The sequence below is a fragment of the Castanea sativa genome, chromosome 12, assembly GCF_040712315.1.
Source record: "Castanea sativa cultivar Marrone di Chiusa Pesio chromosome 12, ASM4071231v1".
Taxonomy (NCBI): Eukaryota; Viridiplantae; Streptophyta; class Magnoliopsida; order Fagales; family Fagaceae; genus Castanea; species Castanea sativa.
Window position 1 is genome coordinate 18,244,843 of NC_134024.1, and position 65,553 is coordinate 18,310,395.

A 65,553-nucleotide genomic window follows, 5' to 3' on the forward strand; every position below is an offset into this window, starting at 1 on the left:
AAAGGTTAGGACCCAAATTGACATAGTTGAAAAGTTAGGGACCAAATTGACAAATGATGGAAATGTTAGGGATTAACTTTGTAATTTACCCTAAAATTTTTTATAAAATAATTTGTATTTCTTGCATTATTCTTTGAAAAAAATATATAAAAAAATGGTGTCTATATTTTTAATTCTCCAAAACACAATATTTTTTTAAAAGATTAAATGGGGGTTCCTTTTAGAATATTAAGAAGGTTTCTATTAAAGACATTTAATTGTATATTTTTAGAAAAAACACATATATATATATATATATATCTTTTTTCTTCTTTTATAGAAAATTTAGGAACAATGTTAATGCCTAAATCTAAAACAAAAATTTCTGAACAAATACTTTTTTTTTTTTGGTGTGTGTGGATAGGAGGACAATGTCAGCGCTGAGAAATCATCTAGATCGGCCCATGCAATCTAAATTTCTGAGTAAATACCTTATTGGAAAATCTTAACAAATGCTATAAGTGCATTGATTTAAAAATTATTTTTAGAAACATTTTATGAGAAGACGATAAAGCAATTAATTTTATTGACAACTTTTTATATTTCTTATGAGAATGATGTTAAAACTTTCTTACTATGCTATATTAAGAATTGCCATTAGGGCACCCGAGCATGACCGTATTTAATTTAGGATAATATCAATGCTTTTTTTTTTCTTTTTTGGATAGGAGGATAATGTCAGTTCTGTTTAATTATCTAGATCAACACATGCGACCTAGATTTCTGAACAAATACTTTACTTAGGATAATGTTTGTTAATGCCGAGTAATCATTCATTTAGACCAGCACTTCCGACCTAACTTTAGAGTATTAAATGCAAAATTGACTGAATAATTGTATCAGAGCGCAAGAAATGGTCTACAACACTTCACAATATTTTTGCAATAAATCTTAAGTAATAAACTATTATTTTATGATTTGTTATGAATATGTTGCAGGTGTTATATCTATAAAAACTATACTATTAAACTATCTTTCTTCAACACTTGAGCAACAAATTCTCAATACCATGTCTGGAGAAGAAACTCCAAAGCCACTTGATCCCTTTAAGTTTCACCATGTTGTCGAAAATGATGACGGTACAATCCAACGTGGTTTTGAATTCCCGAGGACAGCTGCCGCACCCGATGACAATCTTTCCGCCCCTGTGATCACCAAAGATGTCACTTTCAACCAAGAACACAAAACCTATGTCCTCATATTCCTACCCTGTCAAGCCCTAGACAAGAACAACACTAAAAAACTTCCTTTCATCTTGTACTACCATGGTGGTGGCTTTATTATTCTGAATGCTGATTCCACACCTAATCATGACTTTTGTTACAACATGGCACATCAACTCTCCGTCGTGGTCGTCTCCATCAACTACCGTCTTGCACCCAAGCACCGCCTTCCCGCGGGGTACGATGATTCAGTAGAAGCGTTACATTGGATCAAGAGTACAGATGAAAAATTGTTACGTGACCATGTTGATTATTGTAAGTGTTATCTGATGGGTACTAGTGTGGGTGGCAATATAGCCTATCATGTGGGGCTACGTGTATCTAAAGCTGTTGATGATCTTGAACCATTGAAGATCAAAGGGCTGTTGTTGCACACACCATTCTTTTGTTCGACACAGAGGAGTGGATCAGAGCAGAGGTTGATCGACGACCCAGTTTTGCCACCAAGCAGTACTGATGTGATGTGGAAATTGTCATTGCCAATTGGGTCTGACCGTGATCATGAGTATTGCAATCCAAGGGTGGTTGATGAATTTGATCAAATCAAGAAGCTGGGTTGGTTGATTGTGGTGACGGGATGTGATGGAGATCCATTGAGTGACAGTCAGAAGAAACTGGTAGAGATGTTGAAGAAGAAAGATATTAAGGTGGAAACCCAATTTAAAGAAGGAGATTATCATGCAGTGGAACTACTTAACCACACCAATGCTGAGGCACTGTATGGGTACCTAAGCCAGTTCCCAGAAAATTAATTAAATGCATGGTTTCTATTTTTGGTACTTCTGATGCAACCAAAATAATCCAAGTTACTTCCATAAAAAAAATGGTCCAAGTTATTATAAGGGTAAATTGCAAATTATACCCCTAAAGTTTGGAGGTATTTGAATTTTACTCTCTAAAATTTCAGAATTTGGATTTTACTCTTAGAAATTTGAAAGTATTTGAAAATTACACTCTAAAGTTTGAAGGTGTTTGGATTTTACACCTCCAAATTTTGAAATTTCAAGGTGTGAAATCCAAATACCTCCAAATTTTGGGGAGCAAAATCCAAACACCCCTAAAATTTAAGGGGTAAAATCTAAATTCTAAAACATCAGGGTGTAAAATTTAAAAACTCCCAAACTTCAAAGGGTGAATTTCAAATTTTGAAATTTCAGAATGTAAAATTCACACCCTCAAACTTTAAGTATATAATTTGCAATTTACCCTTACTATAAAGTAAAACTTGGAACCTATTTTGTTTCTTTTTATTTTCCATGAATATGTTTTGTGAACCTTCTTCTTCTCATTCTTCTTCTTATTATTATTTTTATTGTTATTTAAGAATAAAGTTTGGCTACAACTTCATTAATAATAAGTATAAACAAAAATTATCAGTAAAGATTAGATTGTGAGGTTTATCTTATCCTAATCTTTTAATGTAACAGCTGCTATGATCTTATCTTCAAATCAGACTTGGTGTTTGTTTTCTAATAAAAAAAAAGAAAGAAAAAAAAAAGACTTGAAGTGTTTGTTTGAATGTTGGTGTTGATATCTGATTCCAATTGGGAAGGATGATACATAATTGAACAATAGCAGTTGTATTACTTTTTTTTTCTTTGCTGTATATACATTTGGTATTATTACAGTCTCATCGTGTGTTTTTTTTTTTTGCTAAGACCACTTATCGGGTCTTTGGCATCTTTGCCTAATTGTATATGTCACATTTCATGAAATTCAATACGACTCTTTGTATCACGCATTTTGAATTATTATTTTATTCTTTGCATATTTCTAAAAGTGTTTAAGCTTCATACATATTGACTATTAATGGATTCCATCTTTTGCTTTTTAATGTTTACATCAACTATATACCAACTAGATTGAGTACAATTAGAATTATGTGTGAATTTTACATTTAAATAATAGCTATTTCCTAAATACACATATAATAACTCTTTTCATAATTTTTGACCTAAGCTAAGGGTGGAACTAGAATTTTATGAATGAGAGGCCAAAAAAATAACAAATATAAAATTGAACCAATTTAATAGTATCATACAAAAAATATGAAGAGTTTGAGGGACAAACTATATTTCTTTTGAAAATTTTAAATAAATTTAAAGGTAAAAATAATATATATATATATATATATATATATATATATATATATATATATATATATATATTTGAAATGTTTGGGGAAGCAACCATATTTTTTTTTTTTTTTTTGAAAATTTAAGAGTAATTTTATAATATTGGAAAAGTTTGGAGGGACCCTTCTAAGTAGGTCCGCCTCTTGCCTAAGCTAAAGGCATGATATTTACTGAAATTTTCTTACCAGAAAGGATACTATAAGGAAAAAAGAAGGAGAAGGGGTTTAGACCCTATAAATTTTCTTTTTTGTCCAATTGTAAATGTAACAAAATATTTGAAGAAAGGGAGGAGAGATACGGGTGGAAATAGTATTACGAAACCAGTGGAAAAGATCATGGTGGCATGGCCATATTTATACATACTTGTGCTAATTGTAGTATGTTAGAGATTGCGCTCCTCAAGCAACAATGGGGTGGATTGTATTGGTATTATTCTCTCTCCTAAGTTAAAAGATGTAAAATGAAGTCGCCCTTTATTTTAATAGAGAAAATAAGACTATAAATTGAAAAATACATTGTTCTCTTTGATGAATTGAAAATTGTACATCTCCTTGATAATAACAAAAAATTACATCGCTTTGGTTTTAGATAAAATCTAAAATAAAAGTATAATACTTTGATTCCTAGTTACAATCTGAAAAGAGAAGATTATAAGGGAAAAGCCTAATCTACTAACCTTGATTTAAGTTTGGAGGTTAGATTACAAGATTGGGAAGGTGTTAAGCATCCAACTTGCTTGGTGAAATTAGTGTTAGACTATGGTGGCAATGTTATATCACATCATCGAAGAGTTTATATCATCCAAAATATGTGATTGTAGAGCTAAAACATCCAAGAACACGATGAAACCCTATTCTAGGCTTGCATATTGGATATATGCTAGAGATTGTGAATATGTGTGTGATGTGTGACAAATCCTAATTCTAAGAGCATGTAAGCATGTTATTGAATTGAAAATCCTAATCATGAAAGACTAAGAACAACCTAGATCTAACATGCTAATCAAACAAGAACATGTGAAAATCCAGAAACTAAGTATCCTTGAATCTAGAAGCATAAAATAAAAATATGCCAATCAAAATTAAGAAATCATAATCACCTATGGTCGGAATCTGATTTATACAAATGAACCTTACCGTTAAAAATTGTTTCTTTAATATTTTTGATTCAATGGTCCCATTAACGCTCATAAACTATCACTTTGATTGTTATGACTTTGAGATTTGTTTTATAATAAGTATTTGGAGATCAAACAGCCAAAATTACAGTCTTGCCTTGGAGACATGTAATGATGATGATATGCAACGTAATGCAAGTTAGGTCAAATGAGAGTTTTAAAATGGGATGTTTATATAATGCAATTTTATAAATCTCTCACTTCTGCTCTAATTCCTCATTTGGAACACTTTTTGTTTCTCCAAGATTAAAAGACTAGTATAGTCTAATCAGAAAGTACTTGGAAGTTATGTATTGATGATAGAGAGGTTGAAAAGTTTATAAATCCTAACCATCTTTTCCTGAGTTCAAATTTTCTGTCGCATTTTTCTACTCTGCTGTCCCACCTCTTTAATTAAATTCTAGTATTATACTTTTCCTATTCTATTACTTAAAATAAATAAATAAATAAGACTCAACACATTCCAACCTTCACCGGCAACAATAGTAAGAGATCGCTAGTGTCATCAATACTCAACACCTTGTTTTCAGTATTACCAAATCAACATCTGAATTGGTATTTCCAAAGTTTGGAAATCCAAACCATTGAAAAATTGACACCTAGCTTAAAAAAAATATAACACATTAGTTTAAAATTTTTTTTAAAAAAAAAAACCTAATTTCTTCTCTTCTCCTCCACTTAGTAACGCCAGCTTCTTAATTGTTAGGTCTCCAAGTCCATGGACAATATGGTTCCTATTTAACCAGTGGACCTCCTCCAGTGAACCCCATGTCGGTCCGGTCCGGTCCTCAACAACTTTCTCCTCCACTCTCAAACCCAACTACTTCCGTTGTAACCACTTCCTTCTCTCCAAGACCATCCACCGACCCAAACTTGTATTTGCTTCCTTCAAAAACTTCACCCCGACCTCCGTGGCCAACCTCAGCACATGCTTTGTCTTCCTCTCTGGTCACTAATATTTTTTGTTTTTTGTTTAAAGTACTCTCTATCAGGTTTTCTTAATTATTTAGAAATTTCTCTCACTAATTTACTGAATTTTTGCTTATCACTTGAGCAGCATTCGTGGGCACAAGGCAAGGCTGGGTAAGATTTGGGTGGTGTATCTGTCTGATGATAAATTTGGTTTTGGAGTTTTGTCACGAGTTAGAGTTTTTATTTTATTTTATTTATTTATGCAGAGGGAAGATTGGTTTGGTTATATGAGTTTGGTGTTTATCTTTGTTGATGGGATGGGATGAAATGATTGGTTTCAATTTTTGTATTTTGGGATTGTGGAGATGATATTGCCTGTGGTGGTGGTATGGGCTTGGATGAAATTTGAGGTTGAATTTGGTTTTATTAAAATAAATAAACAAACAAATCTTAGTAGTAAAGCATAAGAATATAGGTCAAAACAATTTTAACTTTTCTATCTTTCAAGTTATTGTCTTTGTAAAATTGGTATATTTTTATCTTTCAGAATTTTTTTCATGCTCTTTTAATATTTTCACATTTGGAATTATTGTCTTTATGTTAGATTGTTCGGTTTGCAATTATTGCTAAAATTGATTAGGAAAAAAGATGCTCATAGTGTGGCTCTCAACTTATTTTTTGAGGTATTGGTGGATTATATTGAGTGAATTTGAAAGATAGATTCTCAATTTGTTTATAAAGTTTAGTGAATAAGAATTTTAATGGCTATTCATAATAATCCCTAAAAAGTTTAAGGGTTCCAAAATTTTCTTTTCATTTCTTTTGTGGTTATTCTTGATTTTTTTTTTTTTATCTTTTTGGTTGTAAAGTCTTGAACTTTAACTTTTGAATACTAAGTATTTGTAATACACACAGGGAGAATAGAGAAGGGAAAAAGTTTTTAAAGAAACTTACAGTAGTGTATATCTAAAAATGCCTAACTTTTAGATACACAGAACAAGTTTTAAACCTCTTTAACTCACACTCATTTTTCAATATGAGATTAACCCACTTTATCTTGTTCACACTGTTCGAAAGTATTTTTATTGTCGTTCAAATAGTGGGCTCACAGCACGTTATCAATTCTACAAAAGGTAATGAAGTTCAAACGGTGGTGCCGGCAGATTCGAATAAATTATATTATAAATATTTTAAAGAAATTATATGGATTTATAATTAGCTTTTTTTTAGGGGGATTTATAATTAGCTTATTGAGTTGTAAGTGCAAAATTTGTACCCGGACCCAAACGAGTGATGGGCTCAGGCCCAAAGAGCCTTATACAATGAAATTTGTAGAGTATGGGTTTGAAACCTAGGTTATGGATATTGGAGAACTGATAAACAGGTTAGAATGCCGCAATCTATGCAAATAATAGATAAATATGACAAAAAGCTCTCCTCGGATATAACCCGAGGACCACTTGTATAGTCTTTCTTTCTCTAAGCAAAAGATTACAATTTTTAGTTTCCAGAAAAAGTTCCCCTTCTTCTTTTCTCTCTCGTCTTCTTATAACCTCCTTCTTCTTCCCTGTTTCATCCATGTGTAACACAGATTTTTCTCCTAGATACTTGTCCCATCCACCACCTTCTTAAAGTCTTTAAATAATAGCTGGAAGGCTGAATATTACTATTCAAAGGTCATTTCTCCATTAATGTGGCCAGGGAGGTAGATGCAGGGCCTTTAATGCGGTGGTAGTAGCTTTTTCCTCAGATATTTCTCACACGTTCCTCCTTCTAATGAGCGCTTGGATCACGCCTTTACCCAACAGATCTTCCAGAATTCTGTCTCTAAACCCTTTAACACGTCCCATGGCCTTTATTGGGCCCATCCGAGGATATCCAAGGAGATACTCCTCCTCGGACAACTCCTCTGCCCCTTGTAGTACGGACTGGCCTGTGGGCCTCGAAGACTCTGATTGAACAGACTTTGCAAACCGCCACACGTGTAGGGGTCCTTTCGTTCCTTTAAAACTGCCTTTGACGCTTCGAAACCCAGAACGCTCGCATTAATGACTGCAACTTACGTCTTGTTCCCCACGTTCAACAGTGAGATACGCATCCAACGGTCCAGGTTTGTTCTAAAAAATTTGGGCGGGAGAATTTTGATTCGAGGCTGCCTCTCACACACCAAAATGCCTAGGAAACCGTATCTCCATCCATCCTTTCAGAAATCAATCAAATCTAAGAGTTAATCACTATCTTTCCTCTCAAGAAGGTCGTGAAGAATCGCCTAATTATTTCCCGTAAGTTCTCAACTTCCTTACTCATTTCTCCTCGGCTTTTGTCCTCAGCCACCAACTAGACCCCTCACCTTCTCTAAACTTTCATTCTTACTCCCACCAAATAGGTAGATTTAAGTGTTTAGTAGATATTAATGCCGGTATGGAGGGTTTTAGGGCCAAATATCAAATTTCCCAAGACGTAGGTTTAAGATATTGCCCAGTAGAAGCCATAGGTAACGCTAGAAGAGAGGGAGAAGTTATCATCCCCATCATTGCATTCCTAGAAGGTGGAATGACCCTTCCCATGAGAACCGTAACGAGCGAATACCTACGTAACCATAGGTTATGCCCAGATCAGTGCACACCAAATGTATTTAGAGTCTTAGGTTGTGTCGGCGCTTTGAATGAACAAATGGGTCTGAACCTCACATGGCACGACGTCGTTTACATGTACGAGTGTCATAAACTTAAAAGCGTAGGATACTACCTTAATCCAGGTCTACCATTGTTAGGCTCATATCTTGTCTTCCCAAATCCAATAAAGGCATGAAAGACGACTATCTTATCGCCTTGGGAAATTGGTCTGACGGCCCTCATTGCCCAGTCGAACGGAGAGACCCAGGTGTGACTCCATAGGAGTTAGATTCCCTTACTTGTGACTTAGTCCCATTAACTTTCTCTTTTTTGGTTACATTGCATGTTACTACACCTTGTTTTGATATTTATTGCTGATTTAACTATGCTCGTCTCCTTGGATGTTTTTCACAGATAAACATCACGTACGGCCGCGTCTAAGTCTTTGCAGTGTCGCAGACCTCAACCGCGTTCTTCAATCTGAAGTCTTTGTTAGCAAAGACCTACAAGTGAGAGCAGCCCACCTGATATTAGGATACGATCCTTTATCAGACGATTTCCAAGAGATTGATAACGCGATCACCGCAAAAGACAAACGACGCAGAAGGATAGACGTTTCATGACGAGGCTTCCTTTTTTACCACAAACTCCCAGACGACCCCTCCATCATCCTATACTCTCGCCCCATCGCAGCAATTCCTTTCTCGGCACATTCCCAAACAACCGCCATCCGAGAAGAACCTGCGTCCTCACAACAATCATTGGACGAGGAGATTGACCAGTTTCACCTTAAAGAGGCTGAGAGACCTCGAGAGGATCAACTCGTCATCCTCTCAAAACAAGAGCGCGTGCCTGCAGAAACTTCGGGCATAAAAGGTTTAATAATTGCACAGCCCGACTCTAGCTCCGAAGAAGACGACATGTCCACTCTTAGGAAGCTGATGTCTAAAAGGGGCACGAAAGCCTCTAAGAAGGACGCGGGTGAGTCACAGATCCCTCCCCCTCTGCCACCACCCCCTCCTCCCTCTGATCCTAAGATTCCCATTCCGAAGCCTAAGAAGAAGAGGAAAAACAAGGCCGAGGAGGCAGATATGGAGAGGCAGAAGAAACTAAAACAACAACAACAACAACAGAAAGCAAGCAAAGGCAAGGGACGTGCCTCTTCGGTAGAGAGTGGGGAGAACCGTGACTTGGCCGAGGTACGCTGTACACAAGCTAACTGGTTTCTCGAACTGAAGCTAGATGGGGCCCCAATCTCCTGCCAATCTAGCATTAGGGCATTCCAGTAAGGACACGCCCATCACCTGGCTGAGGCTTTGGAACGGCCTCTTCTCCTACCAAAGGACATGGATGCCATAGATAAGATGACTCAACCACATATTTTTCTTTCTCTAAAAAGGGACTTGGCTTTGGTGAGTGTCTCGTGTTTACCCCCACCTTAATGCTTTCATTACACTTTAGCGAAAAAATCGTTCACATGTACTTTGAATTTGCTTTAACAATAATGCATTTATTTTAATACTTTAACGCAGGCCATTCAAGAAGTCTTTGCTGCAGAAAAGTGGGTGGAAGACTCTTGGAAGAAAGTTGTAGCTGAACTTGAGGCCAGAAAGGAGACCGAGAAGTCCTTAGGCCAAGCCCTTGCGGAGAATGATAACCTGACCAAGAAGCTGACAGAGGAGAAGAGGGAGAGAGATGGTGTTGAGGCTAGCCTAAAAACGATGAGAACTCATGTGGAGGGGTAACGCAAACTTCTGCGTCAGAAGGACGAGGACTTGTCCAAAGCCCAACAAGAAAACTCCGACCTGAAGAAGGAGCTTGCTCGAATGAGGGAAGAGGCTCGTACCCTCAAGGAAAGCATGGAGGCTGCGAAGAAGGCTGCTTACAAAGAAGGGGTTGAGGCGACAGAAAATCAACTGACAGAGGAGTTCGCCGAGCTATTCCAAGAGTACTGCCAATAAGTGTGGGCGGAAGCTTTAAATGTGGTAGGGATTCCCGCAACTTCCGAGTCGAGGAAGCTTGAGAACATTTGGCTTCCTCAGGACATCCAAGTGCCCGAAGAGCTTCCTCCTGTCGCACCTACCCCTGAGACAGCGCCTTCAACGTATCCATCCATGATTCCATTGCCCATTTCGACTCCTAAAGAACCTGCTGGTTCTGACAAAGAGAAGGAACAAGAAGACGAAGCTGAGAAGCCTCTGAGCAAGAATGCTGAACCCAATGTTCCTCCACCAATGGCCAAAGACAAAGGGAAACAGGTCCATGCCTCGTTCGAAGTAGAGCTAAAACAAACAGAGGAGGACAGCAAAGCAAAAGGGGCTGTTAGCACATCCAAGCAGGACCCCCCTACCAAGGCTTAAGGCTTAGGCCACTTAGGACCCCTTTTCCTTACGTAATAAGTTTTTTGTATTTATGACTTTCATTTTAACCTTTTTATTTCAAAATTTTATTTCCAATGTATCCATTGACAAAAATTAATAAGAAATTTGAAAGGTTTGATCTTCAACAGGCTTTCAACCTTCAGTACAACAATACTACTTCGCTTTTCCTTAGCTCAAAATTACATGAGTGGAGCAATTAACTCCACCCCCTTAATACATAGTAAAGTCTTTACCACACTTCGATTAGCAATAACTTCAAATAAAGTACATATACTTAATATATATATATATATATATATATATATATATATATATATATATATATATATATGTAAATTATGCCTCAAAACCATAATATATGTAATACAGTAATACACAATCTAAAATTTAATTTAGCATTTAGTTTGGTGCATAAAGCAATCCATCAAACTTACTGTGGCTCATCAACACATCAACACTCATGTGGTATGGTTTCTGCTAATTTTCCCAAAGTAGAGGGTCCGACGACCCGACATAACTAAGGTTCTGTTTAACAGTTAATAGGATATCAATTTTCACAAAGTATATGGTCCGAGGACCATGCATGACCAAATTTCTATTTGATACTTAGCAATAGCGAATTAAAATGTTAATTTCCCCAAAGTAGATGGTCCGAGGACCCGACATAACTAAGGTTCTGTTTAACAATCAATAAGATACCAATTTTCACGAGGTATGTGGTCCAAGGACCATGCATGACCAAGTTTCTGTTTGATACTTATGAGTAGTAAATTGAAATGTTAATTTTTCCAAAGTAGAAGGTCTGAGGACCCGACATAACTAAGGTTCTGTTTAAGAATCAATAAGATACCAATTTCCATGAGGTATGTGGTCTGAGGACCATGCATGACCAAGTTTCTGTTTGATACTTATGAGTAGCGAATTGAAATGTTAATTTTTCCAAAGTAGAAGGTCCGAGAACCCGACATAACTAAGGTTCTGTTTAACAATTAATGAGATACCAATTTCCACGAGGTATGTGGTCCGAGGACCATGCATGACTAAGTTTCTGTTTGATACTTATGAGTAGTGAATTGAAATGTTAATTTTCCCAAAGTAGAAGGTCTGAGGACCCGACATAACGAAGGTTCTGTTTAACAATCAATAAGATACCAATTTCCACGAGTTATGTGGTCCGAGGACCATGCATGACCAAGTTTCTGTTTGATACTTATGAGTAGCGAATTGAAATGTTAATTTTTCCAAAGTAGAAGGTCTGAGGACCTGATATAACTAAGGTTCTATTTAACAATCGATAAGATACCAATTTCCATGAGGTATGTGGTCCGAGGACCATGCATGACCAAGTTTCTGTTTGATACTTATGAGTAGTGAATTGAAATGTTAATTTCTTCAAAGTAGAAGGTCTGAGGACCCAACATAACTAAAGTTCTGTTTAACAATCAATAAGATACCAATTTTCACGAGGTATGTGGTCCGAGGACCATGCATGACCAAGTTTCTGTTTGATATTTAGCAATAAGTAAATCGAACTGCATAATGATAATTTGAACAACGAACGGCAAAAGTGTTTTTTATTAATAATAATACCTTCATAGGTTATTTATATTCCAAGGGTATTGTACAATTTTTTCATCTAGATCAGTTAAGCAATATGACCCTATGCCCGCTACAGAAATGATCCGGTATGGTCCTTCCCAATTTTGTGCTAGCTTTCCCCACGCTGAATTTTTGCAAGTACCCATAACTTTCCTCAACACCAAATCCCCAAGCGCTAGTGGCCTTAGCTTCACATGAGCATCATATCCTCGTTTGAGCTTCTGCTGATAACAAGCCATTTGGACCATGGTGGCTTCTCGCCGTTCCTCAACCAGATCCAGGCTTCTTTCTAGGAGGGCATCGTTATTTCTCGGGCTAAAAGAACTCGTCCTTAATGTGGGAAACCCAGATTCCAAAGGTATCACCGCCTCGGCCCCGTAAGTCATGGAGAAGGGTGTTTCTCCAGTAGATCTTCGCGGCGTAGTCCGATATGTCCACAAAATGTGTGGCAATTCCTCTACCCATCTACCCTTTGCGTCATCCAGCCTCTTCTTAAGTCCACTGACAATAACTTTGTTAACGGCTTCAGCCTGTCCATTTCCCTGAGGATAAGCGGGAGTGGAGTATTTATTTGTGATGCCCAAGTCATTAAAATATTTCCTGAAAGTTTTACTATCAAATTGCACGCCATTATCTAAAATAAGTGTGTGAGGTACCCCAAATCTAGTGATAATGTTCTTTCAGATAAATTTCTTGGAGTCCACATCCCTAATATTTGATAGAGGCTCAACTTCGACTCACTTGGTGAAGTAATCATTTCCCATAAGTAGCCACCTTTTTTTTCCCACAACCCTCGGAAAAGGCCCAACTCTATCCAGTCCCCATTGAGCGAATGGCCAAGGACTAAACAAAGGATTAAGGACACCACCAGACTGACGAATATTGGGAGCAAACCTTTGGCACTGGTCACATTTTTTTGCGTAGTCCTGAGCTTCTCTCTGCATATTAGGCCACCAATATCCCTAATTCAGAACTCTATGGGCTAAGGATCTCCCCCCAATATGACTTCCACAAATTCCCTCGAGCAATTCTTCCAAAAGTGCCTCCGTCGCTTCAGGATGTACACATAGCAGGTATGGTTCGGAAAAGGAGCATTTATACAACTTCTGATCCTCGGACAACCAGAATCGTGGCGCCTTTCGACGAATTTTATCTGCTTTAGACTTCTCCTCGGGCAGAATATCGCTTTTTAGAAAAGAAACCACGGGGTCCATCCAACTAGGTCCGAGCCTTATCAGATGGATATGGATGGCACTTGTGGTGGTTAAAGCCGGTTTCAACAAGTCTTCGACGAGGATAATCCTAGGCAAACATTGAGCTGAGGACGTCGCCAAAGTGGCCAACGAGTCCGCATGCGTGTTTCCACTTCTAGAAACATGCGAAAGGATGAAAGAATCAAACTTGGATTATAAACATTTAACCTGGGTCAGGTACTCTTGCATTCTTGGATCCCTAGCCTCTATGGTCCTCGTCACTTGGCCCACAACAAATTGAGAATCCGAGGACATATGAACTGCCTTTCCCCCCATTCTCCTTACCATATCCATACCGACTAAGACAGTTTCATACTCAGTCTCGTTATTAGTGGCCGAGAACGCTAATTTCAATGATTTCTCAAAGGTAATTCCTTCAGGGAATACCAAAACAAGTCCAACGCTTGATCCCCTCTGGTTTGCTGCCCCATCAACATACGCTTTCCAAATTAGAGGCCCTTTGTATGTGATCATGCCAACTGATTTTTCATCCATGTGCGATTCCTTTGTAGTTTCTTCTAACGATGGTTCGGCAAATTCTGCCACCAAATCAGTGAGAACCTGGCCTTTCACCGAGGTGCGTGGCATATATTTGATATCGAAAGCTCCCAGAATAGTTCCCCACTTGGCTACCCTCCCCGAGTAGTCAGCACTTCGCAATACTGACTTGAGAGGCAGTTGAGTTAAAACCACGACGGTGTGAGATTGGAAGTAGTGAGGAAGCTTTCATGTAGCATGAACTACGACCAGAATTGCCTTCTCCAAAGGCAAATAACGCATCTCAGCTTCATTCAAAGATTTGCTAACATAATAAACCGGTTTTTGTACTCCACCATCGTCCCTTATCAGAACCAAGCTGACTGCATGGATAGCTACAGCTAGGTATGCAAATAGGATTTTATCAATCTCCGGGCGAGACATGATGGGTGGCTGGGAAAGATATTCCTTAAGTTGCTGAAAAGCTAAGGTGCACTCCTCGGACCATTGGAATCCTTTCCACTTATTTAACAGTTGGAAAAAAGGTCTACACCTATCAGCGGACCAAGAGATAAATCTGCTGAGAGCAGCAGTCATTCCGGTCAATTTCTGAACTTCCTTCAGATTCCGAGGAGGTTGCAAGCCCTAAATGGCTCTGACCTGTGCCGGATTTACCTCTATTCCTCTATAAGTCACCATGTAGCTTAGGAACTTTCTGGAGCCCACCCCAAAAGAACATTTTGAGGCGTTAAGGCGCAGTTTGTACTTCCTAAGTGTTTGAAAGGTGTCGTCCAAATCTTTCACATGCATAGGTACTGTCTTACTTAGGGCTGTCCACGGGTTGGTCCGGGTCGGGTTTGTGCCCAACCCGGAACCGACCCACCGGAATCGGGTGGCAAAAAAATGCACCCGTCACCGACCGTCAGAATGAACGGATCGGGCGAATCAGAGCATCAGATGACGGCGGACGAGTCGGTCGGGGTCGAAAATCCTGAAAACGGCGAAAACTAGTGAGAGATCGGTGAAAAACGGTGTGAAAACGGCGAAAATACGGCATGAAAATGGCGAAAATCTTTGAGGTTTCTCCAGATCCGGCCTAATTTAGGCCATTTTCGGCAAGATCTTGGCCAGATCCGGTGAAATCTTGCCGAGATCTTGACGAAAATGGTTTAGATCTCACCAGATCTACCAAATATCGCCGGTAATCTCACAGATCGGTCAGATCGGTTTTGATCGGATTCTGGAGAAGGAAAACCGACATCCGACCCGCCAAACTCGGGTTTTGAAGGAACAAACCCGTTTTCGACCGCCGAAGAAGTCGGATCGGTCGGCGGCAGGTTGGGTTCGGTCAGCGGCAGCAGGTGAGTCGGGTTGGCCAGGTCTCTGGACGGCCCTAGTCTTACTCTTCACTACCATATCATCCACATATACCTCAATGGTCTTCCCAAATTGCGATTTGAACATCCTCGTCATCATCCTTTGGTAAGTAGCCCCTGCATTTTTCAAACTGAATGGCATTACTTTATAGTGATAATTCCTCGTAGGAGTAATGAGGGCAGTCTTCACCTGATCGCCCAACGCCAAAGGTATTTGGTGATAACCTTGGAAGGCATCTAAAAAACTCATTCGAGGATGCCCAACCGTAGCATCCACTAGCTGATCGATGCGAGGTATCGGGAACGAGTCTTTTGGGCAGGCTCTGTTCAGGTCTGTGAAGTCCACACATACTCTCCACTTTTCGCTCTTCTTTTTTACTATGACAATATGCGCTAACCATTCTGGGTAGAAAACTTCTTTAATAGCCCCAGCCCTTTTGAGCTTGAGCACCTCTTCTTTGACGGCCTCAGCATGTTCTTTCGAAGAACGCTGAGGTGGTTGCCTCCTATGAATAACGGCAGGGTTGACATTTAAATGATGGCAAATGAAACTTGAGTCAACCCCTGGAGCCTCATAGGGATCCCATGTAAAAACATCGATATTGTTCTTCAAAAACATCACCAATTCCATCTTCTCTTGGTGTGGTAGCCGTATCCCAACTTGAAAGAAACTTTTGGGGTCATTATTTATGAGAAATCTTTCCAACTCTTCATACATGGCCTCCTTTGCTGTCACCGCACCTAGCGCATCCAGAGTTGTTAATTGCTATAAGTCTTCCACAGCTGAGGTCGAGGATTCTGATTCGGCTTGATGCAGCACTGCGGCCGGTATGCATTGCCTTGCTACTGATTGGCTACCAAGAATTTCTTCAATCAATCCATCCGAGGGAAATTTTACTTTAACATGTAAAGTCGAGGAGATAGCCCCCAGAACATGCAACCAAGGCCTGGCGACGATGGCCGTGTATGGAGAATATGCGTTAACCACAATGAAATCAACATCGACCGTTTCCGGTCCTGACTGTACGGGGAAACGAATTTGTCCCTTCGGTATGATAGCCTTCCCTTCAAAGCTTATCAATGGTGAATCATAGGGAGTGAGATCCTCCAGCCCTAACTTAAGCCCCTTGAATAAGTCAGGGTACATAATATCCACACCGCTACCCTGATCGACCATCACCTTCTTGACGTTATAATTCCCTATCCTCAATGTGACTACCAGGGCATCGTCATGTGGTTGAATAGTCCCAACCTTATCCTCATCAGAGAATCCCAAAATAGGCGTACTCCCTTTGATCCTCTTCGGCCTCGAGCCAGACTCCTCGGCCTGGGAATGTGACACCGCCATCACCCTTGTAGGACAGGAACCGGTCCTGGCAGGTGCAGCAAAGATGACATTAATCGTTCCCAAGGGCGGCCGAGATGAGTTGTTCTTCTGATTATTTCAACCCGAATGATTTCCTTGTCCGTTGGGTTGATACAGGTGCTGCTTCAATTTTCCCTCGCTAACAAGCTGCTCTAAATGGTTTCAAAGGGTCTGAAAATTCTTGGTAGTATGACCTACATCCTGATGATACTAGCAAAAGAGGTTCTGATTCCGTTTCGTAGGGTCCCCCGCCATCTTACTAGGCCACTTGAAGTAGGGTTCTTTACGGACTTTCTCCAGCAATTGGTGCACTGGTTCTCAGAATACGGTATTAATTATTTGAGGAGTGGCTGAACCAAATTGCCCAGAGAAATCTCTCCTCGGCTTATTGTTATGATACCTATCCGACCTGAAATCCATTCTCTCCTGAGGGATAACCTTCGCCTTACCTTTACCTTGTTGTTAATCTTCCTCAACCCTTTTGTACTCGTCGATACGATCCATGAGGCGACGTACACTCCGCACAGGCTTTTTAGTCAGAGATTTCCTTAAATCGTGATTAGTCGAGAGGCCCACTTTGAAAGTGTTAATCGCCACTTCGTCAAAGTCTCCGTCAATTTCATTAAACATTTTCCAGTATTTGTCCGAATACGCTTTCAAACTCTCACCCTCCCTCATGGCCATGGATAACAATGAGTCCAAAGGCTAAGGGACTCTGCTGCGTGTAATGAATTGAGACGCGAATGCCCTGGTGAGTTCCATGAAAGAATCGACAGACCCCGACTTTAGTTCGTTAAACCATCTCATAGCAACAGGTCTCAGGCTAGAGGGAAAGACTTTGCACATCAAGGTTTCGTTCTGAGAATGTACCGCCATCCTTTGATTAAAATGGCTCACGTGTTCGATTGGGTTTGTCTTGCCATTATAGATGGTAAAGGTGGGCTTAGTGAACCACCGTGGAAGCCTTCCCTTCTCGATCCTGCATGAGAAGGGTGACTTGGAGAGTTGGTGCAACGCTTGGCTCATAGCATCGTTTCCCAAGCCCTTGGAGGGAAACTTCTTATGCTTACGACTTGGAAGCTCATCCTTCTCGTAAGAGAAGGTTTCGCTAGGGGGAGTTCTGGACCTTGGATTGTAACTGCTTCCCTGGGATACCCCAAAGGAAGGATTGGACAGAGGTGAAGCCCGTCTTCGTCTGACACGGCATAGCTTTTTCTTAAGGTGGTCAATCTCCCTCTGCATGGCCTTGGCATCATCCTCATGTGTGGCCCTACTTCCATCACGTGAATGGCTTGAATCAGGGTGTATTGTGTGCACACTTCCCTCTCGATACCTTCGACACTCAAGACGCTCAAAATGATCTTCGCGCTGGGACCCCTGAGACTCTGCATGATGCGAACCTAAGCCTGCCATGATGTTCCAATTCCTTCAACACTAGATTTTCCACAGACGGCGCCAATTGTAAGTGCACAATTTGTACCCGGACCCAAACGAGTGATGGGCTCAGGCCCAATGAGCCTTATACAATGAAATTTGTAGAGTATAGGTTTGAAACTTAGGTTAGGGATATTGGGGAACTGATAAACATGCTAGAATGTCGCAATCTATGCAAATAATAGATGAATATGACAAAAAGCTCTCCTCGGACGTAAGCCGAGGACCACTTGTATAGCATTTCTTTCTCTAAGCAAAAGATTACAATTTTTAGTTTCTAGAAAAAGTCTCTCTTCTTCTTTTCTCTCTCGTCTTCTTATAACCTCCTTCTTCTTCCCTGTTTCATCCACGTGTAACACATATTTTTCTCCTAGATACTTGTCTCATCCACCATCTTCTTAAAGTCTTCAAATAATAACTGGAAGGCTGAATATTACTGTTTAGAGGTCATTTCTCCATTAATGCGGCCAGGGAGGTAGATGCAGGGCCTTTAATGCAGTGGTAGCAGCTTTTTCCTCAGATATTTATCACACGTTCCTCCTTCTAATGAGGGCTTGGATCACGCCTTTACCCAATAGATCTTCCAAAATTTTGTCTCTAAACCCTTTAGCATGTCCCATGGCCTTTACTAGGCCCGTCCGAGGATATCCGAGGAGATACTCCTCCTCGGACAACTCCTCTGCCCCTTGTAGCGTGGACTGCCCTATGGGCCTCGAAAACTCTAATTGAACAGGCTTATACCAACTAACTAGGTCCAAGGGCCAAACGTGCATTTAAGCTTTTTACCCCCCACATGAGTAATATTAGCTTATTTATAATCATATAAATAATGATTTTTATGACTAATGTTAGCTATCGTACTAAGAACATTAGTTGATCAACCAATGCTAGATAAATTAATGTTCTAATTATTAAGTATAATTATTATGACTAATGGTAGCTATGGTACGTATTCACATGGAATGTTCAAATAATTTATTAAAAATTCATATAAATAATGTTCTAGGAAAATGCTGGGACTACCGAAAATAGCACAACTTTGTGCCACAACTCGCTACGTAGCGAATTGTAATTGGTAAAGGTGTGTCCCCACATGGCCCACAGACACTCCTTCATCAATCAAAACTCACCACGTAGCAAGTTGTGACACAAAATTATGCCATTTTTGGTGGTCCTAGAACAACTCTATGACTAATGTTAGCTTCTTCTTCTTCTTCTTCTTCTTTTTTTTTTTTTTTTTTTTTTTTTTCTCTCTCTCTCTCTCTCTCGTTTTGAGAAACAAACACACACGAGAGAGAGAGAAAGAGGGTTCTAACACACACACAATGTTAGCTTATTTATAATAATATAGGGGTGTTTGGTATCGTTGTTTAAACAACAGTTTTCAAGAGAAATCTCTAATCAAACGGGCTAATGTTAGTTTTTTTTTTTTTTGAAAAACAAATACACATAAGAGAGAGAGATTCTAACACATACACACACACAATATTACTTATTTATAATAATATAGGGAGGATTTGGTATAGTTGTTTAAATAACAGTTTTCAGTGTTTAAACATTAAAACATGTATTTTCATAATATTTTTTAATCTACATATATTTCCATAATACTAAAAACAACAATATTAAAAATTTCTAACCAAACGAGCTATAATCATATAAATAATGATTTTTATGACTAATGTTAACTATCGTACTTTGAACGTCAGCTGATAAACTAATATAGCAAAGGAAAAAGGTGAAAAGTGCAAATTTATTTCCCTAATACGAGGTTGAAAGTTAAGACCAAAAATTCAAAAAATTTGAATATCTAATTTATTTATTTGTATGAATAAAGTGCATGAAATCCTGCTTAATTTTCGTATTGGGTGACTTTTCAGGTGGCTAAATTTGCTGTCATTGACACCATAATTTTGGATATGAGCCGTGGCCGTGGTTTATTTGTTCTTCATGTTTGGCTTGTAGTATGGAACACCCGCAATTAAAGGAAGCTTGTCTCATTTAGACCATATAATTTCAAGAGAGATGCTATATTCACAACATTTTTATAATACTTTCACAATAAATCACAGGTGGTTAGTTGTTATTAGTTCAAATTTGAACCTAACACAAAAATTACTTTTTTACCCCAACAATAACAACCACTAACAACTTGCCACTTAGAATTTGTTGTAAAAATATTGTGAAAATATTATGGACATATCATTTCTCTTATTTCAAAATTATGGAAAAAAAAGATGACCCATTATGTCGGTGAATTTCATTAACTCCCCAATCTTGAAATTATGGAAAAAAAGTTGACCTATTATGTCGGTGAATTTCATTAACTCCCCACTCTTGAAATTATGGAAAACAATATGACCCATTACGTCCGCGAATTTCATTAACTCCCCAATCTTTTTGGTTTCGTAAAATTACCGAGTGTCACAAAATGGGACTCACTTTTTTTTTTCTTGGAAGTAAATGAGACTAACTTTTGTGTTGGTAGGTGTTGATCAATTTATGGATTTGATTTGAGCATTGTCTCTTAACTACTTTTGAAAAATACTTCTTGAAAAGTCAATTTAAGGATGAATAATATCCCGGTTTAGCTTTTATCTATCAAAAAATGTTGTTCGCGTGGATTATTTTAATTAAAAAAATGTTAAGTAGAACTTGAGCTTTCTCGTTACTTAAAATATAGTGCTCGACGTTAACAAACTCAAGTACCATGGAAAAATCCCAGACTATATGGTTCGTGCTTCAGGTCAAAGAATCTCCAGAATATTTTAACAATTATCAAATAGTATGTTGTGTGGTATTTTTATTTATTTAATATTTATTTTTTGAGAAGATCCTCCTTATCTGAACTTAATTAATGCAACGTGGCTCTAAATGTGTTTAAACAACTATTTTTAATTTTTAAAAAAATACAGGTAAAAAAATGTATAAAAATAAATATAATAATATTTAAAAATTAAAAATATATATTTAAAGTGGTTAAACAAACTTTCCGTGTGCAATAATTGTGGCCAAAGGTCATGTGTAATGATTAATCTTATAAGGCTGCGCTGAAGCCGCCTGTTGAAGAGATTGAAAAATCCTATGCAATAACGACAAAATGTAGATGTGCGTTGATGCTGCCTGTTGAAGTGATTGAAAAAGAAAATTCCTATGCAATAACGACAAAATGTAGATGTGCGTTGACGCTGCCTGTTGAAGAGATTGAAAAATCCTATGCAATAACGATAAAATGTAGATGTGAAATAGGACATAGAAGAAATAGTACGTAATGTAAAAAATTCAGTAAGAAAGAAAAAAGAGAAACCCACAGTCACAATTGTTGACAGTGTGAGTACCTGGGAATTGCGCACATTTAACACTTTCCTATATGCTCAACTTCCACGTAATCGAGTTCCGTGTTGCATTTTGTATGGTGCTCAATTTTCTGTTTCATATGAAATATATAAAAAAAAAGAAGCTAAATTACTAAATATTTTTCAACAACAATAAAATACTAATAATTTTTAAAAATAGTGATATTTGGCTATATTTTCCTATATATAAACTAACGTAGCATTGGGAACCACACTTACTTTTTCTATATATAAACGACATTGTTAAACTATCTTTTTTCAACACAGTACTTGATCAACATATTTCAATATCATGTCTGGAGAAGAAACTACAAAGCCAATCGATCCCTTTAAGCTTCTCCATATTGTTGAAAACGACGATGGTACTCTCAAACGTCTTTACGAATTTCCTCAAACTGCTGCTGCATCTGATGATCACAATGGCTCCACTCCTGTGATCACCAAAGATGTAATTCTCAACCCAGAACACAACACCTATGTCCGCATATTCCTTCCCCGTCAAGCCCTAGATAATAACGCTAGCACCACAAAACTTCCTCTCATCGTGTACTACCATGGTGGTGGCTTTATTGTTCTACATGTTGATTCCACACCTAATCATGACTTTTGTTACAACATGGCACATCAACTCTCCGCCGTGGTCGTCTCAGTTGAGTACCGCCTCGCTCCCGAGCACCGCCTTCCCGCGGCGTACGATGATTCAGTAGAAGTGTTACATTGGATCAAGACTACACATGAAAAAATAATACGTGATTATGTTGATTGTTCCAAGTGTTATTTAATGGGTACTAGTGCTGGTGGCAATATAGCCTATCATGTGGGGCTACGTGTATCTAAAGCCGTAGATGATCTTGAACCATTGAACATCAAAGGGCTTTTGTTGCACACGCCATTCTTTGGTGCAACACAGAGGAGTGAATCAGAGCTGAGGTTGATCGACGATCCAGTTTTGCCAATAAGCAGTACTGATCTGATGTGGAAAATGTCTTTGCCAATTGGGTCTGACCGTGACCATAAGTATAGCAATCCAACGGTGGGTGATGAATTTGATCAAATCAAGAAGCTGGGTTGGTTGATTGTGGTGACAGGCTGTGATGGAGACCCATTGATTGACAGTCAAAAGAAACTGGTTGAGATGTTGAAGAAGGAAGATATTAAGGTGGAAACACAATTTACTGAAGGAGATTATCATGCAGTGGAACTAGTTAATCCCACCAAAGCTAATGAACTATTTGTGTACCTAAGCCACTTCCTAGAAAAATAATAGGATGGTTAATTTCTGTTTTTGGTACTTCTTCTGATGCTACCAAAATTTTTTTCCAATTTACTACTATAAATAAAACTTGGAGCCTATCATTTATATTTTATTTTCTATGATTAAATTTTTGTGAACCTTAATCTTTTTTTTAAGGACAAATTTTGGCTACTAACTCCATTAGCTTAAAAGTTTCTTATGAGCATTCTAATTTTGTGTATGCTAAAAGTTTGCTATCTTATCTTCAAATCAGACTTGGTGTTTGTTTGCTTCTTTATAAAAAGAAAAAAAAAAAGAAGAAAAAGAAAAGTCTTTAGTGTTTGTTTGGATGTTGGGGTTGATATCTGATTCTGGTTGAGGAAGATGATACATAATTGAAAAATAGCAGTTGTATTACTTTGTTTTTTCTTTGCTGAATATACATTTGGTATTACAGTCTCATTGTGTGTGTGTGTGTTTTTTTTTTGTTTGCTAAGACCACTTTTGTGTCTTTGCATCATTGTATACATCACATTTCATGAAATTCAATATGACTCTTTGTATTACTCATTTTGAATTATTATTTTATTCCTTGCATATTTCTAAAAGTGTTTTAAGCTTCCTACAATATATTGGATTCCATCTTTTTCTTTTTAATGTTTAAATCATACTATATACCAACTAGATTGAATACAATTAGAATTAAGTGTGAATTTTACATTTGCATAATAGCTACTTCCTAAGTATAAATAATAGCACTTTTCATAACTCTTGACCTATGCCAGGGATGGAACTAGAATTTCATAAATGAGAGGCCGAAACAATAACAAATTTAAAATTGAATCAATTTAATAGTTTCATACAAAAAATATGAAGAGTTTGGAGAGTTAACCATATATCTGTTGAAAATGTTAGATAAATTTAGAGGTAAAAATCTAATATTTGAGAAGTTCCTGGGGGGGTTCATGGCCTCTCACCCTTCTAAGCTGCCCCTGACCTAAGCTAAAGACATGATATTCACCTAAATTTTCTTATTCCAAAGGACACTAAATCTTCTCACCAAAAAAAAAAAAAACATAAGAAAGGGTGTAGATTCTATAAATTAGTTTTTTTTTTTGGTCCAATTGTAAGAGTGACAAAATATTTAAAGAAAGGGAGGAGAGTTATGGGTGGAAATAGTATTAATTAGGAAACCAGTAGTGATGATCATGGCCTTTGTATGTATATATACTTGTGCTAATTGTAGTTCTAGTTGATAAACCTCTCCCTTCTTCTCTAATTCCTCATTTGTAACACTTTCTGGTTCTCCAAGCTTAAAAGTCTAGTCTAATGGGAAAGTACTTAGAAGTTATCTATTGAAAAGTTTATAACTCCTAACCATCTCTTCCTATAAGGCTGGTCTTTTGGGCTTGAAAGACTTGAGGTATTGCCAATACTATCAGTAAATAATGTCTTACTTGCAAGCCTTGAGACATATGCACGTGTGCAGTAGCGTGGAGTCCCACATTCAGTAGTGACGGCCGGAAAGGTTAAGAAACTTTATATACTTCTTAGATACCCCTTGCCCATTTGGTTGATCTTTCGAGCTTGAAGGGCTAGCTCAATTGCTTTCCTTTGTTTCAGCCCATGTGAAGATAGGGAGAAAAAAAAAAAAAAATTGGAAACAAGATTCATGAGAAGTTGGAAAAGGATTTGCAAAAAGTAATGCTGGGGGCAAGAGTGTGTATCTAACCCACAAATCCAATGAAACATGCCTGACCCAACCCAATCCAACCTAGTGCTTCGAGTTGGTTTTATAGGTAGGGTTGGCTTGAGTTTAAATTTTATTTTGAGTATTGTGTTGTATCGGGTTCAAGTTGATGATTTTGTTTTTTTTCAAAAAAAAAAAATGATGAGTCTTTTAATTTATATGACATAACCCAACTCAATATATATATATATATATATATATATATATATATATATATATATATATATATATATATATATAATTTTATTTTATTACTTTTATTTTTATTTTTTTAATTAGGTTTATTTTGGTATATAATTTAGGCATATTATTTAAATGGGAAACGTTAATGAATGTTCTAAAGACATTGGTTTATGAACTATTTTTAAAAACATTTTATAAGAAAATGATAAAGTAATTAATTTTTTGACAGTTATTTATATTTCCTATAAAAGTTGTGTTAAAAACCTTCATAATAAGGTTTGATAATAATTTTCCTAACACCTATCGATATAACATTATTTAAATTGTAATAATTTATTAAAAAAAAAGTTTTGAAATAGTTAATAAATATCCAATTTTTACAATGCATGAAACATGTAAGTAACTAAGTATAGGCCGCCAAATCACTTAGACCCATAAGGATGAGGTTCGGTTGGAATCTACAATTTACACACATGTGATGGATTGAATTAGATTAGAAACTTATTTACCCGACAAGGTTGAAAAAAAAAAAAAAAAAAAAAAAAAAAACCCTCTAACCCAACCAATATCAATTTAGACATTTCTAAAAGTTTATTCAAATTAAAATCACAGTAGTCAGTTTAATTTTGACAAAAGTTCATAGATTATATTCTTTTTGTATTTTTTTTCATTTAAAAAATAGTTAAGGAATATGTAAGTGGTCTCATAATCTCTTACATGGGATTATTCACTTGATTATGTTTACATGTATTCATCTCCCATGTATTTATGTTTGTGTGTATTCATTTTCAGATTACAATCCAAAAGATTTGATAAACAAAAGATAATATGTTATGACAGTAAATAACATTGTCCACTTGATAGATGACCTTTCATGTTACAAGGCAACCTCTGAGGCTCTGTAATATAAAGGACAAATTGTCAAAGCTCTTGTGGAAGTCAATAGAAAGGAAATCTTTACCAAAAAAAAAAAAAAAAAACATTAGAAAGGAAATTGTTATCATTACAAAAAGAAAGGACATTTTTATCTTTACAAAAAAGGAGACCACGAACACACAAAACTTGTTGAGGTCTCTTCATTTGTACTTTCTTAGGAGATCTTCTATTTTTAGCATTTGCATAGGACTTATGGTTGTAAGTGACTAATTTCTTTGTACTTTGTAATAAAGTTTAATCAAATTGGATTCAAGTATTTGGTTGTTAGTTATATTTAATCTAGATTTATGCTTGCTTTCATTTAGTTTAGTGTTAGAATGGGAAACGTCTAGGACATAGTTTCATACTCTCGACTCATGCTCACTAGCATTTTTGATCGATGGGGCTGGACGCACAGTTATAACTCATTCGAATTCTCTGCTCTCGTATGCTCGGGCCTAGTGAATAGAATGTCATTATGGTCACGATCAGATAGAATACGCCAACTCAAGTCATCCCCTACTCATTTTTTTTTTTTTTATCAAAAAGGAAAAAGAAAAAGAATGGTATATAATAAATGCAGTGCAAGCTGATCCTTTTCTTCCTTTTTCTCACGTAATTCTCTAATTCCACCTTGCTTTCCCTCTCTCACCCCGTGTGAAGATAAGGCGCAGTTAAGGAAAAAAAGATGCACAAAACGCTGCAATGATTTGTACAATTACACTGAAAATGTATACAGCGGTTGCCTTTCATGAGATTGTAAATTATATTGTATAAAGGGACATCCTACATCAACAAGGCGGTATAAGTAGAGTTCGAATTTTGCTATGACCACCTCTTTGTTAAATTCTTTTGATCTTACTAACTCCTAACACGACCCTTCTCAGATTATAACAATGTGAATTTTGTACATTGAAAATTTATACCATCAAGGGCTCTAATACCACTTGTTGGAGAGGAGAGATAAATACCATGGGGAGCTTCTTTGAGTAATTAATATAACATACAGAGACTTTTTTTATTTTTTTTTATTTTTTTTTATACAAGATAAAATTCTACTCTAGCTTAATCTAAGTGTATATATGTGTGAAACTTTCTCCTGGAGACTCGAATCTCGGCTCTTGCCCCCCACACCCCACATCCCACAAACACTTATATTTGTGGAGTGACCATCGCATTCTTAGTGCGCAGTGGTGAGACATATTTTAACTAAAAAGGTCTAAGCCCAATAGACATATGCTCAATTATGTTATATTAATTACTTATTATTCTCATCTTTATTCAATGTAGGACTTCACTCACTCGTGTAACCCAACAATTATAACGTCAATCATGGATCTTTTGATAATAATCTGCAACCAGCAGCATAATATAAACACTTATATCCATGTGTTCTAGTGAGTATTTTTAGTTATTTAGGTACGTAATAATATATATACTTTATACGAGCTCTTTTTTTTGTAATAATTATTTATGTTAATTATTTACTTTAAAAATCTCTTTTGGGATTAATATATGCATAATTAGAAACTAACTTGTATATATTTATTGCAATGCAAGAAATGAAAAAACTGAAAAAAAAAAAAAAAAAAGGAAGTGGAAGCTCAAATATAATAGAGGAAGTGCCAGATGATTAGAGACTTCATAGAATATTTTGCTGGAATAAGAATTTTAAGGTATAATTATTCAAAGTAGATTGTGGAGTTGTGGTGGATTTCAGTTAGCTCAACTGGTAAAGTCTCTGATAGTTGTATAAGAGATCTGAAGTTCAATCTTCGCCTACACCAAAAACTGATTGGTGTCTTGATTTGATAATAAATAGTTATCATCAAGAGCATGCGGCATAGGTTGGAATTCTCTATAAAAAAATATATATATAAAAAAAAAAAAAAAATTTCGAGTTGTGTTTATGTTAAAGTAAGTTTATAGGATAAGAGATTGTCATTTTAGGCTTTTTCTAAGTCAGATTGTACCATTTTATTTTTTTATTGGAAACCTATTTTGGTATTGCCTTTTATGAAAAACTAATTCTTTTTCCAATATATTGGGTTCTGACCCTAAAATTTGAGCTGAAAAAAAGAATTCGTACTAAAAGCTATTGTCTCCAAGAAAAAGAAAAGGAAAAGAAACTCTTGCAAATTATGGATCGATTATGTGTGTCTTTAGTCATCATTGAACGTAAAGCTTTTTTCCTCTTTTGAGGAACTTAAAAGTAAAGCTGACCAAGATAAATTCTAAAAATTTAGCTATAAATTAAAAAAAAAAAAAAAAAACCTATATCATACCATATCATAGAAATTGATCAAAATCTTTGTAAATGCAAATTCTAGTCTACCATATAGATGGTAGAAATATCTAAATGAGAAAAAGAAATAACCAATCACGTATGAGGTGGGGATATAATTATCATCCAACAAAACGCTCTATTAAGGTGCATCGCCAATCAAAACTAGTCAAGCCAAAGTTTCTCATAGACTTTGAAAATAATAAATTTTATTTGATGTTACAAAGTTTTCACAACTGCTTGCATGACATGTTGTGATCGACACAAACCCATTTAAAATATTGTTTTGAAACTACACTTTTTCAAAGTATAGTTTTTTTTTTTTTTTTTTTTTTTTAACTTCATTTTCCCCCTTAATAGGTATAGTTTTCTTTAATTAGCATATTTCTAAAAATTAAAATAATAAGTTATACTAAATAAACTCTAATAAAATTGACGCCAATGGTGAAATAATATGAAAGTACTGATTCTAATAAAAACTCTATCACTTAAAAAAGTTGCGAATAAAAAAGTAATATACTTTATATCTCACACTACCGACTGCTATAGGTAAACTCGACAAAATTAAATCTAAACCTATTAACCCAACCAAATCCAAACTTTTGCACAAACTCAAACCATTTTGCTAGGTGGATAATGATTTTTTTAGACCCCTAAAGGAAATTGAGTCAGTCCAAATCCAAACTTGCACAAACTCAAAACATTTTGCTAGGTGTAGCTACATAACTTGGGTGACACAGTGAAGTAGCAGTAATGGTGTATTATGTATATGCAATACTAGTAGTGTCTCGTATCACTCATGCAAAAGTTCAACAGGGGCATTTTCGGTAACTCAAAAAAAAATCCCAAACCGTTTATAGGGGACCAAAGGTCACGTGAGATCCAACACGTCTGATAATCATTGCCTCTCTCTCTCTCTCTCTCTCTCTCTCTCTCTCATATATATGAAATGGTGACACTACGCTCATTCGGATTCACTCCTAACAAATTTTCGCTCCCACTTTCTCAAGAAAAAATATCACAGAGAAAAAGGAAACAAAGAAAGAAAAAGCAACTTGTTGATACAACAAATTAATTCTCATCGATCAGAATTAAGGTCTGCTTAGGTAGCTATTTTCTCTGTTTGGTTCTTACATGATAAGTTTCATGGAACTAAGTCTGTGATGGGAATTTGACACAATGAACTTGTGTGGTGATGGTTTTTTTTTTTTTTTTTTTTTTTTTTGCAGGTTTTATAACTTGTTTGTTCCAAATTCCACTTGGGTTTTCAGTATATTTAACAAAGGTAATGAGTTAATAACCCTTTTTATTTTTGCGTTTTTCTTTTCTTGCATTTCAAGTTTTCTTGGAGATATAAGAATGTATAAGTTGTTTGGCTTACGAGAAAAATCGTAGGAAACTTAAGGGAAAATGAAAAAATGGGTTTTGGAGTTCCTTTAAAAGCTTGTACTTGTTTTCTAGGAAATGGGTTCTGTGACTTTCAGTACATGGAAATCTTTTTTGATGTGACCAATAGGAAAGTACCTGGAAATCTTTTTTGATGTAAACCAATAGCAAAGTACCTGAAAATCTAACCCAAGCAATTCAAACTCATTTTTCACGAATCAAACTAATCTGGGTCTTTGTTTCAATTCAAAATAAGCATAGATACAACTCTTTGCTAATTTTACAAGCTCCTTCGTAGTCTCATAGTTTAAACTCATTGGGCAATATTATTATTTTAATGTGACTGTTTGTTTCTCAGTTCAGGTCTGCATATTTTGCCATGTTCATACTCTGAAGCTTTTTCTTACGCAGCCACAATGTTTTATTTTTATTTTTATTATATATAATATACATAGAACCCTACATGAATCCAAACAAATAAAATCTCCAAAGTACATTATATTGAAAACCCATTTCAACATTTTGCTCAAATTCCCACCTTAGTTTTTATTTTAACGATATTGTGACCACATTTAACATTTTGATCTGTATTTTCTTCACAGATTCACAACCATGGAGGAACTAGATAATGTAAATGCCACAGCTAATGTAATCTCTCTCTCTCTCTCTCTCTCTCTCTCTATTACTTTGCCACAATTTGTTAACAGCTCATTACTTGCAAATTTTTTTAACAAAAGCTGTGCCAAAAAGTTATGGTTTAGCATCTTTGGTGATCTCTATTTTGTTAGTTAGGGCTGTCACTCACTCACACACGCATGGTGGTCTGAGTCTCAATTTTTTTTTTTGGTTATTCAAATATGTTTCCACTCACGCGCTGTGAAATTGTTGGTTGATATATTTGAGTTTGAGTGATGCTAAAGAAAAAACAATCCAACGTGAATATTGCTGAGTAGCAATTTGTTGTCTCAGCACGCGCTACAAAAGCGCGTGTAATGTTGTCCAGAACCTTTTAGAGCAAAATCAGCGATATTTATGGGGTTTGTGTGCATGGACGTGTAGTAGAGAAAAAGAGAGAAGATTTTGGTTTTCTATAATGATGAGATTTGCTAAAACCCGCATGAATGGCAAAGCATGTATTTTATATCATAACCATTATCACTGACTGCTATATATATTTGCAATTGCAGCTAAGCAGCGTATATTCTTAATTTGCAGATTGTGTTTGTGTACGTGCATGTGTGATGTGTGCTTGTTACAGTGCGAATTATTAGCCCGAATACTCTTTAACATTTAATTGAATAGGCTCTCTAGTATTTTGGTCATGAATTGGAGAGTATAATGGTACATTGTAAATTTATTTTTTGATTTAGATTATACTATATTACAAATCTAAAGTGTATTATTTTAAATGTTGAATAGAGAAGACCATATTTTGTATCTAGTATACTAAAAAAAGATTAAATTGTTTTCAAAAATAAAAATAAAAATTTGTAAAAGTTAGTATTTTGGGTAAGATAAAATAAAAGTGTGTATTTTTTACTATTTTTTCTATAATCATAAAATCAGAATAATGGGTATGTATAATGATTGTGTATAATTTGTTTGTGACTGCGTTTTCGCTCTTTGGCTTTTGGTTTTGGGCAGGAAATGATGTACCTGGAGGAGGAGCCAGCAGAAAGGCCATCTTTGGCTAGACATTCACTGTCCAAAAGTTCTTCCAATTGTAACCCTACTCGGCATCTTTTATAACATCCCTGATATGCCCTTATCGTTTTTTTAGATTTACTGATTTACACCCATGTCCCTCAAGTTTATCCAGTTGCACTTTTCTGGTAATGCAGATGCTATAGAGCACATAAAGGTGGGATCTTTCTATGAAATTGATCACTCCAAGCTCACACCACAAACCCCAGAACAGCTCAACTCAATCAGGGTCGTCATGGTACATATTATACACAAAAGTTCCACCATTGTTATTGTTATTGTTTTATTTTTCATATATACATCTTTTCTGGGTTCTTTTTAACAAGTATAGTTATTTTTTTCAATTGGGTCGGTTTGATGATGTGGGTTTTTTTTCCAGGTGAGTGAGAAAGCTGAGTTTAACGTAGCAGTGAGGTATCCAAGCACTTGCTCTCTTCGTACACATTTTAGTAATGGGAATTGTGAGAAACCAGAGGGGAAGAAGCTTCCTGCACTGAATGAGACATACATAATGGATTCAGAACTTGCTGGAGAAGTGCTTTATAGAAGGCTAACAACTCAGGAAATTGCAGAGAAGAGAAACTCATGGAGCTTCTGGGTTGTGCCTTGTATGGAGGCTGAGAAAGACTCAGACTCGGGCCCAGCCTCGAGGACTAGGCTCAGGGATGCAGCTTCTAAAAAGGGTATGTGCAGCTCTGCGGTCAATCTCACTGGGATGGTCCAGTGGGGTAAGCGTAAGAGGGTCAGGTTTCTAGCCAGGCATGAAGAGCAAAAGGTTGAAACTTTATCAATGAATGTGAAAGATAAAGAAGTAGAAGAAGAAGGGAAAGGGAAAGGGAAAGAGGAAGAGGAAGGTGGTGGTGATGGTGATGAGGATGAGGATGAGGTAGAAGAAGTTGACGGTGAAGCTCTGGAGCTAGAGTCATCTAAGGCAAAGAAGAATATTAAGAGAAAGTGCCATGGTTCTAGAAGAGCTCAAATGCCCAAAAGAGCTAAGCGAGAGAAGAAGCAATCTCAAATTCAGGTTCACAATCAGAGTAAGAAGAAAAAGATAAAAAATTCCATAGAAAGATGGTCTGTGGACAGGTGAGGACACAAAGAACTGTTCCAATAATTATGTCAAAAAATTTATCTTTTTACTACATAAGTCTAATAGTAAATTTACAGTAGTTTTAGTATTTGAAAGATTTGGAAATTTCTTTAAATTGACGCATGAAATTGTATTTATGAAGGTACAAGTTGGCTGAGGTGAACATCTTGAAAATTATGAAGGACCAAAAAGCTGTCTTTGGGAATCCAATACTAAGGCCAGCACTGAGAACAGAGGCAAGGAAGCTCGTTGGTGATACAGGTTTATTAGACCATTTGCTGAAGCATATGGCTGGAAAGGTGGCCCCCGGTGGGGAGGAGCGGTTCCGGCGGCGGCACAATTCTGAAGGGGCCATGGAGTATTGGCTGGAGAGTGCTGATCTGCTAAATATTAGGAGAGATGCTGGGATTCAAGACCCTTATTGGATTCCACCACCTGGGTGGAAGCCAGGAGATGACCCTTCTCAGGATGCTATTTCTACCAGAGAGCTTGGGGAGCTTAAGGAGGAGATGGCCAAAATGAAAAAGTAATGACTTTTTTTCTTGATAGTATTGATCCTTTATATATTTGGCCTTGTTCTTGTTCTTATTGATAATAATGCCATTTCTCTTTCCATTTCTTATTTCATTTATCACTTTTGTGGATTTTAGTACATAGTGCCTTTTTTCTTAACTGTCACTTTTCTGAAATAGAGTTTAGTCTTATTGTGTCCTTGATCATGTTGGTCAAACAGGAATATTCAGGAGCTGGTGACCAAAAAGCAAGAGGAGAATCTACCCATTGCCACCACCCCAAATTCTTCTGTGACATGTCTGAACCGGGACCATGAAGAAGGTTCACTGATTCCATTGAAGGTGAACATTAACAGATTTTGCCAGTGTTCAATTCAGCTTGACGATGCCTATATTAACTATTTGATTTTTTTTTTCCCGCTCCAAATAATCAACTATTTGCTTAATGTTTTCACAGGAAATGTATACAGATTGGATGAATAGGAAAGCTAAGGTTGATAAAGAAGTCAAAGAACTGATGAAAATTTCACAATATTTGAGTGGAATGGAGGTACCAACCATGAACCTATCCTCTAATCCTTGCTGTTTTGTCGATTGAAAGTGTGTAGGTATATTGCCATGATTACTATTTTTTGCCCTGAAGCGCCTGACAATTATTGTCAAGACCATAGTATCCGAACTTTGGAAATGACCCACATGCTGATCCATTAAGAAATAAAGGACACATGTAGTTCTAGCTACACTGTATAAGGCTACCCAATTAAATTTTATATTGCCACTATATTGGCCAGTTAATTGTCTTTAGGAGAAAATAATAGCTTTAATGTTATATTAATTAATATAAAAATATGATTCGAGTTTAATTAGAAAATACAAAGCATAACATTTTTTTTTTTTTTATGGCCAAGTATAACATTTAATAAATTGATTAACAATTCCCTTCCGGGTAATACTTTTTTTTTTTTTTTTTTTGAGAAAACCTTCCGGATAATACTTGGGATAATTTTGAGATGGGGTGTGGCTTGTGTCCAGTGGAAGTTTCCACTGGACACGTTAGATGGTGGATACGTGTCACCTCTTGGACACGTGTCCGAATCCGAACGTGTCCAGTGAAAATTTCTATAGGACAGAAGCCTTACCTTTTGAGATGTACTAAACATGAATAACACCTAAGCAATTTGTCTTCATATTCTGTCAATTTTGTTATGTTTTGATTTAATGGAGGAATGACAATAATTATTGCAAACAACATTATAACATGGGATCAAAGACATATTTCATGAATAATGGTGCTGAATTAACTACTAAGTGGTTTTCTCAACAAAAAAAAAAAAAAAAAAACTACTAAGTAATAAATGAAGTGGGTTATAAAAAAAAAATGTAGTCAATGAAGTGGCATTGATGGACGCTTATTAATTAATGCAGGAGAAAATGGGTATGCTGAAATCAGCTGCAGCGGAGGAAACAATCATGCCAGAATCAGAAGTACCACCACTATTATTGATAGGCTCTCCAACAACACCATCACACACTATAAGAGAGACAAAGGATCAGTTGGAACCGAAGAACAAATCAGGTGAAGAACAAGAGGAGGACAAGGGAGGAGACAAGGCAGCAGTAACAACAGCAACAGAGGACAAGGCAGCAAAGATAAAAAAGCTGAAGAGTGGGTTCAGGATATGCAAGCCACAGGGGTCCTTTCTGTGGCCAAAGTCAAGCATGATCACATCCCCTCAGTCTATGGTCCACCTTGAAGATCACCTAGTGGTCTCAACTCCACCTTCAGCCTCTTCCACAACCTTAAAATCCCATCTCCTCCCTCCATATAAGCCTCATCTGGGCCCACACCCAACTTCACCTGTCAAGCCATTGGCTGAGAGGCGCCCTGTCAGCAATGCCATTCTTCAGAGTGTGATCACTAAACCCTCTACTTCTCCTCCTCTCCCACCTGAGACCCCCCAGACCCAAAGTATCACTACAAGCAAAAACTCCCTCATTAACCTCAATGAGCCCCCTCAGACTCAACAGAGTGACACTGACACTGCATATTGTGGGACTATCACCTATCAAAGAAAGCACTTTAACCTGACCTCCATTGCTCCAATGCCACATGTGAGCATCTCTTAGCCCTCATCTCCTCCAATTGTGTAATCATAAGGATAAACATTTTTTTTTCACTAGTGATATATAGCCCTTCCACCGTTTACATCATTTTTATCATGTACCAATCACAATAGGTCATGGCAATAGTTGTAAAAAATAGTATCCATAGACTTATTTCTATTTTTTCCTAAGAAGTCTAATGGTATAAAAATTTTCACAACTAATAACGTGACTTATCATCTATGTTTTATAAAAGTGGTGTCACTCAAAGGTGAGCAAATGTGAAAGTTATATTGTTCCAATCACAACTCATAACCTAACCTCAACAAAATGTGAGAAATATTAGTGCTGCTTGCATTGTTCTGTTTAACTTAGTTACTATATATGAGGAAAATGAATCATTTTTCCTGCGTTTAAGACGTGCTTTTTTGTACCTTACAGTTCAAAATGGTTGAGAAAGATGAAGAAACAGAAAGCAAGGATGTGAAAAGAAACCCTGATGAGCAGAAGCAGCAAACTTCTCGAGGTAGTTCCTCTTCCACCTCCAACTCCTCGTGGTTGACAACAGGAGAGGGATGGTGGTTGGGTTTGGCTTCTCCCAAACCTTCTTTGGACAAGTCTAACCAGGGTTGATTGTTTTGATTTTTATATTGTTATGCGGAGAGGTTTTAGGGGTTAAGTATACAAAAAGATTCTTAGGAAAGTAATATTCACACGATTGAACAATATATATATAGATAACTTGTAAGAAGGGATTTTATATGGACAACGTATCTTTTGGAGGTTCTAGGATTCTCTCTTTTGGAAGTAAAGGTTAAGAGTGAAAAACTTGAGATCTATATAGGACAATGGTGATTATCCTGTCCTTTCTGGTAAGCATTTATAATATATAGTAAATTAGTAATAATGCTGCTTTGTTGGCTCTTACATGCATGCTGGTGGTGACTACTTCTAAAACACATGCCCATGCAATGCCAACACGTTAAACACCCCCAATATCTATATATATTTGACGATTACACAATGACTAGGTGCCAACCTTTTTGAAATTCTTCCTACAAGGTTCATAATAGTTTCTTTGCAAAAATATGAGTTCCTTTGTATTACTTCAGAATCGCCTATGGCTCTAGCTTAGAATTCAAATGAACAAGGAGACTCAAGATGAGAGTAAATTAACCTAGCCAGATCATTCATTGGCAATAAAAGCTAACGGCTGAAAATTCATTAGCCAGGTCATTCACCGGTGATTAACAGAGCAAAATTTACAACATATAAATTCTTATCCTAGAAATGAATCAATGCTCTAGCAAAAAAAAAAAAAAAAAAGAGAAAAGAATCAATGTAGTCCACCGGCAGGGAGGAGGGGGAATCAAAATACTAAAGCCTTGCATATCCACTTGAGTTTTGGATGCTAATATCTTGGAAATCAATGCACTGTGACAATGCAGTGGTGAGCTTCTTCAGATCATCCATTGTGTGCACTGCAGTGAGAGTCACCCTAAGCCTAAAAGGCAAAAATTCAGAATAAAAAATCAATTTATGCATACAATTAAACATAATTATTTTCCTAAATCTGTATCCGGTGCCAACTTGTACATATCTTTATGTGTATGCATTCTTACTGTATTCATTATTTGTATACACTGATATTTATTTTACATAATCAGATTGTTTATATTATTTGTCCACCTCAATACAACCTGACCAGAATAAACCATCCACCTGTCATATTCGCTAACTAGTAATAATTATTTCGTACATTGGATATATGCATTCTCAATATATGCATCCTCCTCACAGCGGGTCTGTCCAACACAGTTGTGGACTCAAACTGTGAGAAGGAGGGTGCATATATCCAATGTATGAGATAATTGTTGCTAGTCAACAGAATAAGATGGGTGGATGGTTTATTCTGGTCAGATTGTATTGAGGTGGGAGAAAACAGAAATGCAATGAGTGAATTCACTATCGTATTTCAGTCAGGGGCACCCAAAATTCTTAATCCCAAAAATACCAGTAGGCAACAAGGTTCTTGGCATGAAGCTAGCAAGATATATACAAATAATGCTATACTCACATAGGTACTAACAACCAAAACAAAACAAAAAAACAAAAGCATCACACATTGTACACAACTAACCTGCATGAGTTGGGAGGCACTGTTGGGGGTCTTATTGCAGTTACATGGAAACCAGATCTCAACAAATGCCTGTTCCAGAATAATTGGCATATTCAGTAGCTGTCTTAGCAATGACAATAGTCACACACACACACAGAGGGGAGGGAGAGAGAGAGAGAGAGAGAGAAACCGGCTGGACTGTAGGGCCTTTTCTTCACTCCCCACAATAAGAGATATTATGGGACTTGTGATGGGGATTCCAGTAAGAGCCTGAAAGTCTTGCACCCGTTTCCAAATTTCCCTCCTACGCCATGTCTCCTTTTTTGCCACAATAACAGCAGCTGCATGCCATACTCAAGTAATTAAGGAAGTTGGTCTTTCACCAATGAGGGAAAGGCAACAAGTAGTTGTGGCAACTAAGAATTTGAATTTCTCACTGAGCATAACATATAAAGATCACTCAATTATGTCTCATAATATCTGCAAAAAATCATACATACATGCATGTAACATTGGGTGTGAAAGTGTCAAAGCTTAGAATATATTTAACTATGCTTTTTTTCTATATATTGTAAGTGGGGTGGGGGGGAAGGATTTGAACTTGGATGTCACGGTTGGAAGCACTAGGAAATGCCACTTGACCTAAAGGTCATTGGCTATTTAAGTATGTTCTTGAGAATGATATAATTCCAATGGTTCTATGAGGGTTCTTACTTAGAATACCAAATAATCGGGTATTTACACCTTTATGTAATTACATATATTTAACAAATATCTTGAGGCTCTGATTTTTCACACTTTTGAATTCCATAAATGCATCAGCAAGAGTAGGAAAATGAGTTGGTAAGCAACAGCCTATCAATTTCAACGTTCAGTGCATGGGCATGGGTACGGGTACGATGGGACACATCTATTTAATATATTTTTTTTTCTATATATTATTAAGCATTTTTTTCATATAATGTTAGATACATAACAAATTAAGAGTAATAATTGATAATAAAGCAAATCCATGACTATTAAAGGATGTTTAGAAATTAGAATACAAACCAAGAATAAAGATATTTACTAATTTTCAAATACAATATTACAATTTAAGGCATGAATGCTCTTTTTTTCTTGTGAAAGGGTTTTTGATTCCTCTTGTTTTCGTGTCCCAGCTGTGTCCTACATTTTTTTTATAAAAAGGATACGGCTAGGACACTCATGCAGAAGTGTCCCAGGCATGTCAAGTGTCCAACATGAGTACAACACCTAAATGAAGTGTGTACTTCCTACGGCACAACACTGTGAACTGGGATAAAAACTTAGTCACTTCTTTCTATTATGTTCTACTCTCACTCTTTCCTTCACTCAAGATCCTTTATTAAGAATAGACATAAAAATGATAATTATCAATAATTTGTCCAGAAAGCTTGCATTTGAAAGGAAGATATAAGGTGTACCATGGGCAGCTGCAGCAATGGGGACTGGCATGGCTGTGGAAAATATAAAGGAGCGACCCCTTGATTGTATGAGTTTCTTCCACCTTTTGCTGTTTATATAGCATTCAGATAATGCCATAACTAAATCAAACATATTTTCACATACAGAAGATAAAACTTCAAGGAACTCATGGTATAAATGCTAAAGAAAAATAATTTGTTTTGCTCAGTTCCAATACAATGACAGTCTTCCCAGGAATTGTCTAGATTAGCCTAATTATTTCTATTATTCTCCATCATACCTAGAGGGAAGAGCACACAAGAACAATTACCTGCATGCTATAAATCCACCATGGCAACCTGCAGCCTTACTTAAAGTGCCTATGCATATGTCAACATCTCCTTCACAATTGAACTCTTCAGCCACTCCACCCCCATTTTTACCACAAACAAAAGTTCCATGAGCCTGGGAAAAAAATCTCAACAAGAGTAACTCTCTATTCTTCAGGGCATATAATGCATTGAAGAAGGTAATCAGGAAGAAGCCATTTTTGCCTCTACCATTCATGAATTAAACCAAGATGCAAGTTGATAGTTGAAAGTTAAAAGAATGAATTTGATTGTCAGAGATGTGCTCTAGCCATATTCTCTATACTTTAGCCATCAATAAATCATAGACTTCACGTTGGGGTTAACTATAATCCCAAGATGAGTTTATGTGTATAAGACTCCTTCCAAACAGCTTCTTTAGATATCATAAGCATCAATACTAAAAGTGACTTACATCATCAACAACTAACAAAAACTGGTGCTTCCTGCGAAGCTTCACAAGTTCGATCATTGGTGCAAAGTCTCCATCCATACTAAATAGACTGTAATAAAAAGAGATTGAAGTCATCCACCAAATTCAACAATGCACACACGCACACGCACATGACATATGTAGAAACACCCTCTTTGTAAATGATGAAATAACAAAAAAGTTTAGAAGATGAACCTAATTAGTTCACCAGACATAAAGTCTGTCAGAGAACAAACCAAGACGTGGACACAATTAGCTACCAAATAAAGACTACACTGTTTCCCACTGACCAACAAAGCCCATCCTAGCACATTCATTTACACGGCGATAAATGTGAACCACTAAAGATTAAAAAGACATCTCGGTAGTCCCCTATCTAAACTTCATTTATTATATCATAATTTATTCTCATTATGATCTGAATGAGAAGAATGATATATAATACAAGCCTTAGAATATCCTAGTGGGATCCATGTGTGTCAAAGATGGCAACCTTTGACTTTGATGCATATGCCTAGAGGTATGCAAGAGAATTTTGTCAATAATTATTCTCAACCCAATCCATGATAAAAGTTTCTTAAATGCACATTTGACAGCATAATAAATGGATAAAAGAGAATTAAATTTAGAATCTCAAAAGAAAGCATTAAAACCATGCACTGTGCTTTTCTGGCTCTCATTTTTGCCTAATTTTCTCAGCCACATGGAGCTTGCTAAAAGTGAAATTGTAAGTAACACATATTACAACATGACTAACCCATCAGTCACAACGACTTTCCTCTTTGTTTTGCATTTCAATCTGTCAAAACACAAATGCAACAATATGAGTCTTGAATAGAGTATGCTAATTGCTAGAAAATGAAGTGAGACTGAAAATTTAAGACAAAAGGTTAAAACCTACAACAGTGCATTAAGGTGAGACATGTCACAATGTCTATAGATGAACAATTCCACACTTTTTTGTCGCTCAGCAAGACGAATACCATCAATTATTGATGCATGATTCAGTGAATCAGAAAATATGGCAATCCTTTCTTCCTCCAAAGGTGTCCTGCCTGCAGTCAAAAGAGCACCAATGTTTCCCAATGCTACCATCAAGGCCATATTCGCTGCAAACCCTGTAGGACAAAGAAGGCAATCCTATAGCATAAATATTAAACAAAAATGCATCAGTTTTCAGTTGAAAAAACTAGAAAAGATCAGATGATTTGCAAATAGTGATCAAAAGAACACAACCCAATTTATTAAACCTCCAAGAAAACTACATAATTGATCTCCGTGAGTTTCAATGTACCATAGTACATCTTGCAAAACCCATGATCTGGATAATTATCATCACTGGAACCAAGTCAATCATGAATGTAGTATTCCAAAACCCTTATTGGCATCCATTCAAACCCTGGCTCATGCCAACATGTTATGAAATTCTTAATCATACTTTTGGGTTCTAATACCATGAACAACTTGAATTTCTTGAGAAATGGTTAGATATAATAACAAGAACAAATTTATAAAAAAGAAAAATCATATAAACAGCTCAAGTCATTTTTATAATACATACCTCTTTCATCTTTAGATCTGCCAAGCACGACTCCAATAGCCTATGGTAATTGGTATAGCCACATATTAGAGCAGAACCCCTTGGGCCCATTCCAAGTTCTAGGGCAGCCTGGTTTACAATTAGCAGTCCTTTTAGAAAAAGGAGAACTATTTAAAAGTTTTTTTTTTTTATTAAAATAAAAAAAAAAAAAAAAAACTATGAACTTGGGGAAAGTATACTTGGAGTGAAGAATAATCATTAAGCACACCTTTGCAGCAGCCTTTCCAATTGTAGGATGTGAACTCAAGCCCAAATAATCATTTCCAGAGAACAAAAGTAGTTTTTTGAACTGCTGAGGGCAGGACTCTGCTTCATTACCAGTTATTTTATCTCTGCAGACAGCCTCATCCCCTGCAATGATCAGTGTCAATGTGAATATTGAGATGATATATATCTGTAAAATTCAACAAGAAATAAGGCCCTGGAGAGTCTAAGAATGAAAATGATGGTTGTGTAGACATATGCAGATATTCTTAAACTAAGACATCTTAGCATGCCCAATTGACACCATATCAGTACTTGGTGAGAACAAAAGACAAGACACACCAGATTGTGATAAAAGTTCCAATGAAATGTTTCATAACTGCTGTGCATAATTGACTTACATATTCTTGTTCACCATATTCTTCAATATCATTTGCCCAAATTTCGCATTACATCAAACTTAACCTCACTGTCCTCACCAGACCTTATTTGTCATCCATCGATGCATCATTTAGCAGCCAATGTATTTATCCAACACACACACACTAAGAGCATTAGTTTCTCCCATCCTCACATCACTATTCCCATATCTCATCATGATTGCCCGCTTAAACACACACCCCAGCCAAAACAGAACATTCATTGACCACAGGAGTTGCCTACTTGCATGTAAGCTGTAACAATGAAATAAGTCAAACCCATTTTAGCATACAACCCTCACTACCCCCACACTAAAATTCACACACTAAATTTTCTCACCAGACATACATATGTCCATATTACACTCTTGGTTTTACAATGACTTACAAACACAATAGTTGGTTTTGGTTGACAATTCACAATTATTACTTGCATGCATAACCAAAGAAATCAAAAGGCAAAAACGTTATTAACTTCATAATGCAAATACGCAGAGCACACTCAGATCTCAAACACCACCCACAATTTTTTTTTTTTTTTCAAAAGCCAAAGCAAATAAAGATAGGATTTTGGTGAGAAAAGGAGAAGGTTACCAGTACTGGGAATGTCAGAGACCCATCTTTGAAACGTTTCTTCTGCAATCTGGACCTCCACAGCGGACCGGTCCCACTGTTGCATTTCATCGTACACCTGGAAGACATCTTTTCCTGCTTCTTCATGGTCGGATATTGAGGAGCTTAGAGCTTCATTTTCAATGGGTTTTGATTGTTGGTCATTGGGGAGGTGAATTGGTCTCAGAGACCGCAGGAGTTTCAGATTTTCGAGCTTTACAAGTGCCTCTTCGACCAAGTTGTCCCACAAGTTCATTGTTTCCATTAGCACAGAGAGAGAGAGAGGACTGGAATGAGGGTAGTTGGCTTGGCTATCTGTCATTAAGCCTTAAAAGTGTGTTCATCTAACCCACCAACCAACATGGTGCGCTGACTAATATTATTACCGGCGATGTGTACGGAGTGCATGTATGTCACGGTGACATACATACATTGTCACCTTAGTAAAAAAAAAAAAAACACATTTAAAACACGTTTTCAATTATAAAATAAAAAATAAAAACACCATTTTAGTTAAAATGAAAATATGATTTCAAAATTATAAAGTGTTTTCAAAAACACAACTTTTAAAGCTGTGAGTGTGAATATATGCAACAAATATTAACGATTTGAAGAATTAGTTTTGATAAATTTGAAATTTTGAAATACAATTTAGATAATTATGTGAATTGTAATAACTTATTAAAAAAATTGCTTAAATAGTTGATGCACACCCAATTTTTTATAAAGTATAAAAAATGCAAAAACAACTTATCAACCCAATCCAATCTAGTCTTACCCATGTGGGCATGATTGGGTTTGTTTCTATACCAGTTATGGGTTAGGTTGGTTAGGAGAAATCAATCTAACAAAATCAAGTTAGGGGTTGGGTTGGTTAGGAGAAATCAATTTGACATGGTCAAGTTAGGTTGAAAAAAGCATGATGTTAAACTCATGCACACCTCTAGCTGCCAAGTTGGAGTGTAGTTGCGTAGTTCACTCCTTGGTGGGACTTGGGAGTGTGGGAAGAGTAAGATAAACCATTTGAAAAATACTAAAATTAGTATAAATTTTATTATAAAATACTTACATACTTCTGTCGCAATGAATGTTATATTTGTAGATTTCATAATCTAATGAATGTTTCAATTACTTTATTATGATTGATGACACATTTATTTGTAATATATATACACGCAGATATATATATATATATATATATATATAAATTTTGTGGTATTTCCAACATCATTCAAATAACTTTGCAAGGAACACAACTCTTGTACAATTTATTTAGTTGGCTAATTGTGAGCGGTGAACAATAACTTTCACATGAACTTATTACTAACATCATTTTTATTTCCATCACTCATGACCTACCACTTTAATAAGTTGCAAAAAGATACTAGTCTCTAGACTAATTTGTGAGACAAAAAAAAAAGATATAATAACTTAGGTTCTACCACTAAATTTAAGCAATAGTGGTCTCTAGAATAATTTGTGAGACCAAAAAAAAAAAAGATATAATAACTTAGGTTCTACCACTAAATTTAACCATGTTGTTCCAAAGATAATTAAAGTTATCAATGCAACAACTTTTTTTTTTCCTGAAAATAATGCTACTTTTACTATATTGTTCATTACAACTATGCGGTTGAATTCAATACAACTATATGTTTAAATCAATTATAACATAATATATTCTCATTGAAAAAATGGATAATGCAGGGCTAATTTTCGTGATCATTTTGATTTTTTTAGTTTGTGTTTTGGGGCTATAGTAGAAAAATGTCTCAAGTTTGATAATACAATCCAACCCTAGATTTATTAAATAATTTATCTAATGTAAAAGGATAATTATTGTTTTACATTGGAAGTATATACACATGATGTCCATACTTTAACAATGTTTTTTTAGAATTTCTATACTTGACACATGATCTATTTGAAGAGTGTAAAGTGAGTGTAAGACGTTATATAAAATTTTAAAAAAAAAAAAAAAAAATGGAGTGTAAGACAACATGATATTTTGTTAAATTTTAACTTTTGCATGTAAAGGCTAGGACATGCTCTATTGCTCTTCTTACAGTCTTACTACTTTCACACATTAATAGGAATTAATTTTAGTCAAAACGTTTATATATTTCGCCACAAAAGCACGTTGCTATCTCATGACATAATTGACAAAAAAAAAAAGAAAAAAAAAAAGATAGCTCTGTCACATTCAAATGTTTCTACTTAGATTCTGCTGCATGTATTTGGCCTGCGTTTGACTCTACTATTGGATTCATATGACAGTTTAACAAATTAAGAATAATGTATGTCTTTATAAAATTAAGATAGATTACAAAATTGATGTGCAGTATATACGTGTAGTCCGGCCGGCCATTCTACATAAGTAGGAAAAAAAATAGAGTTAAGAGGTAAGATCTCACTTAATTAATCCAATAAAATTTTGTACAGATTTTATTTAACAAATAAAAGATCGAGAGCTGCTTTTTTTTTTTTTTAATGGGAAGATTGAAAACTTTATTAATGGTGCAAAGAAGATACTACATCTTAAAGGGCTTTTTTTAAGAAATAAGGATCGTTTTCAACCTATAGAAAGAAATTAACAATACCTAAGGCATGTTTAGCTAGTAGGTATGCTAGTTTATTACCTTGTTTATGTACATGAGAAAAATCAACCAGGCAAAAGTCAGGTTACCCAGAAGGGTTCTTATTTAAAAAGCATGGCAGCATTTTGCTGAATGGGTTTTCTTTGAGGATTTCTCTTATGAAAGGGGAGTTTGGATGCTTGGTGGGAAAATCTTATTAGGCTTCAAATGCAAGAGTTACTTGATTTGGTTTCCATTTTTTATTTTAAAGCACCGAATATTTCTCAATCAATTCCAAACTTATGACATAATGTTGTCCTTAACCCCTTAACCAAACAATTAACTAAGCCACATAAACCAAGAACAAGACATAGAGCATCTGCATCAGCCAGTGGGAAATAGAAAAATGAATTGATTTTACACATTTTACCCAAAAAAAACATGGGTGCATAAGTTTGTATATATCCACAAGAGCTACAATAATCGTGCATATATACATGGTTACTGTAACTTTGCATTTAATATTTTAGTCTTTTTTTCTCTCTCCTTCTCCTTGATCCTTCTCACTCTCACATCTCTCTCTTTTTCTCATTTGATCAGGTCAGAATGGTACTTCCAACTCTCTCAGCTCTCTCCTTCTCCCTAATCCCTCTCACTCTCACGTCTCTCTCTTTTTCTCATTTGATTAGGTCAGAATGGTACTTCCAACTCTCTCAGCTCTCTCCTTCTCTCATCTCATAATCTTCCTCTAGCTTCCATGACTGGACATCACACCGCCGATCGTCAATCACTGTTCTCTGATCTCTCGTCGAAGCCATTTGTGGTTTTCCTTTGTTTCTAATGAGTTTTGGGATTTTGATAAGAGGTTTTGATTTTATTTATTCTTTGTTTGATCAATGGGTTTTTAGATTTCATAAGTATTTGGGTTGAATGGGGTTTTGAGTATTTGGATTTTTGGAGACTAATGGCTAGGTTAAATGGGTTTTTGGATTTTCTTGATGGTGGCTGGGTTGAATGGGTATTTGGATTTCATTGATGGTGGCTGAGTTGTTGTGTGGCTTAATGATGGTGGTTAGATGGGTTGATAAGGGAGGCTGGTTGCTTGATGATAGTGCTTGATGATGGTGGCTGGGTTGGTTGTGTTGGGTCTAAGAAAAATGATAGTGTTGAATTTTTTATTAAATAAATGTTTAGAATAGAGAAACTAATATGAGTGTTTTGTAAAAGTGAGTGTGTAAAATAGAAAGAAAGTATTTTTTTTTTTTGCAAAATAGACAGAAATTTTACACTCACTAATGCAATTGCTCTAATCTTTATATGCAGCATGGACTTATAACCCTTGTAAATCTTATCACTACAAAGTTGGGCTACAAAGTTGGTTTTTAAGGTAGTCAATGTTCGAAGAGTAGAGATTGGATTACTTTGAAATATTAGCTTGAAAATTGTGTTGTTACGGCTTATCGGGAAAAATGAATTGTTTATTTTGAAGGGGTGTTATATATATTATCTATGTCAGGCCATTTGATTAGGTTTCTTGTTGATCAAGAAATTGACCTAAGTTATTAGGTACACCCAAGGGAAATTACAACCAGCTAGCCAAAAGAGAAAGAATTTTATGTTTTAAACAATCGAATGAGCACCCATTGCTCAATTATGAGGTTCCTTTCTTCATAGTAAATGTAAGTACACTGCCCAATTACAACTTTCATTTTTACTTTTTCACTAATATGGTTCCCGCGTGATATGTGGAGCATTTTGTTAGTTTCCTTCAATATTTCAATAATTTTACTTGTAAAATTTGTTAATCTTTATTGTTTTATTTTATAGGCAAAATAGAAAGACAATAAAAATGTTGTAATAATTTGATCATACTATATGGGTTTACAAATTTGAAAATTGCATGATATTGTGACATAGACTTGTTTCATGACTACTAAAAAAATGAAAATATCATTTTGATATATAAAAATACAGATATAATTCAAAAAAAAAAATTTACATTCTTGATTGTGTTATTTATCTTTTTTTGGACTTTTTTTCCACTATTGCAAAAGTAAGTAAATTTGAGCAAGAATATCATATTTCTAACCAATTGTTTATTATATAAATTTTAAAAAACCAACATCAAAATTTCAATAAACTTAAATAATTAATGAACCAATTAAAATTTTTTTTTAGGGAGTTCTTATATAAATATGAGAAAGCTAACATAAAAAATTCATTATACTTAAATAATTAATGAACCACCTAAAATAATTAATATGAAAAATATTTATTTATCATATTAGTAATAAATAAATACTACAATGTTGGTTTTGTGTGTGTGTGTATCACAAAAAAAGAAGCTGTTGTCAAAGCAACTAAACATGAGGAAAAATGTCATATATATATATTCTAAATCAATTATTATAATAACAATTAAAAACATTTTCATATAAAAAGTTCATTTAAGTTTTATTTATTTATAAATAAGCCAAGCTTAAGTCTTAATTTTAGGCTTGTTTAATAAGTAAGCCGAGCCCAAACAAATTTTTTTTTTTTTTAATTTCATGAATAGGTTTTGTAGGGTCATTAGGCCCGGGAATATGTGTGGGGTGGCTCAAAGGTATTCTTTGGGCTAAAGGCCCAATCTGAGGACACTGAATGATCTGAGGATGTACGAATGTCAACTCACAAAGCAATAGTAAATAGTAAATAGTAAAGAGGTAATGCCTGAACAAGTATGTCCGAAGAGTATTATATCCTCAGCTATTTAAAGCCGAAGTTGGTAAAAGGTTGGTTAATATCCACAGGCAATATTCTAGAAAATCCTATAGGTAAGGGTAAACATGGTACACGGGGAAGAAAAGAAGAAAGGGCGGTAGAATATCTATTATAAAACTATTACCACCGCCCCGCATTGAATACTCTGCAACTGCTATTCTGGTTGCATTAGTGGGGAAGTGAGACCTGAGCATCAAAGTTTAGTTTGGCTTTTGTCTCCAAAGACTTTAGAGAAAGTGGATAGGACAAGTATCTAGACCAGTAATCTAACCCTGACGTAGAGCAAAAAGAAGAGGAGGAGGAAGGGATATAAAATGGAGAAGGGATTTTGAGGGAAAGGGATCGAGAAAGAAGGAGAAAAAATATTGTAGATCTCATTATCCATAATTGTAATCTGTATTAGGAAGAAGTAATATAAATCATCCCCGGCTTGTGTTCGAAGAGAAGATTCTTTCATATAAACACTTCCTTGTGTATATCTTTGTGATCAAAGCCCATCATTGTTGTTATCTAACATCATTAGAACCTAGATTTTAAGCCCATTCTCTACAAATTTTATTGTAAAAAGCCTTTCAGGCCCATTCCCTTTTGACTGTGGATTCGGGCTCAAATTGTGTCCTTATAGGTTTGTAAACAGTAGGGCTCAATAATTATATTAAAAAAAAAAAAAAATCTGAGCGTGGTAAAAAGTTCCATATGTATTTGATATATAAACTCATATCTTACTGAGACTTTTATTAATTGGGCGATGGAATCATTTGTCTAAATTAAATAAGCTTGATAATGTATTTGTGTTGGAACTCAAGCTCAAAATCATGATATTAAACTCGAGTTTGAGCTTGATATTTAGCTCAAGTTCGGTTTGGGTAATGAATCAAGTCGAGTTCAAGCTTTTAAACTTTTTTACGAGCTCAAGCTTGAATATTATTTGTAAGCTTTGTTCGAGTTTGAGTCAAGCTTGAACAATGTACTTTTATGTTGAGCTGAGCCCATCGTTACAATCCTAATTTTAGTCAAATTTCAAATTAGGTTATAAATTTTTAATCTTTCAATTAAAATCCAAAATTTTATGAAATTATTTCAGTTTGAATTCTTCCTATCTCAGTTATTCATTATCATCATCATGGATAATAAAGCATTAAAAAAAAAACACCTTGATTAAACTCTGCATTTCACTTTTTTTTTTTCTCTATTTTTAATGCTTGTGTACTTTCGTAAGAAAATGGTGATATGCTGTGCCAATGTAGGTAGGATTCTCAAAGGCACTCAAGTGTGCATGAGAAATCAATCATGTTGCTTGATCTCACGGTGCTGCACAGGTTCCCAGGATCTCCTTTGTTGATATTTTTCTACAACTGTAGCCAATCATTCTAATTCTCATTGTCAAATCCAAAATACAGATAAGCTATTCTACCTATTTCTTTTCCTTGCTGACTGAAAATGTAATCATGTAATAAAACATTGCTTAAGGATGATTTATTTGTTCATCTATTCCATGCAAGGAATGATTAAATGCAATCATGGAAGTGAGAATATTTGAAATTTAAAACACTCCTGCATGGAGACATAGACGATGCATGCTTGATTGTAACTCACCAAAAATTTACAATTCTTTTCAATTTTCCCTTTGTAAAAGGGTTAATCAGTAAGGATTTATTTCCACCTTTAAGGAAGGGATTAAGAACTGTAGGACTGTAGGCTGCACTTAAGATTATTTTTTCTTCACCAAGCAAAAATAGAGCAACTGGTGCAGACTTTTTTTGGCAATATTCAATAAAAGCAGTCTCTAGGTCGAGAAATGTATGAAACCGCAAAAAAAATTTATTTATTTTATGGTATGAGAAACCATGACCATTTATAATTTGAAAATTACTAAACAGATTCTATAATTCGATAATTACTAAACAGATTCTATAATTTGATAATTACTAAACGTATAAGAATCGAACTCTTTTAGGAATGTTTTATGTATGAGAATCAAATGTTATGGGAAAGTTCCTCCCCAAAATGTAGACTAGTATCTTTTTCTTCCACACCATATAAACTAAGTGCAAAATAAATAAACATAATTACGTAGTAGATCATAATTAATGAACAATATATCATAAATTATATTTCTAAAAAGTCAACAATATATTATTAAAAAAAAGCAAGCTTTTTTGTTATGAGAACAGTGTCTATACGTATTTGACTACTACTACCGCATCAACTCCAATTGACCAATCAAGCCACGGGTAGTGTTGTGGAGGGGAGTTCTTTTTCTGGAAGTTGGGTGTGGAAATTAGACACTTTGCCTAGAATAAAGACTTTTATATGGCAGTGTTTGCATAATAGTATCGGAGTGGGAGAGTGCCATGTTAGAAGGTGTATTAAGGACTCGGCTATCTGCCCTTTGTGCCAAAGGGAACCTGAATCCATACTGCATAGATTGAGGAACTGTGAGGTAGCTAAACTAGCATGGGGGCAGATGGGAATCCACGAACACAGCAACTTCTATGAGGGCAACCTGAGTTCTTGGCTTGAGAAAAAACTGCAAGTTCAATGGGAATATAGTGGGCAACCAACCCCCATGGAGTATTGTTTTTCCTTTTGCTATTTGGCTCATGTGGAAGCACAGAAATGGTGTGGTTTTTAAGAACCAACATGTTTAGTCTTCTGTCCATAAGGATGCGTTGTTTCGGGCTGTGGAGTTTCAGCATTGTGGGCTGTCTCCGAAAGTTACAAGTAGCAGAAAGGTGGTGCGTGTCAGGTGGGAGAAGCCTCAAGCTGGATGGTACTGTCTTAACACTGATGGCGCTGCATCGACTCAAACTGGATGGTACTGTCTTAACACTGATGGTGCTGCATCAGCTAGCTCTGGCAGAGCTGGTTGTGGTGGCCTGATAAGGAACGAGCAAGGGGAGTGGCTCGAGGGATTCTCCAGGAGGCTTAGGTGCTTGAATAGCTTTGTAGCAAAGTTGTGGGGCCTTAAAGATGGTCTTATGCTCTGTAAAAATATGCAACTGAATGCAGTAAACATTCAAATTGATGCCATGGCTGTTGTTCAGCTCCTCACCAGTTCAACTAACACTAACCTCTCTGTTGTGCCTCTTATTGATGACTGTAGGCAATTGCTTTCCCAAATCCCCCATGTCCGGATCATGCATTGTTACCGGGAAGCAAATTCTTGTGCTGATTACTTGGCTAGAATAGGGACTGATCAAGAGAGACCTTTTATTTTGTATCAAGATCCGCCTGTGGATCTTTTGGAGCTGTTAAGCTCAGACAGAAATGCCTTGTATGTTAACAGGACCATCTCTGATACTTCCTTCCCTTCTTAGTTTTGTTTGTTAAATGAATTTCCTTTCTACCCAAAAAAAAAAAAAAAAAAATTTTCAAACTTCTTGGCATATGTGAATTAATGGCCCGTTTGGATTGAAGGGGAAGGAAGAGAGAGTAGAGGGGAGTAGAGTAGAATTGACTAAAAATAGACTAATTTTTGGGCAATTCTACTCTACTCTCTCTCTCTCCCCCTCAATCCAAACAGACCATAATAGTTTCTTTGCGATTCAAACTATTTCATGACCAATGTTTAGAGACTTAAATTAATGTCTGTTTAAGTGAAGGATATATAGCTTATAGTTGCGGTTCAAGTTTTTAGATTTTATCATTTTACATGCATAGGAAGGCTCAAGAATAGTGAATAAAGTGATGGCTAAAAGAAAAGAAAGGGAATTTGTCTGGCTTAAGCTGCCCATAAGTATCTTAATCATCACTGTTTTAATATATTAAACTTTAAAACATTCCAATCCATATTGCAGAAATGACTAAATGCAATCCAGGAGGGGAGAAAAAGAATCCAAACACTACAGCTTTGCATTTTTATTTGAGATTTGAATGTCAACATCTTTGAAATTAATGCACTGCGAGAGTGTCGTGGTGAGCTTCTTCAGATCATCCATTGTGTGCACTGCACTGAGAGTCACCCTAAGCCTAAAATTGAATAAAAAGATAACTTCGTGAGTTTGATAAAAACATCAAGAAATTCATCCAGAATAAAGCATTAAATGAGACAGAAACCCAAATCTGAGCATAATTGATAGCTTTGCTTTTGACTTCCAAACTTTAACCTGAATGAATTGGATCTGATTTTATTTGTTGTTCAATATCTTTACTCTATATTGTTTTTCATCTTTCATATATCTATATGTATATGCATTTTCACTATACACATTGATTTGACATAGATACTAACTATATTACATAATCAGTTTCTTAACATTTTGGCCCAGTGACTACTTCCTAAGCTTAGTTGTAGTGCAAGTATTATAACCTTGGATTTGTTTAAAATTGAGCTTATTATAATTACCCTTCAACAGGTTCTTGAAATATATAGAACTTAATAGAAAGATGTAGCCATCAAAGGCTTTCTTCTGTGAATTAGCCCTCTAAAGCTGAACCAAGTTGATTTCCTGCAATTTTTCTCCTTTCTTTATCATATTTTCTCATACACGTTATCATGGTGTCAATATTATGTTTCACTTTTCTAATATGATATCAAAGTTATGTTTTATCTTTTTTAATAGCTTATGCAAACCATTGACAAATCTAGTCAGCAGAGTAGATGGGTTACATATCGTGGAATAGAGCATGTAAAAAGAACTAAGGCATGAATCCAATGTTTTCAGTCAGTGGCAACCAAAATTACTAGTCCAAATTGGAGAGATAATAGCCACAATATTTTCAGATAAAAGTGTGTGAAGTGTGAACACTTACATCCCACTTTTTTGGGGGTGAGCATCAAACCACAATCCTATTGGTTGATGAGTGAGAGCAATAGCAGCAAATTCATAAGATTGAGTCTCCAAGAAACACAACCTAAACTAGAAAATTGCAGTCACACTTACAGAGAGACAAAAGTACAATGAAGAGTACACAACAAACCTGCATGAGTTCGGAGGCACTGCTGGGGGTCCGATTGGAATTATGTAGAAACCAGATGTCAACAAATGCCTGTCCCAGAATGATTGACATATTTAATAGCTGCTTTAGCAATGACCTTAATCATAATGAGAGATACTAACCGGCTAGCTAGCAGCGCCTTCTCTTCACTCCCTACAATAAGAGATATTATTGGACTTGAGATGGGGATTCCAGTAAGAACACGAAAGTCTTGTACCCTCTTCCAAATTTCCCTTCTACGCCATGTTTCCCTTTTTGCCACAGTAACAGCAGCTGCATGTCATACTCAAGCAGTTAACAAAGAAAGTATTTCACCATGGAGGCAAAGTGGATAAATAGTTTATGCAAAATAAGAATCAAATTTTTAGTAGGGAGTGTAACATAAAAAGATCACTCATAATATGATTTAATATTTTCTTCAGAAAATCAAATGACCATACACACAATTAACCCCTCAAAGGTCAACCCTAGTAGTGTCCTATCACCTATGTCACAATGTGAGAATATGAATGAGAGCATGAAAGCATTGAAGCTTAGAATAAATTTAGGTGTATTTTAAAAATGATATATTTGCAATTGTTACATAAGGGTTGGTTCTATAGATAACTCCTCCAAAGTGATATGAGAGATCTAACCCTACATCACTAAGTTGACGATAAAAAAAATGTTAGAATAATGGACAAAATGATTAAATTCACAATTTCCTAACAGCTTATATTTTGGGGAAAATTAGTAATTTATCGATATAAACAAAGAAAAAAACAGGCACACATACAAGAACACTAAATATATGTCATCCAGAACTAGGTTTATGTTCAGAGTTGCTCTGCTTTTATTATGAAGGCTACAAAAGGAGTTGCTTGATTATGATATACACAAACACAACCCTATTTAGCCAGGGCTGCATATTACTCAATAACCATAGGCACATAGGGCTTCTAATGTTTTCTGAAACATCAATAATATTGCCAGCGGTTCTACAAATGCCAACTTGCAAAGTCAAATAATAATAAAAATTTAAGAACTTCATTACCCTAAAGACCATAAAGGATCCTAATCCATGCAAGAACCATGAACAAGAAAGAAGTTTAATTTTAATTAAACATTCAACATAAGCTTATTGTTTCAATAAATGATCCCCAACAAAAGTGAATGCTAAGAATTACCATGGGCGGCTACAACATCGGGGACCGGCATTGCAGTGGAAAATATAAAGGAGCGACCCCTTGATTGTATGATTAGCTTCCAACTTTTGCTTTTCATATAGTGTTCAGAAAGCAGCATAACCAAATCAGACATATTTTCACATACAAGAGATAAAACATTCAAGGAACTCATTATATTAAGGCTAGTGGTGCGGACACCACATGATAAAACATCTATGGAGATTATCTTTATCATTTATGTTATCTTTATTTGTGTTTATCTTTAGTACTGGATTAGTATTTGAGATTGTTAGGATTATCGTATTAGTATTTGAGATTGTTTAGGAGTTTATCTTTATCATTATGATTCCTGAAAGCTGTATATAAAGCTCCAGATGGTTCCCTTTGTATTTTACAGACTATTATTATTATTATTGAGATTATTTGCAGAGATTGCATTGATTTGTTTGGTGGTGATTCCAAACACCTTAGGTGGGAAGCCTAAGGTTCTACGGTGGGACTAATCTAGGTGGGAAGCCTAGGTTGTCCTGCATCAGCTAGTTATAGAAAATAATAAGAAAAATAGTTTGCATGCTATGTCCAATACAGTGAGAAGTCATATGTTCTTGAGAGTTGTCTAGATGGGCCCTACGTCTATTGATTTATTTTTATTCTTTTGTATCATACCACAGATGAAGTGTGCACTACTAACACTAGAATAGTTACCTGCATGCTATGAATCCACCATAGCAGCCTGTAGCCTTACTCAAGGTACCAATGCATATGTCAACCTCTTCTTCACAATTGAACTCCTCAGCTACTCCACCCCCATTTTTGCCACAAACAAAAGTTCCATGAGCCTGAAAAGAACTCTCAACAACAGTAACACTGTAATTTTCAAAGCATATACAAGCATTAAAGTAGGTATACAGGAAGAATCCATTTTTCTCAGTGCCATACATGATCTAAACCAAAGTGCAAGTTGATGGGAAAAAAGAAGAAGTTAATAGTAATAATAATGTTTGGGAGAGTTCATTTTCTTTGGCTTATTGTGATTAAAAATAAACTATGTAAAAATATATCTGCATTTAGAAAATCTAAACCTTTAAAAAGTAGTACATGATCTGTATTTAGAAAATAAACTGTGACAAACAGGTTAGTCCATAATCTTAATGCCTTAGCTGTCAAATCAGAATCACAGACTTTAGATTGAAGGGTTAACTTCAATCCAATGATGACTACCATGTGTGCAAGACAGGTTATTAAACAGCTTCTTTTGATTGCATAAGCATCACTATATAAAAATGACTTACATCATCAACAACCAACAAAAACTGATGCTTCTTGCGAAGCTTCACAATTTCGACCATTGGTGCGAAGTCCCCATCCATACTAAACAAACTGCAATAAAAACAGATTGAAGTCATTTATCAAATATAACAATGTACGTGCACATGCACATGTACATGTTTGAAACGTTAGTTTTCAAAATAATGAAGTCACAAGAAAGTTTAGAAGATAAACATAAATAATATTAATGTTGAGAAATGGATCAGATAATGTGATTCTCATTCAAACTCAGGGGGCTCTAGTTAGAATTCATGGTGGGAAGGATAAAATCTTGTGGACTGCTACTTCAAATGGGGTATTCAGTTGTGGTTATGCTTGGGAAGTGCATAGAGCTAAAGGAAGCAAGTTAAACGTTAAATGGTGAAGATTGGTCTGCTTTTATCAATTTGATGATGATTCAAGATCAAATTGCTACAAAGGAAAGAATGGTTAAGTGGGGCTTCAATGGAGGCCTACTGTGTCAGTTCTGCAGGAGTAGAATGGAATCTAGAGAGAACTTTTTTTGTTCTTATTACCCCTTCTTAGAAGGATTTGGTCAGCCATTCGCAGAAGGTGCTTGTATGACAAAATGGTGGGATGATAGGATGCTGAAGTTTGGTGGGCTACAGATAAGCTTCATGGTGATTTCAAATGCACCATTGCCAGGCTAACTTGGCAGCTACTGTTTATAGTATTGGGAGAGAAAAGGACCACAAAATTCATGTTGGAAAATTCATAACTGAAGAGGATTTGCTAGAAGTTATATTAACAATGTCAGGTATAGATTGCAGCCAAAGAAGATAACTAAAACTATTCAGAGCAAGTCCTTTGTTGTATTTGGAGGGTGGGGATTCCCTGCTTGTGATCTTTCTGGCTTTTTTTAACTCTGTTTTTTATTTTCACATTGCTCTGTTTTCTCATGATAATTAGTTCCATGTGTATGTAAAGTAGGTGGTCTAGTTTGCAGCTTAGCTACTTGATTCTCTTAATTTGTGCTGTAAATCTTTTACTGTGGTTTTGATAAGTTTTATCAATCATCTAAAATAATTTTGTTGAAAATGATCCTCAATCTAATCGAAGATAAAAGTTTTGCCTGTTTGAAAATTTAATATATCAATAAAAGACAAGAAAATTTAGAATTTCACAGAGAATTAAAAGTTAAAACAATTAACTGTGTTTTCGTGGTTCTCAATTTTTTATTTTTGTCTCAGCCACTTGGAGCATGCAAAAAAATAAAGGAACACTTATAACATGACTAACCCATCAGTTACAACAACTTTCTTCTTCATTTTGCATTTCAATCTGTCAAAACACAAAATGCATTGCAATAATGAGTCCTCAGTAGAGTATGCTTAACAGTCATAGGGACACTGAAAAATTAGGACATAAGGTAACAACGTACAATAGCGCATTAAGGTGAGACATGTCACAATGTCGATAAATGAACACTTCCACACTTTGTTGGCGCTCAGCCAGACAAATACCATCGATGATTGATGCATGATTCAGGGCATCAGAAAATATGGCAATCCTGTCCTCTGAAGGTTTACTACCTACAGCCAAGAGGGAGGCAATACTTCCTATTGATACCAACAAGGCCATGTTGGCTGCATACCCTGTTGGGCAAAGGAGGCAATCCTATAGCAAAAATTTTAAACAAGACTTCATCATTTTTCTGTTGAAATAGTAGAAAAGGTAAAACATGAATGACAGATTGTTATCATAAGAACAAAACCAGAAGTATTAAACCTGCAAGGATACCATGTTATTGATATCTGTGGTTTCAACCAACCATATTACGTTTTGCAAATCCATACATAATCATAACCGCTACAACCAAATCAACATAAATGTAGAATTCCAACTCCCTAGTTTATGCCAACGTTTTATGAGTTTCTTATATACTCCTATATTTTTGAGTTCAATTGCTGTGATCAAGTCAGCTTTATTTAGAAATGGCTATACATAAGAACAAACACAGATGGAGGGTGAAAGAAAACACATAAAATGCCAGAATTATAGTAATACAATTTTTACCTCTTTCTTCTTTAGATCTGCCAAGCATGATTCAAGTAGCCTATGGTAATTTGTATAGCCGCAAGCTAGAGCAGAACCCCTTGGGCCCATTCCATGTTCTTGGGCTGCCTGATTTACAATAAAGTTCATAATGTTTTAGGAGTGTCTTACAAAAGTTTTCTTTAAAAGAATTATCATCAAGCACACCTTCGCAGCAGCCCTTTTAATGGTTGGATGTGAGCTCAAGCCTAAATAATCATTTCCAGAGAACAAAATTAGCTTTTTGAACTGCTGAGGATGGGACTCCTCTTCATGAGCAGTTACTTCTTCTCCTGCAATGATCCAGTCAATGAAAATGATAAGACTCTATGTATTAGTTATATTCAAGGTCCAACTATGTCTTAGCACTAAGATTGTCCATAGAGTCCTGAGTAAAGAATAGAAATGGTAATGGGATAGAAATATGCATATCTTCTGGCTAAAACATCTTTTCATGCCCAATAGACACATAAGAGTACTTGGTTATAGCAAAATATATGAAACTTCTGATTATGAAAAAAGTTTTAATAACTGGTTCATCATTGGTCTGCATAATTAATTTAAATTCAAACATTCTGGTTCACCACATTCTTCAATAGCTTTCCCCCAAAAGTCACATTACATCTGTTATGGCTCATGGACTGCACGGATGCACAAGGCAAGGGATCAACACATGGGCAAATCTCGAATTGACTTCAGATCAGTTTAAGTTTATCTTCCTTCAAGTCATTATTCAAATAAAATTGTAGATAATCATTGGTGCTTATCTTTAACTATTAGGAGTAGAGGAGATTAGTATTAGTTCTAAAGGTAAGCTTTATAATATATATTTGATAGGTAAATAATTTCATTGAAAACCGAAAAAAGGAGAATTGGAGAAAGCCCAAGAATACAGGCTGTATACAGGAGGCAATTCAAAAACAAAAGACCAAAAACAAAGAAAAGAAAAATCAGCAACTAATGAGAACTTGGGGAATCCAGAAAGAAACCCATCTGCAGAGAAAGAGGAAGTCAAAGAAGTCCACTCATCCAAAGTCTTTAGAAAGAGATATTTCAATTTAAAGACAATGATTTCTTCTCCCTCAAAGCATTGGGCATTCTGCTCACTCCAGATGCACCACATAAGACACAACAGAACAACCCACCATATTGTCCCAATACTTCCCCCTCCAAACCAACCCTCCTTCCATGCCACTAACACTTCCTGTAATATAGAGGGCATCACCCAATAGACTCCAAATAATCAAAATATCAATGGCCATAGGTCCAAAGCCGCAGAACAGTGTAGGAGTAGGTGGTTCATATCCTCTCTATTAGGTACATGAAATACCACACCATAACAATTATACCCCTCTTCCTTAAGTTGTTTGTCATCAATACCCAACCCTAAGACACACACCATGAAAAGAAAGCCACCCTTGGCGGGTACAAGCCACAAATCATGCCCAAATCTAACTCTCTATTACTACACCTGACATCATATCTGAGGACATGCCAAACTATCCCAATCCTCGAGGAATATACTTCCATAAACCCACTCCATGCGAGCCCCAAACTTCCCCAAGCACCCGTATACACTGAAGACCCATATTTCAACTCAATAACCCTCCACCATAATGCCCATTCCTTGCTCCCATAACACCACAACCACTTCCCCTACAACTGGATTTGCATTCAGATCTTTCAGGGTTCAATGGCTGCTACCGGGTAAGGTCTTAGACCTATTGTTTGATTAGAGGAATTGGTTTGATAAGCATTCATCGGACATTTGGAAATTAGTTCCGTTGTGTTTAGTGAGGACAATTTGGTGGGAATGAAATCATCATATGTTTGAGGATACAGAGACATCAGGAATTCTTTTGGTAGCTTTGTTTTGTGGCTCTTCATTTGATTGGACTAGAGAATGGGGACTCACTAGCTCTAGTTCCATCCTTGAATTTATATAGTCTTTGTCTCTCTATATGTAATTCTATTCTTTTGTAGTCTTTTGGCTCCTCTATGTCCTTTTTCTCAACAAAAAAAAACCCTGCTCTATGTCCTTTCTATATGGAGTAGCCTTTTTGCCACAAAAAAAAAAAAACACATCTTATATAAAAAATTAAAATAAAAAGAAGTTTCTTTCAAACATATTACTTGGTCACTTTGGGAGGTGGAATAATTCTTTGAATTTCAAAATATTGTGTTATGTAGGTGGAACAATTCTTTGAATTCCAAAATTTTGCGGAACAGTAAATTCCCTTGCCCGCATTAGCGCAACTATGGTATCAACTAGCCAAAAAAGAAGAAAATTTATTTACTTGGTCACTGCTTAAAACAGTCTGTATACCCGATATGGACCAACAGAGATAGACAATTTTTTTGAGGATATGATCAAACTCAAACAAGAGGGTTCAAAGAGAGTACCAAAACCAGTTCAGAAAGTTTCTCAACTGAGTAGGTGGGTTACAACCATCATATCAAGTGGGTTGTTTCATTAGTGGACTCAAGGAACACCACAAGTGTTGATGTCCAAGCTCTAAACCAACCACTTTATCAACTACAAGGGACTTGCTTGTCTCTATGAAGCCAAGTACCATCCGTAACATTGACTACTTGCAACTGGGGCAATTACATCACTTAAGATTTACTTATAAAAATAAAAGCATTGATTACTTTCAGCTGAACATTATAAGGAGCCTTGCCTCTATCTGTTAGAAACTTACATCCTACCAATAATTATAACAAGAAACATACTCGTATAGAGCTTAAGGAGAGACAAGACAAGGGTTCATGCTTTAATTGTGATGAAAATTTTGGGTCAGGTCATAGATGCAAGAAGCTAATCCTCATTGGAGGGCGTTGGCCTGAAAAAAAATGATGGTGGTGGAGACATGTAGATCATCTAAAACTAAGACATCTTGTCATGCCCAACTGACACCATATAGCTAGGTACTCGCTGAGAGCAAAAGATAAGACACACCTGATTGTGAAAAAAAATTCCAATAAATGGCTTATAACTGCTATGCATAACTAACTTAAGCATTCTTGTTCACCATATTCTTCAATATCATTAGCCCAAACTTCACATTACATCAAACTTAACCTTGCTGTCCTCACCCGACCTTACTTGTCATCTGCCAATGCATCATTTAGCAGCCTATATATACATCCAGACACGCACCAAGAACATCAGTTTCCCCTATTCGCATTCTCGAATCACACCCTAGCCAAAACAGAACTCCGTTGACTCACAAGAGTTGCATACTTGCATGTAACAATGAAATATGTCAAACCCATTTGGCATGCAACACTCACTACTCTCTCACTAAAACTCACACTCTAATTTTCTCACCAGACATACACATGTATATATAATACTCTTAGTTTTACAATGACTTACTAACACATTAGTTAATGCTGCTGGGTTTTTTTTTATTTTTTTTTTTATTTTTTTTTTATTGTTTGGTTGGCAATTCACTATTATAACTTGCTTACATAACCAATATATGTAGAGCATATTCAAATTTCAAACATCACCCACAAATAAAGATAGGCATTTGGAGAGAGGAAAAAAAGAAGAAGCTTACCAGTGGTGGAAATTTCACTGACCCAGCTTTGAAACGTTTCTTCTGCAATGTGGACCTCCACAGAGGACCGTTCCCACTGCTGCATTTCTTCGAACATCTGGAAGACTTCTTTTCCTGCTTCTTCTTGGTCTGATATTGAGTTGCTTTGAGGTTCATTTTCAATGGCTTTTGGTTGTTGGTCATTGGGGAGGTGAATGGGTCTGAGATGCCGCACGAGTTTCAGAGATTCGAGCTTTGCTAGTGCCTCTTCAACCAAGCTGTCCCACAAATTCATTGTTTCCATTAACAGAGTGAGAGTGAGAGATGGCCATAACTATCCTCTTGGGGTAATTATTAGAGACGTGGATAGTTGGCTTGGCTAACTCCATATTCGGGGAGTAGTTCACTTCTTGGTGGGACTTGGGAGAAGTCATGGCCAAAGTAGCCATATTTGGCTGGAAAATGATGTATGACAATGACAAAAGAATATTTGCTTTTGGTAAATAATGCAGGAAAGATGACAAAATCTTTGTTTTTCAAAGAAATCCTACCAGCCACTATAACCAATAGCACACCCCAAGAGCAATAGAAATCCTCATTGTCATTCCATAATTGCCAAATCTCACCCACCACCCCCAAACATGGCATTGATGTTGTTGGGGATTATGGGTGAACACTGAACAGCTAAAGACTCTAAAAAACTTTAATGTCTTAGAGACACAAATGAATTTGCTATCTTTAAGACAAATATTATTGGCTCTTGTACAATAATTTGCTAAAGGGTAATTAGCAAATTTGTCTCTAAGATACAAGGGTTACTTAGAATTCTCTAATATCAGGTAGCAATCACTCTCTCTCTCTCTCTAGTAGTCTTTATTTATTTTTTTATTTTTTTATGAACATCTCTCGAGTGGTCTTGGCTAAGTGCCCATAGAGACCTTTGATTTGCCAATTAGCATGATAAGTGTTGATATACACTCCTTATTTATTACCCATCCCTATTTGCTTGCATTTGGCCTCTTGCTCGAGCGAGTCTAGTCTTAAACTTTGTTTTTTATTTCAATTTTTCTCTTCATTAATTCTTTTCTTACAGAGTAAGATCACACATATTACAATTTACACACGTTACTTATGCAATTAACCCACAAGAATTGCAGCTAAACAAGGAAATATATAGGTCAAACCCATGCTACCAAACAAGCCTTGCTACATGTTACTTTTTTCTCCTGATTAATTTTCTTACCATACATATATATATATATATATATATATATATAGTTTGCTACATGTTACTTTTTTCTCCTGATTAATTTTCTTACCATACATACATATATATATATATATATATATATATATATATATATATATATATTCTTGGTTTCACAATGACGCAATAATTGGTCAATCTTTTGATCAAATTCAAAATTTCAAAATAGCTAAAGCAAATAATGACAGGAATTGGAGAAAAAAAAAAAAAAAAACATATTACCAGTACTGGAAGATAATGGACCAATCTCTGAAGAGTTATTTCAGCAATCTGAATCTCCACTGAACACCGGTCCCATGGCTTTATTTTGTCAAACACGTGGAAGACGTCTTTTCCTTGTTTAGACTTTGAGGAACTTTGAGTTGTTTCGTTTTCTATAGCTTTTCGTTGTTGTTCTCTGGGGAGTTGAATGGTTCTCAGAGGCAGTAGGAGTTTCAAAGATTAAGGGGCTGTTTGGTAGTGCATTTTTACCCACATGTATTTTCAAAAAATACAAACAACATTACTAAAACAACATTACCAAACGGATACTGAAGCTTTGCAACTGCTTCTTCCACCGAAATTTTCCACAAGCTCATCTGTCTCCATTAGTGTATATAGAAAGAAAGGGATAGCAACTGACATATTAGAGTAGTTCATGACTTCATGTAAGTTACTTAGGTGTTTTCGTTGCATGGAGCAATAACACTCTTCAGCTTCATAACACGTATTTGAGTCCCTTGCATATGTTTCTGCATGTATCGGATGTGCGAAACACTCGCAACAAGCGCTGGTGGGCTCAATGCATGTTGTGAATGTTTTGCATGCAGCATGCAACAAAACATTTCCTAGGTTTTAGAGGATAGTTTTTTTGGGGAAACGGTGAGGGAAACCTTTCTCGAGTAACTATGAAGTATTTTAAGAGTAGCTCATAATTTTCCATAATTAGGTATAGATTATTTTTATATGTTTATTTTATCTTAAAAGTTATTTAAAGAACGTGTAGTCATACCTAGACAATAGAGATGACAATGGATTAACAACCTAGCCCTTATAATGAGGATTTACAATTTTTTCTTTGGGTTTAAAAAATGTTTGGGTTTAAATTTTAAAACCCACTACGATTTGGGTTTTACACTATAAATATTTGAATCCAACCCAATTATGCATTTATATTATCCATATTATTAATTTTAATTATTATAAAACACAATAATTTTATAACAACTTAGGCAATGTTTTGGGTGAAAATAATTTTTTTGGAAAGTTAGAACTTAAGGGGGAAAAAACATTTTAAAAAAGTTTCCTCCAATCTTGTTTAAAGTAATTTTCTCCGACTTACTATGTAGCAATTCATAAAACCTCCACATTTGGTGAAAGAAATTCAATTCATTATACAGCAATTCATAAAACTGTCTATATATATATATATGTAATAAATCACAAGACCCATTAAATTATTAATACAAATTACCTACCTCGTTAAATGGGTCATAACTAAAAATACAAACCAGTAAATATCTAGTAAGCCCACTCCATGAAGCGGGTAGAGAATATACCTTCTATGGCTGCCGGCAAAATGAACCCAAGTTGAAAGAAAGTAAAACTCGAAATTAGGAAAAGGATGGGCTTATTTTGTTTGTGGTTTTAAAAACTTATAGAAAGAAATCGAGTATATACCTTTAGAATTGGCTTGCCAATTGTTTCACAGTATCGGCAACATCTCTATGTGTCTTCTTTGTGGTGGTGCTTGTTTCTAGAGCAAGACGCATTATTTTCACAACCTAGAAACCTCACCAGTCACCACTTTTGCACCACTCTTGGTCTGTTAATAACAATGGGACACCTCATAAAGTCATGAACAATGCATAAATGAGGTGTTGGGGGTGACGTCAAACACTAATGGCCTATGGGCGATCAGCCTGATTAGTTTCCAACACTTATGTCTATAATCATTATTACAACTAAAATTTTAAAAGTTAAAAAAAAAAAAAAAAATTTAAAACCCAACATTTACCTTTACCTCAAGCCTCAAAAGTACTGTTACGCCCCTTAACGTGATAATTACTTTATAAGTGCTTGTGGAGTATGGAGAGAAGGGAGTAAAGACCAGGTTTCCAGTTTCTTGAGAGGAGTTTCACACACATACAATTCAATTAAGTTAAAGTAGAATTCTATATCAAATAAAAATAAAAAGGTCTCAAAAGCTGCACAGAAAATTGGGGAGAAACACTGCAGGCAATGGATGTTGTTTTGTGCAGCTTTTTTTGGCTTTTGTAGATTTTTGGAAGTGGCAGAATGTGGGGAAGCATTATTAGTTGAATTATTGAGGGATTTCAGTAAGGCGGAGTTTAGAAACTAGAAAATGTATAGACTTTACTGCTGCAGCAATTAAAAATTCAAACCCCACTTTCACAAAGTTAAATTATGGGTGATTTAGTGCAAAGTGTTTAGACTTTGGTGCTGCGCTAATAAAAAATTCAAAATCCGCTCTGTTTAGACTTTACTGCTGCAGCAATCGAAAATTCAAGACGCACTTTCACAAAGTTAAATCATGGAGGATTTAATCCAAAGTGTTTCTAGACTTTGGTGCTGCACTAATCAAACATTCAAAATCCGCTGTCACATAATTATGATCCACTTCATACCCCCATTCAAGAAGTCTAGAAATTTTTCTCTCAGAAAAAAAAAAAAAAAAAGAAGTCTAGAAATTCCAACTTTTTTAACAATATTTCTCCCAACTTCTAGATAGCATGCTGTTATTCCATATGAAAATGATGTTATTATAAATTATAATCACACCTTAACACATTAGCATTTGTGAAAAATATTGTCCCTAATATTACTCTTTAGAATTTTCCCCAAGAAAACCACACCAAGCACGGTTTTACAAATATAAGCTTATACCTAATAAAATAGAATTCACCCGGCTTAAGTTGCCCATAAGTATCTTAATCGTTACTGTTTTAACAGAGCAAAGTTTAAAACATTCCAAGCCTTCTTTTAGAAAGGAATTAATACAATCTAGGATGGGGAGAGAGAATTCAAATACTACAACTTTGCATATTTATTTGAGATTTGGATGCCACTATCTCTGAAATCAATGCACTGTGAGAGTGTAGCGGTGAGCTTCAAATCATCTGTTGTGTGTACCGCACTGAGAGTCACCCTAAGCCTAGAAGTAACAAAAGAAAAACAATTTAAAAAAATAAATTCGTGCATTTGACAAAACATCAAGCAATTCATATATGATAGAGTAAAATGAGAACAGAAACCCGAATATGACCATAATTGATGGCTTTGCTTTTGATTTCCAAACTGTGACCTGAAAATATCTGTTCCTCCAATAGCCTTTCCGGAGGCATCTTGTACATATCTTAATTTATGTATATGCATTTTCAGTTTTCCACTATATACATTGATTTGACCTATCTTTTATATAATCAGTTTGTTAATAACTTGGCACAACTGCATACACCCTAACTTGGGCAACCATTGACAATTCTAGTGAACAGAATAGTGTTGGGCTTTGTGGAGCCTAGTTTATATTTGATCCGGTTGACGACCCGACCCGATCCGAATAATGTTGCGTGGTTTTTAATGGGAGATTTTTTGAAGCTTAGTTCATGGAGCGGAAGCTTGGGCCCAGGAAAAATTTTTTGGCCCGTTTTGTAGCCCATTGTGAATCTTGTGTGCAGGATGTAGAAAACGCAGTTTTTGTGATTAGGGTTTTGGTGTAGTCGGTTTTGAGAGAGAGAAAAAGAATTGTAGCCGCACTTTGTATTTTTCCCTGATAATAGTGAAATCCCTGCAACTCCGTGGACGTAGGCAAATTGCCGAAACACGTAAATACTGTCTTGTATGTGTGATTATTTTCTTTGGCGTGTGTTTTCTCTATTTTTTTGTTTTTCACAGATTTAGGAATTCGTGAAAATTCCCTACAACTGGTATCAGAGCCTAGGGTTAGGTTTGAGTGGGAGCAATGGCAAAGGAAGCAGGAAAGGCGTCTGGAATAGAAAAGTTCGATGGCATAGATTTCGCGTATTGGAGGATGCAAATTAAAGATTATCTCTATGGGAGGAAATTGCATCTGCCTCTTTTGGGGACAAAACCTGCGACTATGAAGGATGAGGAATGAACTTTTCTTGATAGACAGGTACTAAGAGTTATCAGGTTAACGCTGTCTAGGTCAGTTGCACACAATGTTGTAAAGGAGAAGACTACAATAGATCTGGTGAAGGCTTTGTCTGGTATGTATGAAAAGCCGTC

The 65,553-nt window shown here is 35.9% G+C and overlaps 3 protein-coding genes and 2 pseudogenes across 3 annotated transcripts; 3 read left to right on the forward strand and 2 right to left on the reverse strand.

The window, feature by feature from the left end:
* Positions 1 to 1,048: 1,048 nt before the first annotated feature.
* LOC142620288 (carboxylesterase 1 pseudogene) lies at positions 1,049 to 2,014 on the forward strand (annotated as a pseudogene).
* Positions 2,015 to 21,555: 19,541 nt separating this feature from the next.
* On the forward strand, positions 21,556 to 22,710 carry LOC142619019 (carboxylesterase 1 pseudogene; annotated as a pseudogene).
* An 8,183-nt stretch (positions 22,711 to 30,893) lies between these two features.
* Positions 30,894 to 35,137, forward strand: LOC142620289 (protein DYAD). The gene is made up of 7 exons (XM_075793685.1): positions 30,894 to 31,037; positions 31,179 to 31,885; positions 32,032 to 32,415; positions 32,623 to 32,743; positions 32,859 to 32,951; positions 33,827 to 34,513; positions 34,946 to 35,137. Exons 1-7 carry the CDS (start codon positions 30,894 to 30,896, stop codon positions 35,135 to 35,137), a joined length of 2,328 nt encoding a protein of 775 aa, XP_075649800.1.
* Positions 35,138 to 35,666: 529 nt separating this feature from the next.
* Positions 35,667 to 42,042, reverse strand: LOC142619846 (8-amino-7-oxononanoate synthase-like). Its single transcript, XM_075793164.1, has 11 exons — positions 41,667 to 42,042; positions 40,658 to 40,800; positions 40,411 to 40,518; positions 39,751 to 39,989; positions 39,607 to 39,648; positions 38,832 to 38,919; positions 38,380 to 38,513; positions 38,069 to 38,157; positions 36,814 to 36,964; positions 36,645 to 36,713; positions 35,667 to 36,008 (listed from the first exon to the last, which is right to left on the reverse strand). Exons 1-11 carry the CDS (start codon positions 42,004 to 42,006, stop codon positions 35,882 to 35,884), a joined length of 1,530 nt encoding a protein of 509 aa, XP_075649279.1. The 5' UTR covers positions 42,007 to 42,042; the 3' UTR covers positions 35,667 to 35,881.
* An 8,696-nt stretch (positions 42,043 to 50,738) lies between these two features.
* On the reverse strand, positions 50,739 to 60,467 carry LOC142619847 (8-amino-7-oxononanoate synthase-like). The gene is made up of 11 exons (XM_075793165.1): positions 60,060 to 60,467; positions 56,662 to 56,786; positions 56,476 to 56,583; positions 55,841 to 56,076; positions 55,699 to 55,740; positions 54,423 to 54,510; positions 53,836 to 53,969; positions 53,131 to 53,219; positions 52,087 to 52,237; positions 51,947 to 52,015; positions 50,739 to 50,995 (listed from the first exon to the last, which is right to left on the reverse strand). The coding sequence occupies exons 1-11, from the start codon at positions 60,340 to 60,342 to the stop codon at positions 50,869 to 50,871; spliced, it is 1,452 nt and encodes a 483-aa protein (XP_075649280.1). The 5' UTR covers positions 60,343 to 60,467; the 3' UTR covers positions 50,739 to 50,868.
* Between the last annotated feature and the right edge of the window lie 5,086 nt (positions 60,468 to 65,553).

What these genes read in the sequence shown, in the direction of transcription:
- LOC142619846 (XM_075793164.1), bottom strand. Translation starts at nt 42,006, where the DNA reads ATGACAGATAGCCAAGCCAACTACCCTCATTCCAGTCCTCTCTCTCTC. An exon ending in TTGGAAAGGCTGCTGCAAAG is followed by an intron (nt 40,519 to 40,657) that starts GTGTGCTTAATG and finishes ATTGTAAACCAG; the next exon opens with GCTGCCCTAGAACTTGGAAT. An exon ending in AAAGTCGTTGTGACTGATGG is followed by an intron (nt 38,920 to 39,606) that starts GTTAGTCATGTT and finishes TTTTTATTACAG; the next exon opens with TCTATTTAGTATGGATGGAG.
- LOC142620289 (XM_075793685.1), top strand. Translation starts at nt 30,894, where the DNA reads ATGTCCCTCAAGTTTATCCAGTTGCACTTTTCTGGTAATGCAGATGCT. An exon ending in GAGATGGCCAAAATGAAAAA is followed by an intron (nt 32,416 to 32,622) that starts GTAATGACTTTT and finishes TTGGTCAAACAG; the next exon opens with GAATATTCAGGAGCTGGTGA. An exon ending in AATATTTGAGTGGAATGGAG is followed by an intron (nt 32,952 to 33,826) that starts GTACCAACCATG and finishes TAATTAATGCAG; the next exon opens with GAGAAAATGGGTATGCTGAA.
- LOC142619847 (XM_075793165.1), bottom strand. Translation starts at nt 60,342, where the DNA reads ATGGAAACAATGAATTTGTGGGACAGCTTGGTTGAAGAGGCACTAGCA. An exon ending in CAGATCTAAAGAAGAAAGAG is followed by an intron (nt 56,077 to 56,475) that starts GTAAAAATTGTA and finishes TTTTTGCTATAG; the next exon opens with GATTGCCTCCTTTGCCCAAC. An exon ending in TCTCACCTTAATGCGCTATT is followed by an intron (nt 55,741 to 55,840) that starts GTACGTTGTTAC and finishes GTGTTTTGACAG; the next exon opens with ATTGAAATGCAAAATGAAGA.